Source organism: Leptodactylus fuscus, chromosome 2, assembly GCF_031893055.1.
Source record: "Leptodactylus fuscus isolate aLepFus1 chromosome 2, aLepFus1.hap2, whole genome shotgun sequence".
NCBI lineage: Eukaryota > Metazoa > Chordata > Amphibia > Anura > Leptodactylidae > Leptodactylus > Leptodactylus fuscus.
The window spans coordinates 836,384-896,133 of record NC_134266.1 but is presented as its reverse complement, the minus strand read 5'-3'; the positions used below and the strand labels follow the sequence as shown (position 1 = coordinate 896,133).

At 46.6% G+C, this 59,750-nt stretch overlaps 3 protein-coding genes across 3 annotated transcripts; all 3 read right to left on the bottom strand.

The window, feature by feature from the left end:
* Positions 1-912: 912 nt before the first annotated feature.
* Positions 913-48,349, bottom strand: LOC142193534 (uncharacterized). Its single transcript, XM_075262505.1, has 18 exons — positions 48,344-48,349; positions 48,071-48,128; positions 45,711-47,035; positions 45,344-45,404; positions 30,541-30,584; positions 28,837-28,947; positions 28,554-28,721; positions 28,345-28,471; positions 28,133-28,230; positions 25,549-25,609; positions 23,448-24,368; positions 7,466-7,509; positions 6,906-7,016; positions 6,623-6,790; positions 6,414-6,540; positions 6,199-6,299; positions 5,646-5,703; positions 913-1,871 (listed from the first exon to the last, which is right to left on the bottom strand). The coding sequence occupies exons 1-18, from the start codon at positions 48,347-48,349 to the stop codon at positions 913-915; spliced, it is 4,548 nt and encodes a 1,515-aa protein (XP_075118606.1).
* Positions 12,159-18,985, bottom strand: LOC142194258 (apovitellenin-1-like). Its single transcript, XM_075263279.1, has 4 exons — positions 18,905-18,985; positions 17,596-17,680; positions 12,776-12,938; positions 12,159-12,331 (listed from the first exon to the last, which is right to left on the bottom strand). The coding sequence occupies exons 2-4, from the start codon at positions 17,645-17,647 to the stop codon at positions 12,250-12,252; spliced, it is 297 nt and encodes a 98-aa protein (XP_075119380.1). The 5' UTR covers positions 17,648-17,680; positions 18,905-18,985; the 3' UTR covers positions 12,159-12,249.
* A 1,621-nt stretch (positions 48,350-49,970) lies between the features above and the next one.
* On the bottom strand, positions 49,971-52,934 carry LOC142193533 (uncharacterized). The gene is made up of 6 exons (XM_075262504.1): positions 52,904-52,934; positions 50,923-51,033; positions 50,640-50,807; positions 50,431-50,557; positions 50,219-50,316; positions 49,971-50,126 (listed from the first exon to the last, which is right to left on the bottom strand). Exons 2-6 carry the CDS (start codon positions 51,028-51,030, stop codon positions 49,971-49,973), a joined length of 657 nt encoding a protein of 218 aa, XP_075118605.1. The 5' UTR covers positions 51,031-51,033; positions 52,904-52,934.
* Positions 52,935-59,750: the final 6,816 nt, after the last annotated feature.

Here is a 59,750-nt window from a genome sequence, read left to right as displayed (position 1 = left end):
AACAGAATCCCATTGACTCCGTTTAACACGGGTAACACATTGAAATCAATGGGTTAAAAAGCCTCCCATTAACTTCAACGTGTAGCGCGCGTAAGGCGGAGCCCATTGAACTCAATGGGATTCTGTTTCATCTTGTGCAGGTTATGTCAGAGGAGGAAGGATCGGGCGTGTTTAATTTCAACATGTCTGATCCCTTAATAAATAAATAGAGGACCTTTCACCACCGCCACCAACCCCAAGCCTTTGTGTCCTTCAATTTGCCGGGTGCTGTGGCGCTCACCTGTAGCTTTTCCAGGACTTGTGTTTGGGAGTTCTGCTCCACCTTGTGTGGGTCCGGTTTTTACCCTCATCATCAACATGGGGGCTCGAGAGATTCTTCAAAAGGCTCCACTGATTCCAATAAAGTTAGAATTTTTTCTCTAGCCCCCACCATTCCGGAGCAATCAGTGCTTTTACTTTCAGCACCCAATAGGCTAATGAGGCTCTTTACTGTCAGGTGGGCTGTTCTGTACTGGAGCAGATAGTCTGGGACCGCCCACCTGACAGCAGGGAGCTGAAAGTAACAGAAAGCATTACTCAGGAACGGTGGGGGCTAGAGAAAAAAATACAACTGCGCCAGAATTAGAGGTGTGGCGACTATTGAAGGATACAAAGCATGACGAGGCTTCAACTCATTTGTCTCCCAGTTAGAAACGAGCAGAGATGTTTGGGGTAGTTGGAACAATAGCTAGTCGGATGACGTCTTCTGGAGGAGGACAGCTAAAATTATAGTAAACAGCTCAATGAGATGGCGATATAAATAAGTCTACACATACTTCAGTCTGACATTGGAGAATTTTAGAATGTGGCCCATTTAGTCCAAACCTGGATGCGGCTACGACCGTAATGGTTTTCTGTATTGTATGGCAGGTCCTACAACGGCTTCTCTCCAGTGTGATCTTTCTGATGTGCCACAAGACGCCATCTCTGGATAAAGCTTTTCCCACATTCTGAACATGAATATGGCTTCTCCCCCGTGTGAATTCTTACGTGTTCCACAAGACCTGATTTCCGACTAAAACATTTCTTACATACTGAACATGAAAACGGCTTCTCCCCCGTGTGGAGTCTCAGATGCTCCACAAGACTTGACTTCTGGGTTAAACATTTCCCACAGACTGTACATGAATATGGCTTCTCTCCCGTGTGAGTCTTCTGATGTTTGACAAGAGCTGATTTCTGGGCAAAACATTTCCCACATTCCGCACATGGAAATGGCCGCTCCCCCGTGTGAATTCTCAGATGTTTCATAAGATCTGATTTATGGAAGAAACATTTCCCGCAGTCTGAACATGCATTGAGCTTCTCTCCTGTGTGAATTCTCTGATGCTCCACCTGACTTGCTTTGTAACTAAAACACTTTCCACATTGCGAACATGAAAATGGCTTCTCCACTTTGTGCATATTTTGATGTTCTCGGAGATGGGATTTTTTGGTAAAACATTTCCCACATTCCGGACATGTGAACGGCTTCGTCCCCGTGTGGACTTTTTCATGCGCCACAAGAGTCGATTTCTGACTGAACGATTTGCCACATTCGGCACATGAATACGGCCGCTCCCCCGTGTGAGTTCTCAGATGGTAGACGAGACCCGTTTTTTGACTAAATCTTCTCCCACATACTGAACATGAATACGGCCGCTCGTCTGTGTGGATTCTCTCATGTACGGTTAGATTAGATTTATTTGTAAAGTTTTTCCCACAGACTGAACATGGGAATAGCGCGCCCGGCTTAGGCTCCGATCTTTTCTTGTCTATTTGTGACAGTTTACTGTCTCCGTTACGAGCGGCAGATACAAGATGTCCATGAGAGCTTCTCGTATTGTCTTCACCTGGAAAATATTTGATATGTTATCATTTGTATGTGATCAAGCCATATAATAAGTAAGACGTATAATAAATACAGACGACAGTGCGAAGGCTCCCAGCGATGATATCCCACAGCTTCTATTACCGGCCTGCTGTATACTGTATATACTGTGTGACTGATCCGACCCCCCCTGGGGGAAGTGGTAAAATCAACAAAATAAACACAAATCTCAAACCCAAGAAAGCTGATGGGCAGTTGTGGCTGCGTTCTAGGTGCTGTCTGGATGGTACCTGGACCCCTACATGGGCCATACTGTGGTGTTTGGATGCCACTGGTGACGGTATTATGTGTACAGCCCCGGGGCATTTGTTTAGTGCCCCAGGGTAGTATTTCTTTACTGTTGAGGCTCCAGCATTGACTGGTGATGTCCAGATGGAAAAGTCTGAGTATCCCTGGTCTAGAGAAAGGACCGACTGACTATAACATACCGTATATACTCCAGTATATATGGTATATAGTCAGGACCCAGACAGGGAGAGCAGAAGGAATCTCTGCACAGACTTAACCAGCAGAGCGCCGATCATCACAGCTCAAGCACTTCCTTCTATGACTCCTTAGCTCTGCTAGTCTTCCCTGGATCTCCCCCCACTCGCCATTAACCCTTTACTGCTCCAGCCGGACAGAAGTTCTCTCCTCCCAGCTCAGCACTGACTGCAGACAAATCATTAACCCTCTCCCTCCTGCAGACAAATCATTAACCCTCTCCCTCCTGCAGACAAATCATTAACCCTCTCCCTCCTTGGAGACCAATCATTAACCCTCTCCCTCCTTGTAGACTTAGCAGCAGTGTCTGGGGCTGTGTTAACCATCTCCTCTCCACAGCGTCTTCTCCACAATCCACATCCTTACATTTCCTCTTAGGCAGAGGGAAGGGCTTAGCAGGAATGTAAGGACGGATTCACACCATGCTGTTATAACTGAGGCTTTTCTTTTTACATTGTAGTAATAAGTAGCACATAGTATGGCTGTAAATCAGAGGTCTTCGAGGTCCGGGCCTTCAGGTGAGATGCGGGTAACATGTGCAGGAGCTTCTGGTTCCACCTCTGAACAGACCCCAAGGGATATATACACTCACCGGCCACTTTATTAGGTCCACCTGTCCAACTGCTCGTTAACACTTAATTTCTAATCAGCCAATCACATGGCGGCAACTCAGTGCATTTAGGCATGTAGACATGGTCAAGACAATCTCCTGCAGTTCAAACCGAGCATCAGTCTGGGGGGGAAGAAAGGTGATTTGAGTGCCTTTGAACGTGGCATGGTTGTTGGTGCCAGAAGGGCTGGTCTGAGTATTTCAGAAACTGCTGATCTACTGGGATTTTCACGCACAACCATCTCTAGGGTTTACAGAGAATGGTCCGAAAAAGAAAAAACATCCAGTGAGCGGCAGTTCTGTGGGGGGCGGAAATGCGTTGTTGATGCCAGAGGTCAGAGGAGAATGGCCAGACTGGTTCCAGCTGATAGAAAGGCAACAGTGACTCAAATAGCCACCCGTTACACCCAAGGTAGCCAGAAGAGCATCTCTGAACGCCGCACAGTACGTCCAACTTTGAGGCAGATGGGCTACAGCAGCAGAAGACCACACCGGGGGCCACTCCTTTCAGCTAAGAACAGGAAACTGAGGCTACAATTTGCACAAGCTCATCGAAATTGGACAATTGAAGATTGGAAAAACGTTGCCTGGTCTGATGAGTCTCGATTTCTGCTGCGACATTCGGATGGTAGGGTCAGAATTTGGCGTCAACAACATGAAAGCATGGATCCATCCTGCCTTGTATCGGTAACGGTTCAGGCTGGTGGTGGTGGTGTCATGGTGTGGGGAATATTTTCTTGGCACTCTTTGGGCCCCTTGGTACCAATTGAGCATCGTTGCAACGCCAAAGCCTACCTGAGTATTGTTGCTGACCATGTCCATCCCTTTATGACCACAATGTACCCAACATCTGATGGCTACTTTCAGCAGGATAATGCAATGCCATGTCATAAAGCTGGAATCATCTCAGACTGGTTTCTTGAACATGACAATGAGTTCACTGTACTCCAATGGCCTCCACAGTCACCAGATCTCAATCCAATAGAGGAGCATCTTTGGGATGTGGTGGAACGGGAGATTCGCATCATGGATGTGCAGCCGACAAATCTGCGACTGCAACTGTGTGATGCCATCATGTCAATATGGACCAAAATCTCTGAGGAATGCTTCCAGCACCTTGTTGTATCTATGCCACGAAGAATTGAGGCAGTTCTGAAGGCAAAAGGGGGTCCAACCCGTTACTAGCATGGTGGACCTAATAAAGTGGCCGGTGAGTGTATATATATATATATATATATATATATATATATATATATATATATATATACCCTATCCTACTGATATTATACATGTGACAGTTTGGATGTTTGTTCCTCAATCACAGAAACCACTGAGCGGATTTGGATGAGATTTGTCCCATAGATACTCTGTAACCTGGAGTAACACATCGGCTACTTTGTATCCCGGTACAAGACATGGCTTCACTACTGTTCTGGATTTATGGTCACATACTATATTAGGGTGAATTCACACTACGTTTACGGCAGCTTATTCTGAACGTAAAACACGTTCAGAATAAGCGGCGTCTAAAGCAGCTCCATTCATTTCTATGGGAGCGGGGATACGAGCTCTCCCCATAGAAATGAATGAGCTGCTTCTTTCACTGCGAGCAGTCCCATTGAAGTGAATGGGAAGTGCCGGCGTGTACGCTCCGGCATGAGCAGAGCTTGCCGTATACGCCGGCACTTCCCATTCACTTCAATGGGACTGCACGGAGTGAAAGAAGCAGCCCATTCATTTCTATGGGGAGAGCTCGTATGCCGGCTCCCATAGAGATGAATGGAGCTGCTTTATACGCCGCTTATTCTGAACGTGTTTTACGTTCAGAATAAGCTAGCGTTTACTCAGTGTGAATGCACCCTTACACTGCTCCTGCAGCCGCTTATCTCAGCCAGGTCTGTTATCTCTCTATGTAACACTCAGCTATTGTGTACAAGCATCTGCATATTATCTGATCTGCTCCAGGCAGTGCTGACACACTGGAGGGGAATCACCTTTACTCCACATTGGCAGTTTGCTAATATTAAACATGGCGGGAAAAAGAAAATCTAATTTGTTGCAAAAATTCTAAAACAACGAGATCTATGAAGGAGCCGGAAGTCACAGAGTTCTCCTCAAGAGGAGCTGACGGGGATCAACAATGCCAACAACACGCTCATTATATGGCGTCCCAGCCAGCTGCTGAGATGCCGGAACAATCACAGGCACAGCACGAGGAACAAGATCAGCAGCAGGATAACTGAAGAGCTGCCAAAATGCCAGAGCAGGCAAACCATCGACGCCAACAACACGCAGACGAAGTTGCGGGCAGAGGCTAGTATTATATATATTGATGTCCTGTCCTTAGAGTAACTCATCAATATGCGATTGGACAGGGTCTGACGCCCGGGACCCTCGCTGATCAGTTGTTCTCAGCAGCTGATACACAGAGAATGGAGCTGGAAGCAGAGAGTAAAGTTCTCATGGATCAGTGTCCAGATACTTGAATAGAAACTGAGCTGCAGTACCTTGGCTTGGCCACTATACAGAGAAGGGCGCTATCTGCTGCCAGCTCCACTCTCTGTGGATTTTAATCCTGTAAGACCTCTTTAAGTAAACTCGGCCTGCAATGAATAAAACACAAGACGTATGACCGGCTCTTACCATCCACTGACACCGATGTGGGCTCTTCTAGGCCGCGTCTTGTTCCACCCGAACGTTCCTGTATTTAAGAAAAAGGAGCCCCAGATTATTATATATACAGGTGCAGGGGAATAAAACCCTAAAAGGACTGAACCTATTACCCTAAAGGTCATCAATATCATATAGACACGTGTTTGATACCCGGCAGTGCTCGTGTGAGTGTTACATCCTCTGTATAATCCGGTGACATCACGTTCATCAGTCACATGGCCTGTTTCCCATTGAAATGAATGGGACTGAGCGGCAGTACCAAGCACAGCCACTATGCAATGAATGGCGCTGTGCTTGGTCAGCAGTGAATGAGTATTCTGCGACAGACGATCTATGGGGCGGGGGTTAGACCGGATGTCGGACTCCCACCAATGTCATATTGATGAGTCACCAATTCCAGTGTATCAGAGGATCCCTGATAGTTGAAGTGATAGTGAAAGTTGCTCAGTCTGACAATGGCAATCACTTAGTGAAATATAATGGACAATCTTTTAGGAAACATTTGGTAATTTAGTTCATCTACCTGATGGTCAGCGGGGATACTTGGCTGCTCTTCTTCTTTACACTCCGGGGGATATGGAGGACGGGGACATCTCTGTGGTGGCTCTGTGTGACTGGCTCCATCTATAGGGAATATACACAGTGACTGAATACATTGTCTATATGTGATGAGCAGGTGATGGGGGAATCTCGGGGACCTCATACCTGGTCTCCTCTATCAGGAAGGTCTCCTCTTACCCAGCGGTGATGTGAGGGGCTGCTGATCCTCCATCATGGCCTCCTTGTACAGATCCTTGTGTCCTTCTAAATACTCCCACTCCTCCATGGAGAAATAGACAGTGACATCCTGACACCTTATAGGAACCTGACAACACAATGACACAGTCACCCCCAGAGCCCTCCTTGGTGTTCTTGTAGAAGGTCCCACCATTCCCAGCAGCGCTCACCTCTCCGCTCAGCAGCTCAGTGATCCTGCTGGTAAGTTCTAGGATCTTCTGCTCATGTCTCAGTGAATGTGGTGGAGACTCGGTGATGGGGCTCGGGGTCCTGCTCCATCCTCCTGATACACGGGGTGTCACACACTCACCAGACGACTTCTTCACTACTGTGTAATCCTGTGTATGGTGAGACACTACAGGTCACTACAGAGAGTCTAAGAATCCTTCACCTGTCCAGTCATTCACCTGCTTTATTCCTAGAGAGAAGAGCCATGTCCTGGGAGACTCTCACCTCTCCAGTGATCCAGTAGATCATCTCCAGGGCGAGGTCTAGTATCCTGGCCGCCATGTGGCTTCTCTCCATCTCCATCCTCGGTGGGTCACTGATGGACAGGACCATGGTCTTTCACATGAATCTGTACCGGCGAGAGTCCTGGACCTAAGGAAGGAAACCAAGGAGTGAGTCCAAGTCACATGTGGAGGAAGATCTTCTCTCGGGAATTATAGAGAATACTCACAGTATACTATGGAGGTGACTTCACTATAAAGGAGTCTTATATTTGATAGATCAGTCGGCCACCCCTGCTAGACGGTGATTTAGGGTCACATATAATCCTCCAGGGCACTAGAGAGCTTATACTCTTCTTCTTACCAAAAACTGAAGCTCTAATTCTCCCAAGACATGAACGGGAGAACTGTATCTCCTCCAATTCCTAATCTGCCCGCAGGACGTCTCTCCCCTCCGTCTCCCATTTACCCACCACTTCATATTGTTCCCAGACAGCCCCCAGTACTGCAGACTCTTAAAGGGAACCTAAGAGACTGATGGAATAGCCGGCAGTGTGTGCTTACCTCTGCTCTCCAGCCCTGCTGCCGCCTGTCTCTGCTTCCTCCAGCTATTTACAATCCACAGAGATCCAGTGGGTGGGAATCATTGCAAGGATCTGCCCGCCCCTCTGTGCTGCTGTGAGCACTAATACACATCAGAATACAGGGGCCTTCACTGCACCAGCCACAATAGCAATCCCCAGGTCTGAGCCAACATACAAGTGTGTAATGCTGCAGAGCTGGATCCAGCAGACGGAGAGCCAGGAATAGAGGGAATCCATCACACATAGCAGGGGAAACCAGGAGGAGTGCAAGAGGAACCCGAACTACAGGGAATGGACTGTAACCAGGAAAAGTGCAAGAGGAACCCGAACTATAGGCAATGGACTGTAACCAGGAGGAGTGCAAGAGGAACCCGAACTACAGGGAATGGACTGTAACCAGGAGGAGTGCAAGAGGAATCCAAACTACAGGGAATGGACTGTAACCAGGAGGAGAGCAAGAGGAACCCGAACTATAGGGAATGGACTGTAACCAGGAGGAGTGCAAGAGGAATCCGAACTATAGGGAATGGACTGTAACCAGGAGGAGTGCAAGAGGAACCCGAACTATAGGGAATGGACTGTAACCAGGAGGAGTGCAAGAGGAATCCAAACTACAGGGAATGGACTGTAACCAGGAGGAGTGCAAGAGGAATCCGAACTACAGGGAATGGACTGTAACCAGGAGGAGTGCGAGAGGAACCCGAACTACAGGGAATGGACTGTAACCAGGAAGAGTGCAAGAGGAATCAGAACTACAGGGAATGGACTGTAACCAGGAAGAGTGCAAGAGGAATCCGAACTACAGGGAATGGACTGTAACCAGGAAGAGTGCAAGAGGAATCCGAACTATAGGGAATGGACTATAACCAGGAAGAGTGCAAGAGGAATCCAAACTACAGGGAATGGACTGTGACCAGGAGGAGTGCGAGAGGAATCCAAACTACAGGGAATGGACTGTAACCAGGAGGAGTGCAAGAGGAATCCAAACTACAGGGAATGGACTGTGACCAGGAGGAGTGCGAGAGGAACCCGAACTATAGGGAATGGACTGTAACCAGGAGGAGTGCAAGAGGAATCCGAACTACAGGGAATGGACTGTAACCAGGAGGAGTGCAAGAGGAATCCGAACTACAGGGAATGGACTGTAACCAGGAAGAGTGCAAGAGGAATCCGAACTATAGGGAATGGACTGTAACCAGGAGGAGTGCAAGAGGAATCCGAACTATAGGGAATGGACTGTAACCAGGAGGAGTGCAAGAGGAATCTGAACTACAGGGAATGGTCTGTAACCAGGAGGAGTGCAAGAGGAATCTGAACTACAGGGAATGGACTGTAACCAAGAAGAGTGCAAGAGGAATCCAAACTACAGGGAATGGACTGTAACCAGGAAGAGTGCAAGAGGAACCCAAACTACAGGGAATGGACTGTAACCAGGAGGAGTGCAAGAGGAATCCGAACTATAGGGAATGGACTGTAACCAGGAAGAGTGCAAGAGGAATCCGAACTACAGGGAATAAACTATAACCAGGAGGAGTGCAAGAGGAATCCAAACTACAGGGAATGGACTGTAACCAGGAGGAGTGCAAGAGGAATCCAAACTACAGGGAATAAACTATAACCAGGAGGAGTGCAAGAGGAGGCATTATACTGTTGTGGGGTACACTGAGGAGGCATTATACTGTTGTGGGGTACACTGAGGAGGCATTATACTGTTGTGGGGTACACTGAGGAGGCATTATACTGTTGTGTTTTCCAATTTTTTATCTGAGAATCAGATTTTTTTTCAATAGGGTTTATTAAAAATCTTATTAAAGGGGTTTTCCAAGCATTTTTTTTGAAGGTCAGTTAATGGGTTAAAAAATGCACCCAAATATCTTTTGTTGTGTTTTGAGTGATTTCTGGGGGTCTCTGGGAGCTCCGGCATTCTCTGCATTTGTTTACTTGGTGTCGCTTCCTGTTATTTTATCCTACAACTACCATAATGCATTGCTCTTCACTCACACCACATCCCCCTCCCCCCTTCCCTTTCTCCCTGTCTCTCTAGCTAACCCACGGACTACCAGGGTCGCTCCTGTAATGAGGCAATGTGAGGTGACGGCCTCAGGCGGCACTATCAGGAGGGGCGGCATGGGGGAGCGCTGGTCTGTGTACGTCCTTTCAAGTACATTGCTCTGCAGATAACTTCACCTGAGGGGACGCACTCACTCTAGGCTTCCCTCCTACTCCTAGGCTGCTCGGGCCATTAATCTATTCTTCACTTTTAACTGCAAGACATCAATCTAATTAAAACTAAATCTGTGATTCTGTGCTATGAACTGCAAGTAACTGTGGTTGACAAGACACCGAGAAGACGTCTGCTTCTCTGTATAGGAGGTGCGATGCTATGACGTCACGATCCTCCTACGCTGAGATTCAGACGCCCTACGCGCTGTTATCCCGGGTGATGAAGAAGAGACGCCAACTTTAAATTTTTTTTTTTTAGCTGGGGCAGGAAAAAAAAAAAAAGTCAAAATAGACAAACTGCTGTGGTTTTTTATTTTGTTCACTCACCCCAAAATTGAATAAAAAGATTATCAAAATGTCAAACATTCCAGAAAATGGCCTTAACCAAAAGCAGAATTTGTCCTGCAAAAAAAGAGCCCTTCTACAGCTCAATACATTGAAATATAAAAAAGTTATGAGAACGGAAAGAAATTTTTATAATTTTTAAAACAAAAAATTATCCCAATTTGGTGTCCCCATGATTGTGCTGACACAGAGTAGAAGTAACAAAATCAATTAAAAAGTTGCGAAGTTGTGTTTTTTTCCACAGCACATCGTACAGAATATTAGTTGGTGCCATTATGAAGTAAATTTTCAAAAAAAAATAAGCCCTCATACAATTCTGTGAACAGAAAAATTTTAAAAACACTGCCGAGCCTCTATTCTTACTGTACTGCATAGTGCGCATGCCCGCCTGGTGTAAGCGGCCATTTTCTTATGGCTGCTTATCCCGCTTACTGTGTAAGGGCCACAAGAAAATGGCCGCTTACACCAGGCGGGCATGCGCAATCGGCTCTGCCCGAGGCCCGACGGCAGGGCTGACTTGCACTTGCGTAGGAGTTTCAAGACAAGGCCAGAAGAAGACGTGTGAAGAGGCCGTTCCAGAAGAAGATGGAGGCGTTGCTGGAGAGTTCTCTCTCAGCATTGGGGATGCCCCCAGTGCTGTTTGAGCGCTGGGGACCGCCCCTAGTGCTGCGAGAGAACTCATTTGCATACCAAAGAAAACCAGGATTTCTACCGAACAGTGGCGCAGAGAAGACATTTAAAGGTAGGAGAAGAATAGCCTTTCTTAAGACTATTCCTACGTGTTAGTCACAAAAAATTGCATTTTAATGATAGGATCCCTTTAAAGGTGTTTTCCCATCTCAGTGTCTCAGCAGCTGCCTGCAGTGTCTGCTTCTCACTTCCTGTATTTCTCTCTCCCCTCCTGCCTCTCGCTGAATGGGACACAGAACATTTATGCAGATCAGATAATATGCAGATGCTTGTACACAATGGACTGGTGTTATCTGTGTGTTACATAGAGAGATAACAGACCTGGCAGAGCAGTGTAATATAGTATGTGACCATAAATCCATGACAGTAGTGAAGCCATGTCATGTACCGGGATACAAAGTAGCTGATGTGTTACTCCAGGTTACAGAGTATATATGGGGGAAATCTCACCCAAATCCGCTCAGTGGTTTCTGTGATTGAGGAACAAACATCCAAACTGTCACATGTATAATAGTAGTAGGATAGGATATACAGTGTATATATATATAATATATATAATATATATATATATATATATATATATATATATATATACTGTCACATGTATACACATTTACACAAAATCTATATCGGTTTTACTATATTTTTACACTTTAACAAAAATTCAAAACTTTGAAAAAAAGCAAAAATGTATTGGAGTCACCATAATCTGCATATTCGGACGCCCATAACTTTATATATTTCTGTATACCGAGCCGTATACTTTTTATATAGACCACTTGGGAATTATCTGACTTTTTGGGAAAATGGTGACTCAGTGGTGGTTCAGCCATTTCCATACAGTATTTTATGTGCTTATAGTTGAGCCATTTTTGTACCTGAGGACACTGAACGTGTTTATATTTGTTTCGTCTTATTCATGATTTAGGGAAAGCTGGTAATTTGAAATTTTAGACATTTTTTTTTTTTATCAATTGAACCCCAGAGGGTTGGAGTCCCACTTCAATATCCTGTAATATTAATGTACTGCAGTATGATTAGAAATCAACTCACATCTATTACAGGCTGTCTATGGTGACCTGTATAGGAAATGTAGTAAAGACAAGACTGGGGCCTTCAATGGGCTGTCATAGGGACGGACTGCTCCGGGGATGACAGTCCAAGAGAATATGGTGGCACCCCCACACCGCCAGTGATCAGATAGCTCGCTGCACCCCTGGCCTGCTCCAGCAGAACACCATGGCTTGATGACATCATAGCTTTGTCTATATTATGAAGAAGATGATGAGGAACGTGATGATCCATCGCACCTACAGTCATGGCCGTAGTGTTGGCACCTCTGAAATTTCTCTTTGTAGTATTTCTCTCAGAAAATTATTGCAATGACACATATTGTTATACACGGGTTTATTTCATTTGTGTGTACCGGAACGACAACAAAACCCAAACCCCCAAATTATATCATTTCACGCGAGACTCCAGAATTAACCATCAACAAGCCCAACGTCACTGGAAGTAATCTGTAATTTTTTGATACAGGTCGTCCGTTATCCGGGAGAGCTCGGATGTTTTTGCGATTAAGAAGCTCCTGTTAATGACAATTATTGGATGTTAATAATCTTTAAGGTTTATATTTTTGCATCGACATACTTAGGTTTTCTCTTTGGACTTGTCTTGTGTTACTTAGATCCCCCCATGGACAGAACCATCTTCACATTTGTAGACAATTAAAGTTAAACATTTTTGCAGATATAAATCATTGATATTTCTCCGTGTTCTGCCAGGCCATTCACTAGAATTGGTGCTAAACTCCAGGGTGTCACCAGAATATTCCTGGGATACAGAGATCTCCCGAATACCAAGCGAGACGCCCCAGCACCGCACCAACCACCTTATACTATTGCTCTTAGGTGGAGACTAAAGGCCGTTCATTTACAGAATGGAGATTCAGCCCACAAGGGCGCGACAGACCGAGGAGTAGACACGGCACAGAATTCATCTTTCTGGAGAAAACTCATAGGTAGATTTTAACCTTATTTCTTGAACTCGAGGATTTTCAAACATATCCATGAGCTTCTTAGCGGCTTCTGGGGAGATTTCATTGACAGTGGTGTAGATATAGTAGGCAATCGTGTCCGGAAGGATCAGCCAGTCTCGGCGCACGTGTCTCTTGGAAACGGATTTTCCTTCAACTCCTGTTTGGGGTTATAGAGGAAACAGAAAATAGGTCAAAATGCTGGAAAACGGGTTAAGTAGATAGTAAAGGATGGAGGTAACAGGTAAAGGCTGCGGCCCTGGAGTGGTATATCATCAGGGTATGGGTATATATATATACTGTATATTAGTTACCAGGATGACTAGAAGAATACCTCAGATTCTGACCATCAGTAGCTGCAACGTCCGTACTGTAGATGTCTTTATAGAACTACCATAGACATAAATAGAATTTATATTCAGCGGAACATCACGGGTTTGCTGCCTCCTTCTCCTCCTACTATGTAAATTAGGGTGGAAATATTTTGGCACATTGATAGTGCAAAGTTTCAAATCTAATCCAATCTGAGCAGCTTGACAAGGGGCGTGGCTTAGTTGAACATGGGGTATGGCTTATCGTAAAGGTAGTCGTTCAAAATGTTGTGATAAATTAGCCAGTAGGGGGAAAACATACACATACAGTGTTGGCCAAAAGTATTGGCCCCCCTGCAATTCTGTCAGATAATACTCGTGTTCTTCCAGATAATGATTGCAATCACAAATTCTTTGGTATTTTCTTCATTTAATTTGTCTTCAATGGAAAACCACAAAAAGAATTGTCAAAAAGCCAAATTGGATATAATTCCACAGCAAACATAAAAAAGGGGGTGGACAAAAGTATTGGCATGGTTTGAAAAATCATGTGATGCTTCTCTAATTTGTGTAATTACCAGCACCTGTTACTTACCTGAGGCACCTAACAGGTGGTGGCAATAACTAAATCACACTTGCAGCCAGTTGAAATGGATTAAAGTTGACTCCACCTCTGTCCTGTGTCCTTGTGTGACCACATTGAGCACGGAGAAAAGAAAGAAGACCAAAGAACTGTCTGAGGACTTGAGAAGCAAAATTGTGAGGAAGCCTGAGCAATCTCAAGGCTACAAGTCCATCTCCAAAGCCCTGAATGTTCCTGTGTCTACCGTGCACAGTGTCATCAAGAAGTGTAAAGCCCATGGCCCTGTGGCTAACCTCCCTAGATGTGGACGCAAAAGAAACATTGACCAGAGATTTCACCGCAAGATTGTGCGGATGGCGGATAAAGAACCTCGACTAACATCCAAACAAGTCCAAGCTGCCCTGCAGTCCGAGGGTACAACAGTGTCACCCTGTACTATCCAGTGTCAGCGTCTGAATGAGAAGGGACTGTATGGTAGGAGACCCAGGAAGACCCCACTTCTTACCCACAGACATAAGCCAGGCTGGAGTTTGCCAAAACTTACCTGAGAAAGCCAAAACCGTTCTGGAAGAATGTTCTCTGGTCAGAGGAGACAAAAGTAGGAGAAGGCCTCAACATAGAGATTACAGGAGAAAAAGAGAAGAAGACGCCCCCTACAGTCAGACATGGCGGAGGTCCCTGATGGTTTGGGGTTGCTTTGCTGCCTCTGGCACTGGACTGCTTGACCGTGTGCATGGCATTATGAAGTCTGAAGACGACCAACACATTGTGCAGCATCATGTAGGGCCCAGTGTGAGAAAGCCGGGTCTCCCTCAGAGGTCAGGGCTCTTCCAGCAGGACAAGGACCCAAAACACACTTCAGGTCAGCACTAGAAAATGGTGGTGAGAGAAAGCCCTGGAGACTTGTAAAGTGGCAGCAATGAGTCCAGCCCTGAATCCCATAGAACACCTGTGGGGGGGGGGAGAGAGATCTCTTGGTGGCAGTTTGGAGAAGGCCCCTTCACATCTCAGGGGGGACCGCGAGCAGGAGCCAAAGAAGAAGGGTCTAAGATTCCAGCAGAGCCTTGTAAGAAACTCATTGCTGGTTAGCGGAAGCGGTTGTGCGCAGTTATTGTGCCTAAAGGTTGTGCTACCAAGTATTAGGCTGAGGGCGCCAATACTTCTGTCCGCACCAGTTCTGGAGTTTTGTGTAAAATGATCAATGATGTGACTTTTTTTTAATTCTCTTTTGTGTTTTTTCATTGCAAGCAAAATAACTGAAGATATTACCAAAGAGTTTGTGCTGTGTAATCATTATCTGGGGGACAGCGAGGATTATCTGACAGGACTGCAGGGGGCGATACTTATACTGTATATACCCTGTGTCACTTATATACTATATAAGAGTCTGTGCTGTGTAATCATTATCTGGGGGACAGCGAGGATTATCTGACAGGACTGCAGGGGGCGATACTTATACTGTATATACCCTGTGTCACTTATATACTATATAAGAGTCTGTGCTGTGTAATCATTATCTGAAGGACACCGAGGATTATCTGACAGGACTGCAGGGGGCGATACTTATACTGTATATACCCTGTGTCACTTATATACTATATAAGAGTTTGTGCTGTGTAATCATTATCTGGGGGACACTGAGGATTATCTGACAGGACTGCAGGGGGCGATACTTATACTGTATATACCCTGTGTCACTTATATACTATATAAGAGTCTGTGCTGTGTAATCATTATCTGGGGGACAGCGGGGATTATCTGACAGGACTGCAGGGGGCGATACTTATACTGTATATACCCTGTGTCACTTATATACTATATAAGAGTTTGTGCTGTGTAATCATTATCTGGGGGACACCGAGGATTATCTGACAGGACTGCAGGGGGCGATACTTATACTGTATATACCCTGTGTCACTTATATACTATATAAGAGTCTGTGCTGTGTAATCATTATCTGGGGACAGCGAGGATTATCTGACAGGACTGCAGGGGGCGATACTTATACTGTATATACCCTGTGTCACTTATATACTATATAAGAGTTTGTGCTGTGTAATCATTATCTGGGGGACAGCGAGGATTATCTGACAGGACTGCAGGGGGCGATACTTATACTGTATATACCCTGTGTCACTTATATACTATATAAGAGTCTGTGCTGTGTAATCATTATCTGGGGGACACCAAGGATTATCTGACAGGACTGCAGGGGGCGATACTTATACTGTATATACCCTGTGTCACTTATATACTATATAAGAGTTTGTGCTGTGTAATCATTATCTGGGGGACAGCGGGGATTATCTGACAGGACTGCAGGGGGCGATACTTATACTGTATATACCCTGTGTCACTTATATACTATATAAGAGTTTGTGCTGTGTAATCATTATCTGGGGGACACCGAGGATTATCTGACAGGACTGCAGGGGGCGATACTTATACTGTATATACCCTGTGTCACTTATATACTATATAAGAGTCTGTGCTGTGTAATCATTATCTGGGGGACAGCGAGGATTATCTGACAGGACTGCAGGGGGTGATACTCATACTGTATATACCCTGTGTCACTTATATACTATATAAGAGTCTGTGCTGTGTAATCATTATCTGGGGACAGCGAGGATTATCTGACAGGACTGCAGGGGGCGATACTTATACTGTATATACCCTGTGTCTCTTATATACTATACAAGAGTCTGTGCTGTGTAATCATTATCTGGGGGACAGCGAGGATTATCTGACAGGACTGCAGGGGGCGATACTTATACTGTATATACCCTGTGTCACTTATATACTATATAAGAGTCTGTGCTGTGTAATCATTATCTGGGGGACACCGAGGATTATCTGACAGGACTGCAGGGGGCGATACTTATACTGTATATACCCTGTGTCACTTATATACTATATAAGAGTTTGTGCTGTGTAATCATTATCTGGGGGACAGCGGGGATTATCTGACAGGACTGCAGGGGGCGATACTTATACTGTATATACCCTGTGTCACTTATATACTATATAAGAGTTTGTGCTGTGTAATCATTATCTGGGGGACACCGAGGATTATCTGACAGGACTGCAGGGGGCGATACTTATACTGTATATACCCTGTGTCACTTATATACTATATAAGAGTCTGTGCTGTGTAATCATTATCTGGGGACAGCGAGGATTATCTGACAGGACTGCAGGGGGCGATACTTATACTGTATATACCCTGTGTCACTTATATACTATATAAGAGTCTGTGCTGTGTAATCATTATCTGGGGGACAGCGGGGACTATCTGACAGGACTGCAGGGGGCGATACTTATACTGTATATACCCTGTGTCACTTATATACTATATAAGAGTCTGTGCTGTGTAATCATTATCTGGGGGACAGCGAGGATTATCTGACAGGACTGCAGGGGGCGATACTTATACTGTATATACCCTGTGTCACTTATATACTATATAAGAGTCTGTGCTGTGTAATCATTATCTGGGGGACAGCGAGGATTATCTGACAGGACTGCAGGGGGCAATACTTATACTGTATATACCCTGTGTCACTTATATACTATATAAGAGTCTGTGCTGTGTAATCATTATCTGGGGGACAGCGAGGATTATCTGACAGGACTGCAGGGGGCCAAGACTTTTGGCCAACACTGTAAGATATAATACAACTCAACATTTTCTTGCCGTTAGTGGGTGGAAAGTCATCGTCACACGTGGTAGACATTGGTGTAAGAGAATCAGTAGGGATGAGGACGGGTTTTCGGCCCCTGGAGGTATGAAGAGGAAGGTTTCCATTCACTGACAGCAAGCGGGGGCTAGGAAAATGGGGAGAGTGGACATTTGTGCTGTCTATTCTGTATTAGACATATAGATGGGGAGAGTCCTGGAAGGAGACCAATAATATACAAACCATAGGAGACGAAGAGAAGGAGACAGGCGGCAGCAAGAACATGAACACGCATGACCGGTCTGTATGTACAAGTCTGAACAAGGCTCTGAAAGGAAAAGGAAAAGGCCATGAGACAGCGACACTAAGAGAGAGGAGAGAGACAGCTAATACTGAGGAGAGAGAGAGGACAGAGACAGCTAATACTGAGGAGAGAGAGGAGAGAGACAGCTAATACTGAGGAGAGAGAGAGGACAGAGACAGCTAATACTGAGGAGAGAGAGAGATAGCTAATACTGAGGAGAGAGAGACAGCTAATACTGAGGAGAGAGAGAGGACAGAGACAGCTAATACTGAGGAGAGAGAGAGATAGCTAATACTGAGGAGAGAGAGAGACAGCTAATACTGAGGAGAGAGAGAGACAGCTAATACTGAGGAGAGAGAGAGGACAGAGACAGCTAATACTGAGGAGAGAGAGAGACAGCTAATACTGAGGAGAGAGAGAGACAGAGACAGCTAATACTGAGGAGAGAGAGAGGACAGAGACAGCTAATACTGAGGAGAGAGAGAGGACAGAGACAGCTAATACTGAGGAGAGAGAGAGGACAGAGACAGCTAATACTGAGGAGAGAGAGAGAGAGAGAGAGAGAGGACAGAGACAGCTAATACTGAGGAGAGAGAGAGAGAGAGAGAGAGGACAGAGACAGCTAATACTGAGGAGAGAGAGAGGACAGAGACAGCTAATACTGAGGAGAGAGAGAGAGAGAGAGAGGACAGAGACAGCTAATACTGAGGAGAGAGAGAGAGAGAGGACAGAGACAGCTAATACTGAGGAGAGAGAGGAGAGAGACAGCTAATACTGAGGAGAGAGAGGAGAGAGACAGCTAATACTGAGGAGAGAGAGGAGAGAGACAGCTAATACTGAGGAGAGAGAGGAGAGAGACAGCTAATACTGAGAAGAGAGAGAGAGGAGAGAGAGACAGCTAATACTGAGGAGAGAGAGAGAGGAGAGAGAGACAGCTAATACTGAGGAGAGAGAGAGAGGACAGAGAGACAGCTAATACTGAGGAGAGAGAGACAGCTAATACTGAGGAGAGAGAGAGGACAGAGAGACAGCTAATACTGAGGAGAGAGAGAGAGGACAGAGAGACAGCTAATACTGAGGAGAGAGACAGCTAATACTGAGGAGAGAGAGGAGAGAGACAGCTAATACTGAGGAGAGAGAGAGAGACAGCTAATACTGAGGAGAGAGAGAGAGACAGCTAATACTGAGGAGAGAGAGAGAGACAGCTAATACTGAGGAGAGGGGTGTATATATATATTTGAGGGTCACCTGTGCTCTTTTTGGGTTCCTTATCCTTCCGCTTTTCCTCACCGCACTCTCTGGCAGTCTCGGGTCTCTCCGGCTGTCTCTGTGATCTGGGCAATGGCGACGAGTGATTTTGTATATAGACATCCCCCTCCTGTTTTATAGGGCAAACTCCATTTTGCGTAACTTTGATTTTGGGCTTCAGTAAATTCAATTCCGGTTTTACTGCAAAAATTTATTTACGTTTTTTCATCTTCCAAAAAAGCCAAAAATCACAAATTCCCTCCGAAAGCGGAGCTTTGGTCACGGTAGCTGTAGTGGGGTCCTGACTGCGGGGTCCTGACTGCGGGGTCCTAACTGCCTCTCATAGGACACAGCAAGTCAAATGTCAAAAGTAGGATCACAGAAGACACCGTCCTATGTTACCCAAAAGTTTCTTTACTGAGGACTACCATATAGTGCCGCCATACCTCACAGTGATACAGTCTCATGTACAATACAGCGGGTGTATGTGAGGAGGATACCATATAGTGCCGCCATACCTCACAGTGATACAGTCTGTCATGTACAATACAGCGGGTGTATGTGAGGAGGACTACCATATAGTGCCGCCATACCTCACAGTGATACAGTCTCATGTACAATATGGCGGGTGTATGTGAGGAGGACTACCATATAGTGCCGCCATACCTCACAGTGATACAGTCTCATGTACAATATGGCGGGTGCATGTGAGGAGGACTACCATATAGTGCCGCCATACCTCACAGTGATACAGTCTCATGTACAATACAGCGGGTACATGTGAGGAGGACTACCATATAGTGCCGCCATACCTCACAGTGATACAGTCTCATGTACAATATGGCGGGTGCATGTGAGGAGGACTACCATATAGTGCCGCCATACCTCACAGTGATACAGTCTCATGTACAATATGGCGGGTGCATGTGAGGAGGACTACCATATAGTGCCGCCATACCTCACAGTGATACAGTCTCATGTACAATATGGCGGGTGCATGTGAGGAGGACTGATGTTGACACAACTTTCCTCAGATTTCGGGGAGACACAGTTCAGGTTACGGCTACAGAAGAGGGATCTTCACCGTTTGGCTCCCGGCGGTGACTAATTTGGGGTATATGTGGTTACTCACGGTTACTGGGCTGCGGTATCCGATAGCCGGACGCAGACCTAATACACGTGGCCTGGATACCACGGAGCACTGGACTTACCCGGAGGCCTTCTTTAGGTCCAGGAATACAGAAAGGCTCCTCTCTAGCCGCTCCTTTCTGTCAGGTTCTGTCCTTCTTGGAGGCAGTAGCAGTATGGCGGTATTATCCCCTCTGTATGGACTGGTGCATGGTCCTAGGAGACTCTGTATCTTACATGGCCTGTCAGGTTCACCATGTGGCTCCTGGGGTGCGGCCGGAGGAATCTGAAGGTCCGGCCTGGAGTCGGCCTAGCAGCAGGTGCCGTTACCTCACACACCAATCTCTACACAACATGGCCGCCCTGGATTCCTGTCGCCTGCTAAGAGGAATTTCCAAATGCATTGTTACATTTCACTTTGCCACGTCTTACTATAGCACAAGGCATCTAGTATTTGTGGCCTAGGGTGAGGAAGGGGACAGCAGTGATCTAAGGTCTAGTATGGTTAGGGGTCACTCTGTTTATTGACTATTAACCCTTTTTATTCCTAATCACATGACTGCTTTACAGGAGATTTAGGTGACACCTCTATATAAGAAAGTTCTGTAGGATCAGGCGGAGGTAAATAAAGCGGCTCCTCTGCGTCACCTATCATGGAATAGAGTTGCGATGAGCGTAATCGGACTCTTGCACAAGCGATATTGACCTTGGCAGACTCGGGAGGTTTCATAACAAAACACTAACCAAAGGTGTATAAAAAACCAACAGCCTCAGCAAAGCAAGGGGAGACCAACATGGAAGAAAAACCCCAATGAGCAAAGAATAGCGCCCTCTACTGGTCCCTGCTTATTATGGGCAGCCCGGTGGCTCGGGGGGGTTAGCACTCTCACCTTGCAGCACTACGATCCTGGCTTTGAATCGACCTCTAAATAGATTTTTTTTCTCTAGCCCCCACCATTCCCCAGCAGTCAGTGCAGTTAGTTTTGGTCTGTGATATGATAACTAAACTCCCTAATGTCTAGTGGGTGATGTCAGACAGGAGCAGGCAGATCTCGCCCCCTTGCTTGCTCTGACCTGACAGCACCTGATTGCTCAGGAATGGTGGGGACTAGAAAAAAAAAAGTGCAAACAGAATCAGTAGCGCAGCGCCTGCTAAAGGGTGGAAAGAACTTAAGTTGGTGTTATTTTTAAGAGACTGTTTTTACCAAACACACATAACATTGCCCCACACATGACAATCACACATACCATTTTTGATGGGGGGGGGGGATTTTTTTGGGTTTTTTTTTTTTTGCTACAGGTCTGTGATGTCAAGTGTTTTTTTTTTTGTTTTTTTTGCATATAGTTGTACTATTTTTACACAAAAAAGGCTAGTTCACACGGGGCAAAATGGTCAGGATTTTGATGCGGAATCCGCATCAAAATCTGCCACCTCCCATTGAAATGAATGGGAGCCGATCAAAAAAAAGAAGCGAGCTGCCCTTTCTTCAGGTGGATTCCGCAGCCAATTCAGCTGGGGCGTCCACCTCGCGACACCACCCTCTGGAGTGGGCTCATTCATTTGGGCCTAATCCAGAGAGGCCCCCCCACGCATGTTGCGGTGACCCCATTCAGTTTAGAACGTGCGTCCATAACGGCGTGTGTTACAGCTGAATAGCGCTGCTGCAGACAGTAGCGCAGCTTCTCAGTGGCTAAAGCCATCGGAAATATGTATTTTCTGATGGCTTTAGGCATACCTCCCAACTTTTGAAGATCATGAGGGACAAGATGTGCAAATCTAGCTCCGCCCACTTTTATGTTGACTCCGCCTATTCTCATTCATTTTTCACGTGCTCCCACACAGTATAATCCTCCTACAGTCACCCGTAAATTATATGTCCCCCCTCTATCTCTCCCCCAGTTTCATGTCCCCCATCTGTTCCCCAGTTTCATGTTCCCCCATCTCTGCCCAGAGTTTCATGTCCCTTCATCTCTGCCCCCAGTGTCATGCCGTCCCCCCTTCATCTGCCCAGTTTTATGTCCCTTCATCTCTGCCCCCAGTGTCATGCCGTCCCCCCTTCATCTGCCCAGTTTTATGTCCCTTCATCTCTGCCCCCAGTGTCATGCCGTCCCCCCTTCATCTGCCCAGTTTTATGTCCCTTCATCTCTGCCCCCAGTGTCATGCCGCCCCCCCTTCATCTGCCCATAGTTTCTTGTCCCTCCATCTCTGTTCCCAGTGTCATGCCGTTCCCACCCCTTCATCTTCCCCAGTGTCATGCCGTTCCCCCCCCCCTCATCTGCCCCCAGTTTCATAGGCCCCTTCATTATGTTCCACCTTAATGTTTAAAACAAAAAGACCCCACTTATACTCACCTTCCAACGATCCGCAGCCGCTCTCTCTGCAGTCTCGCTTATTCATATACTTGTAGGCGCGATGTGACGTCATCACATCGCGGCTACACATGCGGAAGCCGCAGCACAGCGGTAAGGCGGGAGCTGGCTGTGACAGCTCCTGCTTTAATCGCTTGTGTGTTCAACTCAGGGCTCGTTCACATCAGCGTTGTGAACTCCATTCTGCAGGTTTCCGTCTACTCCCTAAAACAGAGGCAGGAGACGGAAACCTGCAGGACTCTTTCATTTGAATGGGTGAGAGAGATGTCCGGCCGTGAGCGGCGGTGAGCGTTTTATGCTCTCCGCCGCGAAACCGGGTTTTATAATCCGGACACAGAGTCGGACATGCAGTACTCTGTGTCTGGATAAAAAAATCCGGTTTCGCGGCGGAGAGCATAAAACGCTCACTGCCGCACCCGGTCTGTGCTTTCCGTCTTCTGGCATGCAGAAGACGGAAAGCACAGAACGGAAAGAAGAACGCTAGTGTGAACCTAGCGTCATCAGTGTCCTCCAGGCGCCGATCATTGAAACCGGAACATACCTCCCAGCGACCGGGACGGTTGGGAGGTATGCTTTAGGAGACCCCTGTGTTTTGGTAGTTTGACCCCCACCGGTGTCGCGATGCACAGATTGAGAACCACTGCTCTCTACAGTTAATGTATGCACAGATAATCTGGTATGACAATTCTGAAGGGAAGTGATGCCTGAAAGGCCTCATTCTCATTAGATGAAACCTACTGTTAAATTGTAAGACCTGTTAGATTGCTGTGAGGTCAGAGAGAAGACTTCACACATGCCAGAGAGTTTTGTGTATTTTATTTTCTCCGCCCAGACTTTCCCCCTCTCTCAAAGGGAACTTAAGGAGCTCACAATGAATAAGGTGAGATACCTAGTTTGGGGATCATAATCAAATGCTCCCACAACAAGAGACATGTAGGCCTTCATACTCTAGTCTCTCAGTTTCTGAATACAATCCATTAGACCCAACCTGGTTGGATGTGGCTGTGACAGAAATGGTTTTTGATATTGTAGTCAGGTATTTAGTCTATAGATCCGAGGGCAGCAGGTTCTGACAAATGCTTCTCCTCTGCGTGCGTGTTCAGATGTCGCAAAAGACTTATTCTATGTTTAAAACTTTTCCCACATTGCGAACATGGATATGGCTTCTCTCCTGTGTGATTATTCATATGTGTCCTCAGACTTGAACTATGTTTAAAACATTTCCCACATTGCGAACATGAATATGGCTTCTCTCCTGTGTGAGTTCTCAGATGGCCCACAAGAGTAAATTTCTGGGTAAAACATCTCCCACATTCTGGACATGAATAGCGCTTCTCTCCTGTGTGAATTCTCTGGTGCACTGTAAGACTTGAACTCTGGGTAAAACATTTCCCACATATCTTACATGGATACTGATTTTTCCCTGTGTGCTTTCTTCCATGTAGCGTAAGAGACGATTTATCAGCAAACGATTTCCCACACTCTGAACATGAATATGGCTTCTCTCCTGTGTGAGTTCTCAGATGCACCACAAGACTTGCCTTTGTGGTTAAACCTTTCCCACATTCTGAACATGAATATGGCTTCTCACTCGTGTGAGTCCTTAGATGTACCTTGAGACCCGATTTTACGCTGAAACATTTCCCACATATCGAACATGAATATGGCTTCTCTCCTGTGTGAAGTGTCTGATGTTTTGTCAGAGCTGCTTGCTGGGTAAAACTTTTTCCACATTCCCCACATGAATATGGCCTCTCTCCTGTGTGGATTCTTAGATGAGCTGCGAGATAGGTTTTGCTGGAAAAACAAATCCCACATACCATACACGAAAATGGCTTCCCTCCCGTGTGAATTTTTTGATGTTTTACAAGACCTGTTTTCTGGGTAAAACATTTCCCACATTCTGAACATGAATGTTGTTTTTCCTGTGGCTTCTGAATTTCACCCAGTCTCATGCAGTCTTTACCTAGAACAAGAAACAATAGATTTCCCAATCAAAATGGTAATATGTCCGCTTGTGAATTAGGGGCCCCGGTGGTCTTATCAGATCTCCCCTCTCAGATTGGAATGATCTATCATGTACGAACACCATAGACGTAGCAGGACTGAATGTGTGGGGGAAAACAAGTAGCAGAGCTGTGTGTGTGTAGAAATGTGGATGTAGCAGAGCGGAGTGTGTGTAGTAATGTGGATGTAGCAGAGCGGTGTATGTGTAGTAATGTGGATGTAGCAGAGCTGAGTGTGTGTAGTAATGTGGTAGGGCTGAGTGTGTGTAGTAATGTGGATGTAGCAGACTTGTGTGTAGTAATGTGGATTAGCAGAGCTGTGTGTGTAGTAATGTGAATGTTGTAGGGCTGTGTGTGTAGTAATGTGGAAGTAGTAGGGCTGTGTGTGTGTAGTAATGTGGATGTAGTAGGGCTGTGTGTGTGTAGTAATGTGGATGTAGTAGGGCTGTGTGTGTGTAGTAATGTGGATGTAGTAGGGCTGTGTGTGTGCAGTAATGTGGATGTAACAGAGCTGTGTGTGTAGTAATGTGGATGTAGTAGGGCTGTGTGTGTAGTAATGTGGATATAGCAAAGCTGAGTATATGAAGGAGAATGTGGAAATAGAGTTGAATGTATGGGGGGACAGGTTGGAAAGAAATGTGAGGGAGACAGAGAACGTGGTAGAGCTGTTTGCGCAGCAAAGAAAAAAATCTGGGCAGCAGTGTTGTATGTGGAGGTGAAAACATGGAGGTGGCAGCGCTGGGTGTAGGGAAGTGGAGGATGTAGATGTGTGTGAATGTAACATAGGCAGAACAGAGGCAATATACAGCTGCAAACCATAAGAGAGGCCAAATACAACTGACTTGTTTTGGCACTAGGTACAGTAATGGCGGAGGGGGTCCCAAATGAAAGTCTCGTCCATAAGTTTGGGAGCCACAGACCTAGCCTAAATGTCACAAAACATCCCTCTGAGCCTTACAGTAAGTCGCCATGTAGAGATCGACTGATCCAACTCACTGGAAGAGGAAAACAGACCCAGATCAGCAGATCTCTATGTGATCTACATTGGATCCACCGGGAGGCAGGTGGAAAGGGTTAAGTCATCTCAGCCTACGACGTATAAAGGCAGAATAAGACACAAGACGCAGGACGGGCTCTTACCAGTCACCGACACCGATGATGTGAGTTCTTCTAGTCCACGGAGAGCTTCATTGGAACAGATCTGCAACGATAAAGGAGGTGAGGACTAAATATTATATAGAATAACCCCAATTTATCAAACGTCCGGGCAAAAAGGAGCCGCTTATACCCTGTGGGGTCAGTGATGGGGGAGCAAAGGAGGCCCAAATACTGTGTGCTGGGGTATAAGGGGCCATTATACTGTGTTTGTGTGTGTATATACTGTATGTGTATGTATACGGGCATAAGTAGGGCATTATACTGTGTCTGTGGGCATAAGGGGCATAAGGGGCCTGTTATAAGGGGTGTGTGTATATATGTGTATGTATAAGGGCATAAAGGGGTCATTATACTGCGTTTTGGGCATTACCGGGGCCATAATAATTATGTGTATGTGTGTAAGGGCATAAGGGGGCCATTATACTGTATGTGGGGATATAGGGGGGCCATTATATTGTATGTGGGGATATAGGGGGGCCATTATATTGTATGTGGGGATATAGGGGGGCCATTATATTGTATGTGGGGATATAGGGGGGCCATTATATTGTATGTGGGGATATGGGGGGGCCATTATATTGTATGTGGGGATATAGGGGGGCCATTATATTGTATGTGGGGATATAGGGGGGCCATTATATTGTATGTGGGGATATAGGGGGGCCATTATATTGTATGTGGGGATATAGGGGGGCCATTATATTGTATGTGGGGATATAGGGGGGCCATTATATTGTATGTGGGGATATAGGGGGGCCATTATATTGTATGTGGGGATATAGGGGGGCCATTATATTGTATGTGGGGATATAGGGGGGCCATTATATTGTATGTGGGGATATAGGGGGGCCATTATATTGTATGTGGGGATATGGGGGGGCCATTATATTGTATGTGGGGATATAGGGGGGCCATTATATTGTATGTGGGGATATAGGGGGGCCATTATATTGTATGTGGGGATATAGGGGGGCCATTATATTGTATGTGGGGATATGGGGGGGCCATTATATTGTATGTGGGGATATAGGGGGGCCATTATATTGTATGTGGGGATATAGGGGGGCCATTATATTGTATGTGGGGATATGGGGGGGCCATTATATTGTATGTGGGGATATAGGGGGGCCATTATATTGTATGTGGGGATATAGGGGGGCCATTATATTGTATGTGGGGATATAGGGGGGCCATTATATTGTATGTGGGGATATAGGGGGGCCATTATATTGTATGTGGGGATATGGGGGCCATTATACTCTTGTACCGCAGACTCCCCACCAGCTACCCCCGTGACATCTATTCTGAAGGCTATATTATGTTATGTTAGGCCCTCAGCGGTTCCAGCAGTTCGGCCGCAGCAAAACCAAATCCAATTTCATTTTTTGTCCCATCTTTTAGAGGAACACACTGCCGCTGTATGAGGTGCGACATAAAGGGGCCCACAGAAGCTCTGCCACCCAGGGGCCCCCCACCCATAAACCTGCTGCCAGGTGCCCATGTGGTGTAGGGGCCATAGAGGTTATCAGGTCACAGCATGGGCGCCATACCATCTACTGTTAACCCTTCACACCCAGCATGGCACAGGTAGCAGACGAGCAGGCGTTGGGATGGAGCCCAGCAGTGAAAGGGTTACGCAAAGCCGCCTTATCTTAGGTAATACCCCTCCCTGTAACCCTTTCGCTGCTGGCCCGATCTGATGCCAGGTTTTCTGCTCACTGCATGGCACAGAGTGCTAAGGGTTAACCCCAGAGTAAATACAGTATAGATAATATCAGGGATCAAGGAGAGGGGGAGGGAGAAGAAGGAGACATCCAAGAAGGAGGAAAAGTCCAGGCCAAACAGACATGGTGGGGGAGGGGATGTGCATGAGACCTGGATGTTAAGGGCAAAAATATTGATATTTTTCTGAATATTTCCTGTATTTTGTCCTCGCAGTTTTTGCATTTTTTTTCCTTTTTTGCTATTTTTAGTGTTTTTGAACATACAGGTGAAAAAGGAGTTTTCTGTACCCAAAAAATGTTTCATACCAATGAGCCATCCACAGGACAGGTCTCCAGTAAGTGACCTGTGGGGGTCTGACGTATGGACCCCCCCATGGATCGGCCCATACATTGTATATCGGGGGTTCCAGAGAATTACAGCGATGCGCCTATTACTGGAGTATGGACATTCTGCATAGACTCCCCATCACCAACCCCTGGAAGCTGCCGCAACAGCTGATCTTCGCTGGGTCCATGTGCCATCAGTATGGGAAATCCTTTCAGGGCCAGAAAACCCAAATACATTTGTTTCATTTGTAAAATGTAAAAACCCCACCAAAAACTGCACCACAACTGCACAGTGTGAAGGCAGCCTCAAAGTTACCCCATTCTAAAGTTCCCACCCAGCACCCCAAAAGTATAATGCTTTCCAGCTGCCCCCACACACAGTAGAACGCACCCCAGTGGCTCCCCAATGGACCCAACAATGTAATGCACCCCAGTGGCTCCAATCAGTATAATAACTCCCGAGTTGCCCAACATAATTATGCCATTTATAAAATTAAAAAAAATTCTTCATCTACCTGACAATCTGGAGGGACATTGGGATCTTCTTCTTTACACTCCTGGGGATATGGAGGACGGGGACATCTCTGTGGTGGCTCTGTGTGACTGGCTCCATCTATAGGGAATATACACAGGGACTGAATACATTGTCTATATGTGATGAGCAGGTGATGGGGGAATCTTGGGGACCTCATACCTGGTCTCCTCTATCAGGAAGGTCTCCTCTTACCCGGCGGTGATGTGAGGGGCTGCTGATCCTCCATCATGGCCTCCTTGTACAGATCCTTGTGTCCTTCTAAATACTCCCACTCCTCCATGGAGAAATAGACAGTGACGTCCTGACACCTTATAGGAACCTGACAACACAATGACACAGTCATCCCCAGAGCCCTCCTTGGTGTTCTTGTAGAAGGTCCCACCATTCCCAGCAGCGCTCACCTCTCCGCTCAGCAGCTCAGTGATCCTGCTGGTAAGTTCTAGGATCTTCTGCTCATGTCTCAGTGAATGTGGTGGAGACTCGGTGATGGGGCTCGGGGTCCTGCTCCATCCTCCTGACACACGGGGTGTCACACACTCACCACACGACTTCTTCACTACTGTGTAATCCTGTGTATGGTGAGACACTACAGGTCACTACAGAGAGTCTAAGAATCCTTCACCTGTCCAGTCATTCACCTGCTTTATTCCTAGAGATAAGAGCCATGTCCTGGGAGACTCTCACCTCTCCAGTGATCCAGTAGATCATCTCCAGGGTGAGGTCTAGTATCCTGGCCGCCATGTGGCTTCTCTCCATCTCCATCCTCGGTGGCTCATTGATGGAAAGGACCATGGTCTTTCACGTGAATTTGTACCTGCGAGACTCCTGGACCTAAGAAGGGAAACTAAGGAATGAGTCCAAGTCACATCTGGAGGAACATCTTGGATTGTATCACTGATCAGGAATTAGAGGGACTACTCATAGTATACAATGTGGTGCGGACCCAAACAGTCAAAACTGGGACACAAACTGGATAATTTAGAAAAAACAGGAACAATAAATAAACCTTCACTTCAGGCAAAAATATTACAAATTCCTGCCTGTCCGAGCAACTAACTAAACAGAAGTAACCACCTTACTATTCATGTGGCTTACTAGCAGCCACACAAAAACACAAGCACAATTTGCTCACCGGTCTCAGGGTTACAGGACAGACCCCGACACCTCCTCATTTCTTGGATCTGTTCTGTCCTGTGACTCGCACTTACGCTGAGGCTACTCCAGACCGGCCCTGGACCACACATAAGTCAGGAATCTGGGGCGGATATAGTGGGACTCCAGCACTCTGCCTGTCACCTTCTCACGACCACCTCGGTCCCTCACGTTAATAGCTATATTAATATTAATGGGTTTCAGGATGACCATTGTAAATTAAGACCATAACATAACGGGAAAGACAAAAATGTCCCCAAAAATAAGATTCCTCAGATGATGATATCAGTCGTAACCTGAAGCTCACAACACCAAACCCATAAGGGTCCTAACTACTCCGACCCATCTAGATATCGGTTTATTCTAATGGGAGAGCGAGACTTTCAGGACCCTCCGGGTCCACGGCCTTGTAGGGACTAGTATAGATATAGGAGACTTCACAGAGAAGCTGTAAATCACTGTCTATGATGGTGACTGCAGCGTATTCGGGGCCTGTAGAGTAGACAGCGCGCTCGAAAAATAACATGGAGCCGCTGTCACCTGGCGTCCATAGGAGTAGGCACCTATAAGGGACATACAGGACATGTAGTACCGCACTATACAGCACAGAGGCGCCACTAGTCAGCCAGTCAGTGCAGGTGCTCCACTAATACAGGGGTTTACCAGTGAGATGACCCCGAACCTCCAGCCAAGCTCTATGTGGAGTCCGCACTCACGTATCGTACACCAGTCCTAACAAAGGGCCCGACAGGCGCAGGGCGGTAGATTTAACAAGTGAACTCTGGCGTATAATAAATATACTGTAAGGTGTCCTGCAAGTGGTGAGCGGAGCGAAGAGGAATTATCACACATGAACCCCCCGAAAACCGGCGTAGATGGATAATACATTTCCTGCATTGTAACTTGTAGGACCAGTATACAGGGATACAGACAGTGCACAACATACAGCAGCCAGATCTGGTCTCCCAGGGCAGTATATAGGTTATACGTCCTCCTCCTCCTACCGTACAGTCAGTCATACTCTCATCCTCCCCCCTGGACATTAGGAGTAGTAGTTGTCCCTATCACTGCTCTGCCCGCAGGACGTCTCTCCCCTCCGTCTCCCATTTACCCTCCACTTCATATTGTTCCCAGTCAGTCCCCCAGTACTGCAGACTCTTAAAGGGAACCTACATTGCTGCTGAAAAATAGAACAAAACCCAGAGACTGATGGAATAGCCGGCAGTGTGTGCTTACCTCTGCTCTCCAGCCCTGCTGCCGCCTGTCTCTGCTTCCTCCAGCTATTTACAATCCACAGAGATCCAGTGGGTGGGAATCATTGCAAGGATCTGCCCGCCCCTCTGTGCTGCTGTGAGCACTAATACACATCAGAATACAGGGGCCTTCACTGCACCAGCCACAATAGCAATCCCCAGGTCTGAGCCAACATACAAGTGTGTAATGCTGCAGAGCTGGATCCAGCAGACGGAGAGCCAGGAATAGAGGAAATACATCACACATAGCAGGGGAAACCAGGAGGAGTGCAAGAGGAATCCGAACTATAGGGAATGGACTGTAACCAGGAGGAGTGCAAGAGGAACCCGAACTACAGGGAATGGAATGTAACCAGGAAAAGTGCAAGAGGAATCCGAACTACAGGGAATGGACTATAACCAGGAGGAGTGCAAGAGGAATCTGAACTACAGGGAATGGACTGTAACCAGGAGGAGCGCAAGAGGAATCTGTACTACAGGCAATGGACTGTAACCAGGAGGAGTGCAAGAGGAATCCGAACTACAGGGAATGGACTGTAACCAGGAGGAGTGCAAGAGGAATCCGAACTACAGGCAATGGACTGTAACCAGGAGGAGTGCAAGAGGAATCCGAACTACAGGGAATGGACTGTAACCAGGAGGAGTGCAAGAGGAATCCGAACTACAGGGAATGGACTGTAACCAGGAAAAGTGCAAGAGGAATCCAAACTACAGGGAATGGACTGTAACCAGGAAGAGTGCAAGAGGAATCCGAACTACAGGGAATGGACTGTAACCAGGAGGAGTGCAAGAGGAATCCGAACTATAGGGAATGGACTGTAACCAGGAAAAGTGCAAGAGGAATCCGAACTACAGGGAATGGACTGTAACCAGGAAAAGTGCAAGAGGAATCCGAACTACAGGGAATGGACTGTAACCAGGAAAAGTGCAAGAGGAATCCGAACTACAGGGAATGGACTGTAACCAGGAGGAGTGCAAGAGGAATCCGAACTATAGGGAATGGACTGTAACCAGGAAAAGTGCAAGAGGAATCCGAACTACAGGGAATGGACTGTAACCAGGAAGAGTGCAAGAGGAATCTGAACTACAGGGAATGGACTGTAACCAGGAGGAGTGCAAGAGGAACCCAAACTACAGGGAATGGACTGTAACCAGGAAGAGTGCAAGAGGAACCCAAACTACAGGGAATGGACTGTAACCAGGAAGAGTGCAAGAGGAATCCGAACTACAGGGAATGGACTGTAACCAGGAGGAGTGCAAGAGGAATCTGTACTACAGGGAATGGACTGTAACCAGGAGGAGTGCAAGAGGAATCTGAACTACAGGGAATGGACTGTAACCAGGAGGAGTGCAAGAGGAATCTGTACTACAGGGAATGGACTGTAACCAGGAGGAGTGCAAGAGGAATCCGAACTATAGGGAATGGACTGTAACCAGGAAAAGTGCAAGAGGAATCCGAACTACAGGGAATGGACTGTAACCAGGAAAAGTGCAAGAGGAATCCGAACTACAGGGAATGGACTGTAACCAGGAAAAGTGCAAGAGGAATCCGAACTACAGGGAATGGACTGTAACCAGGAGGAGTGCAAGAGGAATCCGAACTATAGGGAATGGACTGTAACCAGGAAAAGTGCAAGAGGAATCCGAACTACAGGGAATGGACTGTAACCAGGAGGAGTGCAAGAGGAATCTGTACTACAGGGAATGGACTGTAACCAGGAGGAGTGCAAGAGGAACCCAAACTACAGGGAATGGACTGTAACCAGGAAGAGTGCAAGAGGAACCCAAACTACAGGGAATGGACTGTAACCAGGAAGAGTGCAAGAGGAATCCGAACTACAGGGAATGGACTGTAACCAGGAGGAGTGCAAGAGGAATCTGTACTACAGGGAATGGACTGTAACCAGGAGGAGTGCAAGAGGAATCTGAACTACAGGGAATCGACTGTAACCAGGAGGAGTGCAAGAGGAATCTGTACTACAGGGAATGGACTGTAACCAGGAAGAGTGCAAGAGGAACCCAAACTACAGGGAATGGATTGTAACCAGGAAGAGTGCAAGAGGAATCCGAACTACAGGGAATGGACTGTAACCAGGAAGAGAGCAAGAGGAATCTGTACTACAGGGAATGGACTGTAACCAGGAGGAGTGCAAGAGGAATCCGAACTACAGGGAAGGGACTGGGACCAGGAGGAGTGCAAGAGGAATCTGAACTACAGGGAATGGACTGTAACCAGGAGGAGTGCAAGAGGAATCCAAACTACAGGGAATGGACTGTAACCAGGAAGAGTGCAAGAGGAATCCGAACTACAGGGAATGGACTGTAACCAGGAAGAGTGCAAGAGGAATCCGAACTACAGGGAAGGGACTGGGACCAGGAGGAGTGCAAGAGGAATCTGTACTACAGGGAATGGACTGTAACCAGGAAGAGTGCAAGAGGAACCCAAACTACAGGGAATGGACTGTAACCAGGAAGAGAGCAAGAGGAATCCGAACTATAGGGAATGGACTGTAACCAGGAGGAGTGCAAGAGGAATCCGAACTACAGGGAATGGACTGTAACCAGGAAGAGTGTGAGAGGAATCCGAACTACAGGGAATAAACTGTAACCAGGAGGAGTGCAAGAGGAATCCGAACTACAGGGAATGGACTGTAACCAGGAAGAGTGCAAGAGGAATCCGAACTACAGGGAATGGACTGTAACCAGGAAGAGAGCAAGAGGAATCCGAACTACAGGGAATGGACTGTAACCAGGAGGAGTGCAAGAGGAATCCGAACTACAGGGAAGGGACTGGGACCAGGAGGAGTGCAAGAGGAATCTGAACTACAGGGAATGGACTGTAACCAGGAGGAGTGCAAGAGGAATCCAAACTACAGGGAATGGACTGTAACCAGGAAGAGTGCAAGAGGAATCCGAACTACAGGGAATGGACTGTAACCAGGAAGAGTGCAAGAGGAATCCGAACTACAGGGAAGGGACTGGGACCAGGAGGAGTGCAAGAGGAATCTGTACTACAGGGAATGGACTGTAACCAGGAAGAGTGCAAGAGGAACCCAAACTACAGGGAATGGACTGTAACCAGGAAGAGAGCAAGAGGAATCCGAACTATAGGGAATGGACTGTAACCAGGAGGAGTGCAAGAGGAATCCGAACTACAGGGAATGGACTGTAACCAGGAAGAGTGTGAGAGGAATCCGAACTACAGGGAATAAACTGTAACCAGGAGGAGTGCAAGAGGAATCCGAACTACAGGGAATGGACTGTAACCAGGAAGAGTGCAAGAGGAATCCGAACTACAGGGAAGGGACTGGGACCAGGAGGAGTGCAAGAGGAATCCGAACTACAGGGAATGGACTGTAACCAGGAAGAGTGCAAGAGGAATCCGAGCTACAGGGAATGGACTGTAACCAGGAAGAGTGCGAGAGGAATCTGAACTACAGGGAATGGATTGTAACCAGGAAGAATGCAAGAGGAATCCGAACTACAGGGAATGGACCGTGACCAGGAGGAGTGCAAGAGGAATCCGAACTACAGGGAATGGACTGTAACCAGGAAGAGTGCAAGAGGAATCCGAACTACAGGGAATGGACTGTAACCAGGAAGAGTGCAAGAGGAATCCGAACTACAGGGAAGGGACTGAGACCAGGAGGAGTGCAAGAGGAATCTGTACTACAGGGAATGGACTGTAACCAGGAAGAGTGCAAGAGGAACCCAAACTACAGGGAATGGACTGTAACCAGGAAGAGAGCGAGAGGAATCTGTACTACAGGAAATGGACCGTGACCAGGAGGAGTGCAAGAGGAATCCGAACTATAGGGAATGGACTGTAACCAGGAGGAGTGCAAGAGGAATCCGAACTACAGGGAATGGACTGTAACCAGGAAGAGTGCGAGAGGAATCCGAACTATAGGGAATGGACTGTAACCAGGAGGAGTACAAGAGGAATCCGAACTACAGGGAATGGACTGTAACCAGGAAGAGAGCAAGAGGAATCCGAACTATAGGGAATGGACTGTAACCAGGAGGAGTGCAAGAGGAATCCGAACTACAGGGAATGGACTGTAACCAGGAAGAGTGTGAGAGGAATCCGAACTACAGGGAATGGACTGTAACCAGGAAGAGTGCGAGAGGAATCTGAACTACAGGGAATGGGCTGTAACCAGGAAGAGAGCAAGAGGAATCCGAACTACAGGGAATGGACTATAACCAGGAGGAGTGCAAGAGGAATCTGAACTACAGGGAATGGACTGTAACCAGGAGGAGTGCAAGAGGAATCCGAACTACAGGCAATGGACTGTAACCAGGAGGAGTGCAAGAGGAATCCGAACTACAGGCAATGGACTGTAACCAGGAAAAGTGCAAGAGGAATCCAAACTACAGGGAATGGACTGTAACCAGGAAGAGTGCAAGAGGAATCCGAACTACAGGGAATGGACTGTAACCAGGAGGAGTGCAAGAGGAATCCGAACTACAGGGAATGGACTGTAACCAGGAAAAGTGCAAGAGGAATCCAAACTACAGGGAATGGACTGTAACCAGGAAGAGTGCAAGAGGAATCCGAACTACAGGGAATGGACTGTAACCAGGAGGAGTGCAAGAGGAATCCGAACTATAGGGAATGGACTGTAACCAGGAAAAGTGCAAGAGGAATCCGAACTACAGGGAATGGACTGTAACCAGGAAAAGTGCAAGAGGAATCCGAACTACAGGGAATGGACTGTAACCAGGAAAAGTGCAAGAGGAATCCGAACTACAGGGAATGGACTGTAACCAGGAGGAGTGCAAGAGGAATCCGAACTATAGGGAATGGACTGTAACCAGGAAAAGTGCAAGAGGAATCCGAACTACAGGGAATGGACTGTAACCAGGAAGAGTGCAAGAGGAATCTGAACTACAGGGAATGGACTGTAACCAGGAGGAGTGCAAGAGGAACCCAAACTACAGGGAATGGACTGTAACCAGGAAGAGTGCAAGAGGAACCCAAACTACAGGGAATGGACTGTAACCAGGAAGAGTGCAAGAGGAATCCGAACTACAGGGAATGGACTGTAACCAGGAGGAGTGCAAGAGGAATCTGTACTACAGGGAATGGACTGTAACCAGGAGGAGTGCAAGAGGAATCTGAACTACAGGGAATGGACTGTAACCAGGAGGAGTGCAAGAGGAATCTGTACTACAGGGAATGGACTGTAACCAGGAGGAGTGCAAGAGGAATCCGAACTATAGGGAATGGACTGTAACCAGGAAAAGTGCAAGAGGAATCCGAACTACAGGGAATGGACTGTAACCAGGAAAAGTGCAAGAGGAATCCGAACTACAGGGAATGGACTGTAACCAGGAAAAGTGCAAGAGGAATCCGAACTACAGGGAATGGACTGTAACCAGGAGGAGTGCAAGAGGAATCCGAACTATAGGGAATGGACTGTAACCAGGAAAAGTGCAAGAGGAATCCGAACTACAGGGAATGGACTGTAACCAGGAGGAGTGCAAGAGGAATCTGTACTACAGGGAATGGACTGTAACCAGGAGGAGTGCAAGAGGAACCCAAACTACAGGGAATGGACTGTAACCAGGAAGAGTGCAAGAGGAACCCAAACTACAGGGAATGGACTGTAACCAGGAAGAGTGCAAGAGGAATCCGAACTACAGGGAATGGACTGTAACCAGGAGGAGTGCAAGAGGAATCTGTACTACAGGGAATGGACTGTAACCAGGAGGAGTGCAAGAGGAATCTGAACTACAGGGAATCGACTGTAACCAGGAGGAGTGCAAGAGGAATCTGTACTACAGGGAATGGACTGTAACCAGGAAGAGTGCAAGAGGAACCCAAACTACAGGGAATGGATTGTAACCAGGAAGAGTGCAAGAGGAATCCGAACTACAGGGAATGGACTGTAACCAGGAAGAGAGCAAGAGGAATCTGTACTACAGGGAATGGACTGTAACCAGGAGGAGTGCAAGAGGAATCCGAACTACAGGGAATGGACTGTAACCAGGAGGAGTGCAAGAGGAATCCGAACTACAGGGAAGGGACTGGGACCAGGAGGAGTGCAAGAGGAATCTGAACTACAGGGAATGGACTGTAACCAGGAGGAGTGCAAGAGGAATCCAAACTACAGGGAATGGACTGTAACCAGGAAGAGTGCAAGAGGAATCCGAACTACAGGGAAGGGACTGGGACCAGGAGGAGTGCAAGAGGAATCTGTACTACAGGGAATGGACTGTAACCAGGAAGAGTGCAAGAGGAACCCAAACTACAGGGAATGGACTGTAACCAGGAAGAGAGCAAGAGGAATCCGAACTATAGGGAATGGACTGTAACCAGGAGGAGTGCAAGAGGAATCCGAACTACAGGGAATGGACTGTAACCAGGAAGAGTGTGAGAGGAATCCGAACTACAGGGAATAAACTGTAACCAGGAGGAGTGCAAGAGGAATCCGAACTACAGGGAATGGACTGTAACCAGGAAGAGTGCAAGAGGAATCCGAACTACAGGGAAGGGACTGGGACCAGGAGGAGTGCAAGAGGAATCCGAACTACAGGGAATGGACTGTAACCAGGAAGAGTGCAAGAGGAATCCGAGCTACAGGGAATGGACTGTAACCAGGAAGAGTGCGAGAGGAATCTGAACTACAGGGAATGGATTGTAACCAGGAAGAATGCAAGAGGAATCCGAACTACAGGGAATGGACCGTGACCAGGAGGAGTGCAAGAGGAATCCGAACTACAGGGAATGGACTGTAACCAGGAAGAGTGCAAGAGGAATCCGAACTACAGGGAATGGACTGTAACCAGGAAGAGTGCAAGAGGAATCCGAACTACAGGGAAGGGACTGAGACCAGGAGGAGTGCAAGAGGAATCTGTACTACAGGGAATGGACTGTAACCAGGAAGAGTGCAAGAGGAACCCAAACTACAGGGAATGGACTGTAACCAGGAAGAGAGCGAGAGGAATCTGTACTACAGGAAATGGACCGTGACCAGGAGGAGTGCAAGAGGAATCCGAACTATAGGGAATGGACTGTAACCAGGAGGAGTGCAAGAGGAATCCGAACTACAGGGAATGGACTGTAACCAGGAAGAGTGCGAGAGGAATCCGAACTATAGGGAATGGACTGTAACCAGGAGGAGTACAAGAGGAATCCGAACTACAGGGAATGGACTGTAACCAGGAAGAGAGCAAGAGGAATCCGAACTATAGGGAATGGACTGTAACCAGGAGGAGTGCAAGAGGAATCCGAACTACAGGGAATGGACTGTAACCAGGAAGAGTGTGAGAGGAATCCGAACTACAGGGAATGGACTGTAACCAGGAAGAGTGCGAGAGGAATCTGAACTACAGGGAATGGGCTGTAACCAGGAAGAGAGCAAGAGGAATCTGAACTACAGGGAATTGACTGGGACCAGGAAGAGTGCGAGAGGAATCTGAACTACAGGTAATGGACTGTAACCAGGAAGAGTGCGAGAGGAATCTGAACTACAGGGAATTGACTGGGACCAGGAAGAGTGCGAGAGGAATCCGAACTACAGGGAATGGACTGTAACCAGGAAGAGTGCGAGAGGAATCCGAACTACAGAGAATGGACTGTAACCAGGAAGAGTGCAAGAGGAATCCGAACTATAGGGAATGGACTGTAACCAGGAAGAGAGCAAGAGGAATCCGAACTACAGAGAATGGACTATAACCAGGAAGAGTGCAAGAGGAATCTGAACTACAGGTAATGGACTGTAACCAGGAAGAGTGCGAGAGGAATCTGAACTACAGGGAATTGACTGGGACCAGGAAGAGTGCGAGAGGAATCCGAACTACAGGGAATGGACTGTAACCAGGAAGAGTGCGAGAGGAATCCGAACTACAGGGAATGGACCGTGACCAGGAGGAGTGCAAGAGGAATCCGAACTACAGGGAATGGACTGTAACCAGGAAGAGTGCAAGAGGAATCCGAACTACAGGGAATGGACTGTAACCAGGAAGAGTGCAAGAGGAATCCGAACTACAGGGAAGGGACTGAGACCAGGAGGAGTGCAAGAGGAATCTGTACTACAGGGAATGGACTGTAACCAGGAAGAGTGCAAGAGGAACCCAAACTACAGGGAATGGACTGTAACCAGGAAGAGAGCGAGAGGAATCTGTACTACAGGAAATGGACCGTGACCAGGAGGAGTGCAAGAGGAATCCGAACTATAGGGAATGGACTGTAACCAGGAGGAGTGCAAGAGGAATCCGAACTACAGGGAATGGACTGTAACCAGGAAGAGTGCGAGAGGAATCCGAACTATAGGGAATGGACTGTAACCAGGAGGAGTACAAGAGGAATCCGAACTACAGGGAATGGACTGTAACCAGGAAGAGAGCAAGAGGAATCCGAACTATAGGGAATGGACTGTAACCAGGAGGAGTGCAAGAGGAATCCGAACTACAGGGAATGGACTGTAACCAGGAAGAGTGTGAGAGGAATCCGAACTACAGGGAATGGACTGTAACCAGGAAGAGTGCGAGAGGAATCTGAACTACAGGGAATGGGCTGTAACCAGGAAGAGAGCAAGAGGAATCTGAACTACAGGGAATTGACTGGGACCAGGAAGAGTGCGAGAGGAATCTGAACTACAGGTAATGGACTGTAACCAGGAAGAGTGCGAGAGGAATCTGAACTACAGGGAATTGACTGGGACCAGGAAGAGTGCGAGAGGAATCCGAACTACAGGGAATGGACTGTAACCAGGAAGAGTGCGAGAGGAATCCGAACTACAGAGAATGGACTGTAACCAGGAAGAGTGCAAGAGGAATCCGAACTATAGGGAATGGACTGTAACCAGGAAGAGAGCAAGAGGAATCCGAACTACAGAGAATGGACTATAACCAGGAAGAGTGCAAGAGGAATCTGAACTACAGGTAATGGACTGTAACCAGGAAGAGTGCGAGAGGAATCTGAACTACAGGGAATTGACTGGGACCAGGAAGAGTGCGAGAGGAATCCGAACTACAGGGAATGGACTGTAACCAGGAAGAGTGCGAGAGGAATCCGAACTACAGAGAATGGACTGTAACCAGGAAGAGTGCAAGAGGAATCCGAACTATAGGGAATGGACTGTAACCAGGAAGAGAGCAAGAGGAATCCGAACTACAGAGAATGGACTGTAACCAGGAAGAGTGCAAGAGGAATCCGAACTATAGGGAATGGACTGTAACCAGGAAGAGTGCGAGAGGAATCCGAACTACAGGGAATGGACTGTCACTGGGACCAGGAAGATCAATGTGTAAGCGGCCAGAAGAAAATGGCCACGGGCAATGGCGTAACTAGAAATGGCAGTGCCCCGTGGCGAACTTTTGACATGGGGCCCCCTCCAAGAAGGGTACATGGGTGTGCAGGCTGTTTGTGAATAAGAGGGTGACGTGGGGTGCAGGGTGTGTATAAGCAAGAGGGGAAATGGGTGTGCAAGCTGTGTGCGAGGAAGAGGGGGGAACTCTCCATTTTACCACACTCCTACATCACCCATTCCCTCCTCTTGTTCACATAGGTCAGAATGGAGGGTGCAGAATGTGAGTAGGAGGGGTACATAGGTGTGCAGGCTGTGTGTGAGAAGGGAAGGAATGGGGGTGCAGACTTTCACACACACAGCCTGCACACCCATGTACCCCTCTTGCTCACAGCCCCTAACCCATTCCCCCCATTGTACACAGACCTGTACAATCCAGGAAGCTCCGCCCACAAAAGACACTGAGTCTATATTAGTAGATTAAAGGACCTTTGATGACGTCATGATGATGTCATATCTCAGGTCCTTCAATCTACTAGTATAGATGCCAGCACAGGGCCTGGGGACTGCGGACAGGAGATAGAAGTTTCATGGGTGCAGTAGTGAAGGCAGCAATTACTGACTTTACTACTGTTAAAAGATGGACTGTGGAGGAGGCAGCTCCTCTCCATCCTCAGGCAGCCCCCGGCGCTGCAGTAATAGGGCGCATTACGTGCTGGAGTTACACCAGCAGGTAACGGTTTATTTTAAAAAATAAATAAATCCGCAGCGGTAGCGGCTGTCACCGGGCCCCTTAGTGCCCCCTAGTGTCCCGGGCCCTGTGGCAGCTGCCTCCACTGCTACCACGGTAGTTACGCCCCTGGCCATGGGCATGCGCAGTTGGCTCTGCCCGAGGCCTAAAAGTTTGAAACCCAGGATGGAAGAAGACACGGAGAGAGGCCGTTCCAGAAGAAGCTGGAGGCGGTGCTGGAGATTTCTCTCACAATATTGGGAACGCCCCCAGTGCTGCGAGAGAACTCATTTGCATACAGAAGAAAATTGGGATTTCTACTGAATGGCGGCGCGGAGAAGACATCTAAAGGTAAGAAGAGACTTTCTTAAGACTATTCCTATGTGTTAGGGAGAAAAAAGGGATTCCAATAATTGGATCCCTATAAATAATAGTCTGCAATGGCTTCCTATTGCCATCACATTACACTACATTAGGTTTACTGTGCTGCTGCCACCTAATGACCAACATGACACATTGCTCTGTCTGCATAAATATTGGTTTATTCCTTCTAGTAATGGTACATGCCAAAAGTCTGTCACATGATCCTTCCAGCCAATGGCGTCTGCTGATGCCTCTGAAGGTTCTAGAATCTGCCAGATTTGCCCCCTCCCTCCTAGAGAGTGTGCAGGTCCTTCAGTAGTGAGTTGGGGTCTGTCCTAAGACCGGACAACATCTCCTCATCATGTCTCCCCTCAGACGTCTCCTCCGCTCCTCCACTGTATTGTCGGGTGCCAAGTCTTCTCCAGTAGTCGCGGTTGAGGTGATTTATAAAGAAAGGTCAAGCCTAGCCCAATCTGCTGACCCCTGACCCTGAGGACGACCTGTGCTGGATCGCTGCTCTGTATAAGAGTCCTTTGTAGTAAGATTTGGGCATCTACTCAGTGTCACCCGGTTCAGGCCAGAAGAGCGTCCTCCTCACAGGTATTCCTGAGCCAGAGGGGATAATCCTATGCCCGGGCCCCTTTACCTGCTCGGGGCCTGTAATGGTTCCTCCAGCCTGGACACTATACTGTCTATATCCACATGTGTAGCTCCATCTCCACACTGAGCCAAGGCGTGAAGGCTCCTTCTAGGCAGAAGCCTTGTTACTTGGACTGTGTATTCCTTAAAGAGGACCTTTCATGGTTTGGGGCATGGGTTTTCAGCGCACTGTCGGCGCCCCGGACCCTGAAAGGTTCTCTTTAAAGATCACCCCTAGCAACTGAGTATATGACATAATCAGACAGTAATAGATTCCTGATCGGATACTTTTTTTAAAAAAAAAAAACAAGTAAAAACGTAGAAATTGTTCTTTTTTTATCACTAATAAATAAACAAGTTAACGCAGCGCGGGAGGGATTCTCGTCAATTCTCGTGAATCTCGGGACACGTGAGAAAATTCTTTGAAGGTATTTTACTTGTTTTATTATATTTTATATAATTATATTTAATTTGTAATTTGAAATGGTTTTTTTATTTACATTTTTAATAGGGCGGTAAAAAATAAATCGTTCAAAAAAAAAAGGAAAAGGCTTTTATCACTTTCAGCTCACGCACCCCTAAACCGTACGTCCAGGGTTGGGGATTATAAAATAAAAACCAAACCCTGATGTCATGAAATAACTTCCCATTAATGCTTAAGGACGTTGGACATTGAGTTTATTTGACCTGTGATTAGCTTGTCTGCACAGGCCTTGCAGGAAAAAGTTCCATCCAAAATTGCAGGGAGATGCGGGTGTGCAAGATCTGAATCATTGTCGGTTGCGTCCCCATCACTGATATAACGATTTTCCTCCATTTTTAAAGTAATTTTACAGAATGGATTACGCGATCGGGATGATTAAAAACTAAGAATAAATCACGCTTCATGACAAGATGGACTTGCATTGCTGGAAGGCGCTGGAATTTTCCCTCCTCTCATCGCACCTCGCACGAGATACGAGAAACGAGAGTGATGACGTGACTGGCGCTGTTGGGTTTTTTTTAAGTGCAGTGAGGTGGGTCATTTACATTACAACATTTGTTTGAATTTAGACAGTCATTAAAATACCTAAAATACTTCCTAAAAATATCTTAATTACAAATACAAATCCCTGACAAGTATTTTACATACTCCCGAACACTGGTAAGAATTAAGGGGCTGCAGAGGTTCTTGTAAGTGCTCAGGCCTAAGTTGCTTATGGATTTCAGGGTCATCGACCAAACTTTAAAGCTGGGGCCCCATGTTGCAAAAACGCAGCTTTTTTGGTGGCAGATTTTGCTGCTATTTTTCTTTTTGTGCCAAAGCCCGGAGTGGATTGAGGAGGAGGGAGAAGAAGAAGAACTTCCCGTATATTTCTCTTTCCTCTTGTAGTCATTCTTGGCTTTGGCTCAAAAAAATGCAACAGAATTTGTAACAAAAAAATCCGGGCGAGGCCTCAGCCAAAAAGTTACTCTCAATGTTACAGGCCGTGAGTGGAAGGTGAGGGTTATGGGAGCAGGTCAGGGGGTTGTTGGGTTATTAGCCCTTTCCCATCACAGGCGGTTTTAGTTTTTGACACCCTTCCTTCCAAGAGCCATAACGTTTTTTTATATTTCCGTTGACAGAGCCATACGGTGACTACCTTGTAATATTCTGTACGATCTACTGGGGAGGCGGAAAAATGGGGTGGAATTGGAGACCAACTGTGTTTGTGCGATTTCCTTATGGGCTTTGTTTTTACAGCCTTCACTGTGCCACCAAAATAACCTGTTACCGATATTTTATAGGTCGGTATGCTCTGGGAAAAAAACTCAGTGGAAATGTTTTTTCCTGCACTGCTTTTTGCAGACTTTCTGCTTTAATTGATGGTTTTGAAATCGCAGCATGTCCACTGCGGATATTTGTGTGGATGGTATTAGACAGAATGTTATATGTAGAGATGTTGTAAGTGTCAAAGGGGCGTGGTCACTTCACATGGCTGGATCTCTGGTTTACCATCCAGAAAAATGTTCCCAGCTTTCACACCCTGCCAAGATCACAGCTCGAGCGATAATAAAAACAGACATGGACCAAATTGTCTGTCTCTACATTTGAGTATTTTGAGGGATCTGAGAAAATGGACAAAAAATAGAACATGATTTATATATTGTTATAGGAAACCATCAGAATAAAAAGAAAATTGGGCATGTGAATATGACATCCGTATAACAGCCGCCTAAAGAATGCCCATCACATGGCTGAAGGCCGAGTCCTGTACGACCAAACCCCTGGTGGTAGAAAAAGGGTCAGGTCCACCAGTGCTAACAGTATAAACCTATGGTGGGGAGAACAAAGGGTTAAGACCTTGCCTGGACCAGACACACATGATAATGGTCAGACATATTACACCGCAGGTAACTATCACAACACAGTGAAAAACTGCATTTATTTTTGGTGGAAGGAGAGAAAAGCCGCAGTTTTTTACATTTTTTTTTGCCCGGGGTCGGTATGATGACTTTTTTTTACATTGATTACGGTTTTGTGAATTTTGCACAATAAAAAACACTTTGCATTTATTGATTTCCATTTTCACTTTTTGGTTGTTTTTGATTCCATGTTTTCGTATATATTTCATATATATACTCCATATATACTCAAGTATAAGCCGACTTTTTCAGCACAGTTTTTATGCCCTCGGCTTATACTCGAGTCAGGAACCACGGAGCACAGAGAACTGAAGGACCTGCATAAATTAAACGAAGGGCGAGGTCCTTTAGTGCTACTGCTCTGTGATTGGCTTTGTCATGTAGGTCACGTGACTGTGATGTCATCAAAGGTCCTGTAGAAACTAGAATGTAACATCTGCAGATAAGTCAGTGGCCGGGAGTCATTGTGTCTTATAGAAGATGTCTGTGGTATGGAGGAGAGGAGGCCACAGTGACGTGACAGTAACACACAGGGACCTGCAGGGGTCCCTAGTCCTAGTAATGTCTGTGATATGGAGGAGAGGAGGCTGCAGTAATGTGACAGTAACACACAGGTACCTGCAGGGGTCACTAGTCCTAGTAATGTCAGGCATTGGGCTTATTAATTTATTCTCAGTAATTCCATGTGCCTCACATTAATAACAGGTAACCCCATCATCTCCCTCATATTAACCCCTGTGTGGCCCATATAAGGGTTACTAATATGTGAGACACATGAGGGGACTAATAAATGACCTTAATTATGAAGATACCTAATTATTACCTCCATATGTCCCACATATCAGTAACTCGTATATGGGGCACACAGGGGGTTAATGTGAGGGACATGATGGGGTTAACTGCTATTACTATGATACCCATGGAGTTACTGAGCTGCAATACACATGACCAGACTTTATCTGCAATGGTGGATCCCCCCCCCCCCCGGCTTATACTCGAGTCAATAAGTTTTCCCAGTTTTTTGTGGTAAAATTAGGGGCCTCGGCTTATATTCGGGTCGGCTTATACTCGAGTATATATGGTAAGGATGGGATTATTTTTAATATAAAATAGAGAGATTGATGTCCGACTACTGAACAGACCAACAGAATAAATACAGCAGAAACAATACAAAGTACAGGAAAAACAACAAAGAAACCTTTGGGGTTTGCCACCCAGAAATCTCTAATATACTCTGGAGACTCTTCTGGAGGTGAAGAAACATAAGAATCGCTGATGATCACCTTCCCTCACCTCTCCTGGCACCCTCGTGTCCTCTTCTGGCCGGTAATTGGGCCTTAATAGTCAAGTGGGGCACTTCAACATCATGACATCAGCGCTCTCCACATGATCGCTGAGGCCCAATCACAGGCCTCCACAGTCCACCAGGTCTATAACTTCACCCAGCAGGCCAGAAGAGGACCGCAGGGGAACCTAGGAGAAATGAGGTAAGGTGAGTACCAGTGTTTACTAAGTTTTCACACCTCCCCTGGACCTTCGCTTGTCTTCACACCCCAGAGTATAATAGAGATTCATGAATGGCAAACCCCAAAAGTTACAGGTTCAGTTGAAACCCGAAATTTTCTTCTCCCAGGCCTCTGTTTATTATACTCTGGGGTCTGAGAAAGCCGCAGTGTAAAATAATGATTTCAGGGTCGCCATGTTGCCCATCTGTTGTCAATTGAATTTGGCTGAGGCAGTAAAGGTTTTCTGTATTGTAGTCAGGTATTTAGGCTATACATCAGTTTCTGACCGTGGCTTCTCCTCTGTGTGAGTTTTCAGATGTTTTATAAGATTTGAGTTATGTGTAAAATTTTTCGCACATCGTGGACATGAATATGGCTTCTCTCCTGTGTGAGTTCTCAGATGTCCCACAAGAGTATATTTCTGGGTAAAGCATTTCCCACATTCTGGACATGAATATCGCTTCTCCCCTGTGTGAATTCTCCGATGTGCTGCAAGACTTGAACTCTGGGTAAAACTTTTCCCACATATCATACATGGAAATCGCTTCTTTCCTATGTGATTTCTTCGATGTAGCGCAAGAAATGATTTATCAGCAAAAGATTTCCCACATTCTGGACATGAATATAGTTTCTCTCTTGTGTGAATTTTCAGATGCACCACAAGACCTGACTTTGAGGCAAAACATTTCCCACATTCTGAACAGGAAAACGGTCGCTCCCCTGTGTGAGTTTTTAGATGTACCATAAGACCCGATTTTGCGCCAAAACATTTCCCACATTCGGTACATGAAAATGGCCGCTCCCCTGTGTGGGTGATCCGATGTTTTACAAGGGCTGCTTTCTGGGTAAAACACTTCCCACAATCCGCACATGAGAATGGCTTCTCTCCTGTGTGAATTCTCCGATGTGCTGCCAGACTAGAACCTTGGGTAAAACTTTTCCCACATATCGTACATGGAAATCGCTTCTTTACTATGTGATTTCTTTGATGTAGCGCAAGAAATGATCTATTGGCAAAAGATTTCTGACATTCTGGACATGAATATGGCTTCTCTCCTGTGTGAATTCTCAGATGCACCACAAGACCTGACTTTGAGGAAAAACATTTCCCACATTCTGAACAGGAAAACGGCTTCTCTCCCGTGTGAGTTTTTAGATGTGCCAAAAGACCCGATTTTGCGCCAAAACTTTTCCCACATTCTGTACATGAAAATGGCCGCTCCCCTGTGTGGGTGATCCGATGTTTTACAAGAGCTGCTTTCTGGGTAAAACACTTTCCACATTCCTCACATGAAAATGGCTTCTCTCCTGTGTGAATTTTTAGATGGGTCATAAGATGTCCTTTCTTTCCAAAACATTTCCCGCAGACTGTACATGAAAATGGCCTCTCTCCGATGTGAATTACCCAATGTTTTACAAGACCTGCTTTCTGGTTGAAACATTTCCCACATTCCGCACATGAATATGGCTTCTCTCCATTGTGAATTCTTTGATGTTTCACAAGAGATGATCTATGGTTAAAACTTTTTCCGCATTCTGAACATGAATGTGGCTTCTCCTCTGGCTGCTGAAGATTAACCAGTCCCATACAGTCTTCACCTGAAAAAAACAAACCAAAAATATTTCTAAAGAAAAATGGCAGTATATCCACTCCTATATTAGGGCCCCTAAGCTCTAAAAAGAGGAATCTTCCACTTCCAAGAGTTAAAGTGATTGTCTCATCAGAAAGAACCCTCTGAGATCAATGGCTACGAATATCTTGACTCTGCTAGAGCAATAACAGCACATATGGGGTGGTTTTCTGATTGAGAGGGTTCTCCTGTAGGGGACTCCCATATATACACTGTCCAGTGTACGGTATACAAACAGAAATGGACTTAGACCTTTTTCACAAGAGCGTAGTTTTTTTAAAGATTTTAACCCTAGTCAAAACAGCCCCTTTAAGGGGAGTGTGTGACTAGAACCCAACACATCAACCCAGCCCCGTAGACAGATAGGTGTAATGATACTCCTTAATCTGGGGATACCTTGAGCCACCGGCCCGTAAACAGACTAGCACAACAATATACAGTCAATAATGTTCTTTATCTTGTGCAGGTACAGAGTTTAGACACAGGCTCACACGATATGTAAGAACAGAGTTCAGACAATGCTCAAATGGTATGTAGGAACAGAGTGCAGACAACTTATCCAAGTCCATGCAGGTGTTGTAGCGATGTCATGGATTCCAGGAGCCAAGAGAGGGAGAGTTCAACTGCCAGAGTCCAAAAGCCAGGAGAGAGAGTTCCACTGCCAGAGTCCAGGAGCCAGGAGGGAGAGGGGTTCTGCAGTCAAGGTCCCAAAGCCAGAAGAGGCAGGTTCAGCAGCCAAAGTCCAGAAACCAGTGCTGATACTGAGGCACTAAGCAGCAGCAGGTGAGGCTTTTTAAGCAAAGCCCAAGCAGGAACTGGGTGTGCCGAAAGAAGCAGTCTTCTCCATCTTGGAACAGGGCAGATAAAAACAAAATGGGCAAAGCAATACACCTGGATCCTGACAATAGGTTGGGGTCACCTGAATCCAGTAGTATTTCCGCCTAAACTCACCCTACAATGTAAAAGGGTGGAATAAAATACAAGATTTACGTAAGGCTCTTACCATCCACTGACACCGATGTGGGCTCTTCCAGTCTACGTGTTCCTTCACCGGAAGTTTCCTACAAGAATCCACATTAAAGAAGTAAGTATAGAAGAACAAGGAGCCCTAGAATATCAAATATCAAGATGAAAGTCGAAAAGTCCTAGATAGATCAATGACCCTAACGGGTTAAATTTTTATCTGGTGTCAACATTTAACCAAGTATTTTACAAATCAACGCTAATAATTGTAATTTTATTTCATGAAATGATTTGAGCCTATCCTGAAGAGGACGACCATGGGCTACCTGAAGAGGAAGGCCAGGACTATCCTGAAGTGCACCACCGTGGGCTACCTGAAGAGGACGGCCAGGACTATCCTGAAGTGCACCACCATGGGCTACCTGAAGAGGACGGCCAGGACTATCCTGAAGTGCACCACCGTGGGCTACCTGAAGAGGACGGCCAGGACTATCCTGAAGAGAACGACCATGGGCTACCTGAAGAGGACGGCCAGGACTATCCTGAAGAGGACGACCATGGGCTACCTGAAGAGGACGGCCAGGACTATCCTGAAGTGGACGACCGTGGGCTACCTGAAGAGGACAGCTGGGACTATCCTGGAAAGGACAACTGTGGGCTACCTGAAGAGGACAGCTGGGACCATCCTGAAGTGGACAACCATGGGCTACCTGAAGAGGATGGCCAGGACTATCCTGAAGAGGACGACGTGGACTACCTGAAGAGGATGGCCAGAACTATCCTGAAGAGGACGACCGTGGGCTACCTGAAGAGGACGGCCAGGACTATCCTGAAGAGGACGACTGTGGACTTTACCTGAAGAGGACGGCCAGGACTATCCTGAAGAGGACGACCGTGGACTACCTGAAGAAGACGGCCGGGACTATCCTGATGAGGACGACCATGGGCTACCTGAAGAGGACAGCTGGGTCTATCCTTAAGTGGACGACCATGGGCTACCTGAAGAGGACGGCCAGGACTATCCTGAAGTGGACGACCGTGGGCTACCTGAAGAGAACGGCCAGGACTATCCTTAAAAGGATGACCAGGACTTTTCTGATGATGACGGCCAGGACTTTCCTGATGAGGACAACCGGGACTATCCTGAAGACAACGACCATGGGCTACCTGAAGAGGATGGCCAGGACTTTCCTGATGAGGACAGCCGAGATTATCCTGATGAGGACGGCCAGGACTATCGTGAAGTGGATGGCCGAGCCTTCTCTTCTACCCTTGACTCTACACAATACAACAGTACGACTACTTTTCTACTACACAACAGTAATCTATTGGTCTTAGAGGCATCTGACTGGCATTGTGTTGTTATTTTCATGGCAATGTTCTACACTTATCCACACTAATCCTTATTTCCTGCTCAGACAGGTGAAGGGTATAGTGGACTTCCGATTTTATACAAATATCAATCAAATGGTGACATCTTATACAATCAAATGCAAAAACCAAAGTCTGTATTCTGTAGATGACTTTGTTTTCCTTCCCCTAGATATGGCTTTTTTCTTCTCTAGTTACAAAATCTTCCACAGCACCAGAAGACTGGATGGGCGCCTGTGTCACCATCTGGCCAGGGCTCGGAGCTTCTGAGAGGACCCACTGAGGGTCCAAAATGAATGCTAGCACTAACCAGATGGAATTGCTTGGTGACAGCCCAGAGAGCGAGCGGTGCTACAGATTACGTCTTTACTTACCACTCACAGAAGTAATGGGGGTCATTAAACTGTGTATGAGGGCAAAAAGAGGCCAATATACTGTATGCAGGAGCATAACTGGGCCATTATACTGTGTGTAGGGGCATAGAGGGCTATTATATCTGTTGTACTCAGCTCCTGTATGCCCAGCACCAGCGCTGATCTTCAGTTAGGCCAAAGGAGTAAACTTCAGCCTCAGTGCACATACACCAGACCCAGGCGCACGCACAGTGAAGCTGGAGTAATCATCCATGGCTTCACTAAACAACTGTGCAGGTGTGAGAGCAGCAGAGAAGAGTCATCTGAGACATCACCATGAGAAGAGCAATAGAATCGGAGGTACACTTTACACTTAGGAAACAAGAAATCACTTTAGTAGTTTAATAAGAAATTTCATTGCATCAATATATGGAAACTTTTTCAAAAATTGCTGCCAAATCTACCTGACGATCCAGAGGGACGTTGGGGTTTTCTTCTTTACACTCCGGGGGATATGGAGGACGGGGACATCTCTGTGGTGGCTCTGTGTGACTGGCTCCATCTATAGGGAATATACACAGTGACTGAATACATTGTCTATATGTGATGAGCAGGTGATGGGGGAATCTCGGGGACCTCATACCTGGTCTCCTCTATCAGGAAGGTCTCCTCTTACCCAGCGGTGATGTGAGGGGCTGCTGATCCTCCATCATGGCCTCCTTGTACAGATCCTTGTGTCCTTCTAAATACTCACACTCCTCCATGGAGAAATAGACAGTGACGTCCTGACACCTTATAGGAACCTGACAACACAATGACACAGTCATCCCCAGAGCCCTCCTTGGAGTTCTTGTAGAAGGTCCCACCATTCCCAGCAGCGCTCACCTCTCCGCTCAGCAGCTCAGTGATCCTGCTGGTAAGTTCTAGGATCTTCTGCTCATGTCTCAGTGAATGTGGTGGAGACTCGGTGATGGGGCTCGGGGTCCTGCTCCATCCTCCTGACACACGGGGTGTCACACACTCACCAGACGACTTCTTCACTACTGTGTAATCCTGTGTATGGTGAGACACTACAGGTCACTACAGAGAGTCTAAGAATCCTTCACCTGTCCAGTCATTCACCTGCTTTATTCCTAGAGATAAGAGCCATGTCCTGGGAGACTCTCACCTCTCCAGTGATCCAGTAGATCATCTCCAGGGTGAGGTCTAGTATCCTGGCCGCCATGTGGCTTCTCTCCATCTCCATCCTCGGTGGCTCATTGATGGAAAGGACCATGGTCTTTTAATTAATATTTTAGCTGTGAGAGCCCTGGACCTAAGGAGGGAAACAAAGGAGTGAGCCTGACACATCTTCAGGAACATCTTACCCTAAATTTCTACTATAACGCACTTTACCCTTTTTATATCTATCTAAAGCCTCTCAGAGTGATGTCATTAGTGATATACACCCAGGCCTCCATCCTTGAAAACAAATAACTAAGAACAGTCATAATACTTCTACTCTCCCCTGTCCTCAGTCCTGGTTCCCCGGCACTATCTGGTTATTTGTGAGGTTTGGGTTCCAGTGTTTTGCCCCAGTCCTGCGTAACCCTTTCCTCACCTCTCCACTGTCCCTCTCCTCATTCTCTTGTTGTGTATTGTGTTGTGCTGCGTGTCTGTTGTTCAGCACATCCCATCCTGTTTGTTTTGTCTGCAGCTGCACCTTGGTTTCTTTAGGGGTGACCCCCTTTGTATCCCCAGTCCCTAACTCTCTTTTAGCTCTCTCACTATCTATCAGATAGGTCTCCGTGTTTAGAGAGCCAGGAGTTGTTGGGGCCAAGGCTAGCTTGGGTACAGCCGACCAGCACCCGCAGGCAGGGCCTAGCCAGCCGCCGTAGTGTCAGGGAAAGTTTCCTACCCCTGTTCCCTTAGCGGTGCAATCTGCAGTCCATTTTCTGTGTCTGGGCATAGACACGAACGTAACAATATTACAGAGAAGTAAAATACATGACTGAAGATACATAACTGATGGTCTGTCCATAACTGATGGTCTGTCCATAACTGAGGGTCTGTTCATCACAAGTGAGCCATTACTTTTCCATCTGCTCATAGATTGTGACCCACAGACCAGATTACAGCTTGTGTTGCGAGAACGCCAGACAGAACGGGAGATGATGAATGGGAAGATGGAAGACAGAACCAACTAGAGTTGGCTGACTCCAACTGCAGGTTCTACTCTCTAGATCTCTGAGTCCAGGGAGACAACGATGTATAACCCCGGCCGGATAGACACAAATGAGAACCTGGACATTTATCTAAGAGGGTTTCAACAGACTTGCAGACATTACCATCTACCCAGGGAGCAATGGGCACCTCTTCCAGGAAGCATATTGCAAAAAATTCTGGAATCTACAACGTGGACCCACTAGGATGTATGGATGGCCTCAGGATCTACTTCCAACACTGAATCAAAGGATTGTCAATTTCTATCCCAGAAGAATTCATTGTCCAGGTTCAGTGTTTGCATGTCTGTGCCATTGAAGTACGCCAGTTTGTAATGGATCGGGAGCCCAAGGATGTGGCCCACGCAGCACAAATTGTGGATGTCTATGAGGCTGACGTGGAAGCAGCAGTGAGGGAGCCTGTTGTGACCACTGGGAAAGGGTGTAAGGCATTTTCCCCTCTGGGAGATCTGCCCTTTTCCCAATTTCCAGGCCTGCCCACGATTCCTGCAGGTGTTTTGTGTGTGATGAACCAGGAAACCTCAGTGACGGATTCACCATTGAATGTCGAGTCTAGTTTCACATTACAATGGTCCAGAAGAGACAGATGTATCCTGAAAATATTGTATGCAGAGGCCATTGTAACATGTGGGATCCCAACACAAAGACATACGGGATACAGACAGTGCACAACATACAGCAGCCAGATCTGGTCTCCCAGGGCAGTATATAGGTTATACGTCCTCCTCCTCCTACCGTACAGTCAGTCATACTCTCATCCTCCCCCCTGGACATTAGGAGTAGTAGTTGTCCCTATCACTGCTCTGCCCGCAGGACGTCTCTCTCCTCCGTCTCCCATTATCCTCCACTTTCTCTCCTTCCAGTCCTGCAGCCTCTTACAATGGAGTGACCCAGAGACTGATGGAATAGCCGGCAGTGTGTGCTTACCTCTGCTCTCCAGCCCTGCTGCCGCCTGTCTCTGCTTCCTCCAGCTATTTACAATCCACAGAGATCCAGTGGGTGGGAATCATTGCAAGGATCTGCCCGCCCCTCTGTGCTGCTGTGAGCACTAATACACATCAGAATACAGGGGCCTTCACAGCACCAGCCACAATAGCAATCCCCAGGTCTGAGCCAACATACAAGTGTGTAATGCTGCAGAGCTGGATCCAGCAGACGGACAGCCAGGAATAGAGGAAATCCATCACACATAGCAGGGGAAACCAGGAGGAGTGCAAGAGGAACCCGAACTACAGGGAATGGACTGTAACCAGGAGGAGTGCAAGAGTAATCTGAACTACAGGGAATGGACTGTAACCAAGAAGAGTGCAAGAGGAATCCGAACTACAGGGAATGGACTATAACCAGGAGGAGTGCAAGAGGAACCTGAACTACAGGGAATGGACTGTAACCAGGAGGAGTGCAAGAGGAATCCGAACTACAGGGAATGGACTGTAACCAGGAGGAGTGCAAGAGGAATCCGAACTACAGGGAATGGACTGTAACCAGGAGGAGTGCAAGAGGAATCCGAACTATAGGGAATGAACTGTAACCAAGAAGAGTGCAAGAGGAATCCGAACTACAGGGAATGGACTGTAACCAGGAGGAGTGCAAGAGGAATCTGAACTACAGGGAATGGACTGTAACCAGGAAGAGTGCAAGAGGAATCCGAACTATAGGGAATGGACTGTAACCAGGAGGAGTGCAAGAGGAAATCAAACTACAGGGAATGGACTGTAACCAGGAAGAGTGCAAGAGGAATCCAAACTACAGGGAATGGACTGTAACCAGGAGGAGTGCAAGAGGAATCCGAACTACAGGGAATGGACTGTAACCAGGAGGAGTGCAAGAGGAATCCGAACTATAGGGAATGGACTGTAACCAGGAGGAGTGCAAGAGGAATCCGAACTACAGGGAATGGACTGTAACCAGGAGGAGTGCAAGAGGAATCTGAACTACAGGGAATGGACTGTAACCAGGAAGAGTGCAAGAGGAATCCAAACTACAGGGAATGGACTGTAACCAGGAAGAGTGCAAGAGGAATCCGAACTACAGGGAATGGACTGTAACCAGGAAGAGTGCAAGAGGAATCCGAACTATAGGGAATGGACTGTAACCAGGAAGAGAGCAAGAGGAATCCAAACTACAGGGAATGGACTGTAACCAGGAAGAGTGCAAGAGGAATCCGAACTACAGGGAATGGACTGTAACCAGGAGGAGTGCAAGAGGAATCCGAACTACAGGGAATGGACTGTAACCAGGAGGAGTGCAAGAGGAATCCGAACTACAGGGAATGGACTGTAACCAGGAGGAGTGCAAGAGGAATCCGAACTATAGGGAATGGACTGTAACCAGGAGGAGTGCAAGAGGAATCCGAACTACAGGGAATGGGCTGTAACCAGGAGGAGTGCAAGAGGAATCCGAACTACAGGGAATGGACTGTAACCAGGAAGAGTGCAAGAGGAATCTGAACTACAGGGAATAGACTGTAACCAGGAAGAGTGCAAGAGGAATCCAAACTACAGGGAATGGACTGTAACCAGGAAGCGTGCAAGAGGAATCCGAACTACAGGGAATGGACTGTAACCAGGAGGAGTGCAAGAGGAATCCGAACTACAGGGAATGGACTGTAACCAGGAGGAGTGCAAGAGGAATCCAAACTATAGGGAATGGACTGTAACCAGGAAGAGTGCAAGAGATTGAAGGGTGTGAGAGAGTGAACGGTGTGGTCTGGGAAGACAGATATATCCCAGCCAGGCATCTAAAGGGTGTAGGGTAAAGACTCACACCAGGGAGGTCAGCTGACTAATCAGGCCCTAATAATAGTCTGAGTGTGAGGACTAACAGGGTGGCACCACACTGACAGAGCTGACCTGTCCAGACCGGACCTCCAAAGCAGGTACTGTGCCACCCGTTGTTGTTGCCAAGGTGGGAGAATGGTAGCCAATCTCCTGTATAGTCAGGGAAAGGTTTCCTTACGTTCAAGTTAGTTTCTCAGCCAAGAAACGTTTTGTTTTGTTTTGTTTATCCTGTGGCTTTGCAAAAGCAGCATATGCATTACATGTGAATAAAGCCTGAACTTGTGTGTAATCCAGTGTCTGTGTCACTATTTCCTGGACTGCTACAAGCATCTACCTGAGCGGTTCCCCACAATAGGTATATACATTATACCTGCCTGATATGGTATCACAATTCTGTGTCCTGTATAGCCTGATATTATAGATAAATGGATACTGTGGGGTCGGGCTAGAGACTTCATGCATACGCCACTTGTACACCATGCATACACCACACATAAACTACACATACGCCATGCATACCTCATTTGTAAGTCACACATACACCACACATACACCGTGCGTACACTACACATACGACACGAATACCTCACTCGTACACCACACATACACCGCGCATCATGAATCTTTCATTCGGCTGATCTATACCTACCCCAGTGTATATAAGAATTCTCATGGACAATGAGTTGGGATCATAATGAAATTCTACCGTAACAATATCTACTATAGTAGAGCAGTTTGTGCGGTGCGGCGTCCTCTTTTAGGTACAGTGCCTTGCGAAATTATTCGGTGCCCGTGAACTTTTCAACTTTTTGCCACATTTCAGGCTTCAAACATACAGACATCAAATTTAAATTTTTTGAGGAAGAATCAACAACAAGTGGGACACAACTGTGAAGTGGAACGAAATTTATTGGGTATTTTAAACTTTTTTTAAACAAATCGAAAACTGAAAAGTGGAGTCTGCAATATTATTAGGCCCCTTGTGATAATACTTTGTAGCTCCCCCTTGTGTTAATACTTTGTAGCGCCCCCTTGTGATAATACTTTGTAGCACCTCCTTGTGTTAATACTTTGTAGCGCCCCCTTGTGTTAATACTTTGTAGCACCTCCTTGTGTTAATACTTTGTAGCACCTCCTTGTGTTAATACTTTGTAGCTCCCCCTTGTGTTAATACTTTGTAGCACCTCCTTGTGTTAATACTTTGTAGCGCCCCCTTGTATTAATACTTTGTAGCACCTCCTTGTGTTAATACTTTGTAGCACCTCCTTGTGTTAATACTTTGTAGCTCCCCCTTGTGTTAATACTTTGTAGCACCTCCTTGTGTTAATACTTTGTAGCGCCCCCTTGTGTTAATACTTTGTAGCACCTCCTTGTGTTAATACTTTGTAGCACCTCCTTGTGTTAATACTTTGTAGCTCCCCCTTGTGTTAATACTTTGTAGCACCTCCTTGTGTTAATACTTTGTAGCGCCCCCTTGTATTAATACTTTGTAGCACCTCCTTGTGTTAATACTTTGTAGCACCTCCTTGTGTTAATACTTTGTAGCTCCCCCTTGTGTTAATACTTTGTAGCACCTCCTTGTGTTAATACTTTGTAGCGCCCCCTTGTGTTAATACTTTGTAGCACCTCCTTGTGTTAATACTTTGTAGCACCCCCTTGTGTTAATACTTTGTAGCGCCCCCTTGTGTTAATACTTTGTAGCTCCCCCTTGTGTTAATACTTTGTAGCTCCCCCTTGTGTTAATACTTTGTAGCGCCCCCTTGTGTTAATACTTTGTAGCGCCCCCTTGTGATAATACTTTGTAGCGCCCCCTTGTGTTAATACTTTGTAGCTCCCCCTTGTGTTAATACTTTGTAGCTCCCCCTTGTGTTAATACTTTGTAGCGCCCCCTTGTGTTAATACTTTGTAGCGCCCCCTTGTGTTAATACTTTGTAGCACCTCCTTGTGTTAATACTTTGTAGCTCCCCCTTGTGTTAATACTTTGTAGCGCCCCCTTGTGATAATACTTTGTAGCGCCCCCTTGCGTTAATACTTTGTAGCTCCCCCTTGCGTTAATACTTTGTAGCGCCCCCTTGTGTTAATACTTTGTAGCTCCCCCTTGTGTTAATACTTTGTAGCTCCCCCTTGTGTTAATACTTTGTAGCGCCCCCTTGTGTTAATACTTTGTAGCGCCCCCTTGTGTTAATACTTTGTAGCTCCCCCTTGTGTTAATACTTTGTAGCGCCCCCTTGTGTTAATACTTTGTAGCGCCCCCTTGTGATAATACTTTGTAGCGCCCCCTTGTGTTAATACTTTGTAGCGCCCCCTTGTGTTAATACTTTGTAGCTCCCCCTTGTGTTAATACTTTGTAGCTCCCCCTTGTGTTAATACTTTGTAGCGCCCCCTTGTGTTAATACTTTGTAGCGCCCCCTTGCGTTAATACTTTGTAGCTCCCCCTTGCGTTAATACTTTGTAGCTCCCCCTTGTGTTAATACTTTGTAGCGCCCCCTTGTGTTAATACTTTGTAGCTCCCCCTTGTGTTAATACTTTGTAGCTCCCCCTTGTGTTAATACTTTGTAGCGCCCCCTTGTGTTAATACTTTGTAGCGCCCCCTTGTGTTAATACTTTGTAGCTCCCCCTTGTGTTAATACTTTGTAGCGCCCCCTTGTGTTAATACTTTGTAGCGCCCCCTTGTGATAATACTTTGTAGTGCCCCCTTGTGTTAATACTTTGTAGCGCCCCCTGTTGCTGCGGTTACAAGGCGCTCGGGCTTTGTCTCTATCAGTTTTGCACAGACTGACATTCTCGCCCCTTCCTCCTTGCAGAACAGCTGGAGCTCAGTGCGGTTGGATGGAGACGTTTGTGCAGCAGCTTCAGCTCTCTCCACAGATTCTCGATGGGATTCAGGTCTGGACTGTGACTTGGCCATTCTCACACCTGGAGATGATTATTTGTCAGCCGTTCCATTGTAGATTTTGCTTTATGTTTTGGATCATTGTCTTGTTGGAAGATAAATCTGCGTCCCAGTCTCAGGTCTTTTGCAGACTCCAACAGGTTTTCTTCCAGAATGGTCCTGGATTTGGCTCCACCCATCTTCCCATCAATGTTAACCATCTTCCCTGTCCCTGCCCAAACCCTGATGCCGCCCCACCATGTGTGACAGTGGGGATCAGGGTGTGTTCAGGGGGATGGGCTTTGCTGCTTTTACACCAAACATATCGTTATGCATTGTGGCCAAAAAAGTTGGATTTTGGTTTCATCTGAGCAGAGCCCCTTCTTCCACTTGTGGCAAAGTTTACACCAGACTCTTCATGGATATCTGTGAGCTATGGCTGCTTCTTGCCGCTCTTCCATAAAGGGCAGATTTGTACAGGGACTGATTGTTGTCCTATGGACAGACTCTCCCTGTACCTCAGCTGTAGATCTCTGCAGGTCCTCCAGAGTGATCCTGGGCCTCTTGACTCCATCTCTCATCAGTCTTCTCCTTGTTTAGAGGGATGGCTGGGTCTTGGTAGATTTGCAGTGGTCTGATACTCCTTCCAGTACAATAGGATTGCTTGCACAGGCTCCTTGGGATGTTTAAAGCTTGGGAAATCATTTTGTATCCAAATCCGGCTTTAACCTTCTCCATAACAGTATCTGGGACCTGCCTGGTGTGTTCCTTGGTCTTCATGATGCTCTCTGCGCTTTATACAGACCCTGAGCCTATCACAGAGCAGGTGCATTATACGGAGACTTGTTACACCGGGGGATTCTATTTCTCATCATCAGTCATTTAGGACAACATTGGATTATTCAGAGATCGGAACTGAACCGAGTGAAAGGAAAGGGGACGAATAATTTTGCTCACCTCACTTTTCATTTTTTTTACTTGTTAAAACAGTTTAAAGGGCTTGTCGTATCACAAAGATCCTATCTATACTGCTAGTTTATGTGGATAGAAGACTTTTCCTAAATACATTGGTTTATCAAAACTGCTTTGTTTGGCCGCTATCTTAATTTATTCACTTCACTGGTTTCTATGACCACGGGGCTGTGCTGAGCTTATCTGCTCAGTCCCCAAGTGAGGTAACTGCCTACTTTCAGGGGGGAGGGAGGGGCTGAGTGCTGGGAGCAGCTCTGAGCTGTGTATGTCTCTGCCACAGACAAGTGACGGTGCTCCTCAGATAGGGGAGGGGGGAGGTGGGAGCTCCGGGATTTCTGAGCTTTTTTATCTCCTGCTCCTCCACTTATCAGTCAGTTTGATTGAATTTGGCTGAGATAGGGAGCCCGGTACCTCTGTATGTATTACAAACTGACTCAAATCCAGCTCTTCTACATCAGCTTCATACTGTGGTAATTCATTTACAACCAATCCCTCATTACTGACTGCAAACATAGCAGAGCAAGTGAAACCCCGCCCACCAATGTACCGGGAAAACCAGGAAGTGAAGAGAGCACACAGCCTGCAGGCTGCTGAACAAGCGTGATGGGAATACCCCTTTAAAATATCCAATAAATTTCATTTCACTTCACAATTGTGTCCCACTTGTTGTTGATTCTTCCCCAAAAAATTATAATTTGATATCTTTATGTTTGAAGCCTGAAATATGGCAAAAGGTTGAAAAGTTCAAGGGGCCGAATACTTCCACAAGGCGCTGTATTTACCGTGTTTGCACTAATATTCATAGTATGATAAATCGGTATCTACAAACCGCGATTTTCTAATGTGATTCTCCCATCTGTACGGCTGTGTGAACGTAGTCAGGCGTCTATGATGCGTATACAGGCGTTAATGCAATGTCTGCCTGGAATAAGTTCTTGGCGCGGTGACCTGTTCCTACTGAAGGTTCCCACACTTGTCATTATTCTAGTTCTAAGCAACATTTATGAGAGTAAAAGAGATATAGACTAGAGATGAGCGAACACTAAAATGTTCGAGGTTCGAAATCCGATTTGAACAGCCGCTCACTGTTCGTGTGTTCGAACGGGTTTCTAACCCCATTATAGTCTATGGGGAACATAAACTCGTTAAG

Coding starts and splice junctions, on each gene's coding strand:
- LOC142193534 (XM_075262505.1), bottom strand. Junction 25,610..28,132: donor ATGTCCCTCCAGATTGTCAG/GTAGATGAAGAA, acceptor TTATCGTTGCAG/ATCTGTTCCAATGAAGCTCT. Junction 7,017..7,465: donor AGCAGGGCTGGAGAGCAGAG/GTAAGCACACAC, acceptor TTCATGTGAAAG/ACCATGGTCCTGTCCATCAG.
- LOC142193533 (XM_075262504.1), bottom strand. CDS start 51,030: ATGGTCCTTTCCATCAATGAGCCACCGAGGATGGAGATGGAGAGAAGC. Junction 50,808..50,922: donor TCTACTGGATCACTGGAGAG/GTGAGAGTCTCC, acceptor CACCATACACAG/GATTACACAGTAGTGAAGAA. Junction 50,127..50,218: donor ACGTCCCTCTGGATCGTCAG/GTAGATTTGGCA, acceptor TTGTTTCCTAAG/TGTAAAGTGTACCTCCGATT.
- LOC142194258 (XM_075263279.1), bottom strand. CDS start 17,647: ATGCGTGTTCATGTTCTTGCTGCCGCCTGTCTCCTTCTCTTCGTCTCC. Junction 12,939..17,595: donor CCTTCTCTTCGTCTCCTATG/GTTTGTATATTA, acceptor AACCCCAAACAG/GAGTTGAAGGAAAATCCGTT. Junction 12,332..12,775: donor CCTCGAGTTCAAGAAATAAG/GTTAAAATCTAC, acceptor TGTCATTAACAG/GAGCTTCTTAATCGCAAAAA.